This window comes from Aricia agestis, chromosome 12, assembly GCF_905147365.1.
Source record: "Aricia agestis chromosome 12, ilAriAges1.1, whole genome shotgun sequence".
In the NCBI taxonomy this organism is placed as follows: Eukaryota; Metazoa; Arthropoda; class Insecta; order Lepidoptera; family Lycaenidae; genus Aricia; species Aricia agestis.
In genome coordinates this window covers 12,777,869-12,846,469 of record NC_056417.1, presented here as the reverse complement: position 1 = coordinate 12,846,469, position 68,601 = coordinate 12,777,869, and the positions used below count along the sequence as shown (strand labels likewise).

The 68,601-nt window shown below is 36.4% G+C and overlaps 1 protein-coding gene and 1 long non-coding RNA gene across 3 annotated transcripts; one reads left to right on the top strand and one right to left on the bottom strand.

The window, feature by feature from the left end:
* The first annotated feature begins 8,650 nt into the window (after positions 1-8,650).
* LOC121732642 (suppressor of cytokine signaling 2-like) lies at positions 8,651-67,090 on the top strand. 2 transcript variants are annotated; one of them, XM_042122593.1, is made up of 4 exons: positions 8,651-9,059; positions 62,953-63,248; positions 64,730-64,875; positions 66,515-67,090. In XM_042122593.1, the coding sequence occupies exons 1-4, from the start codon at positions 9,041-9,043 to the stop codon at positions 66,840-66,842; spliced, it is 789 nt and encodes a 262-aa protein (XP_041978527.1). In that variant the 5' UTR covers positions 8,651-9,040; the 3' UTR covers positions 66,843-67,090. The 2 variants fall into 2 exon arrangements, with proteins under 2 accessions (XP_041978527.1, XP_041978526.1); XM_042122592.1 differs by lacking the exon at positions 8,651-9,059 and adding an exon at positions 61,294-61,706.
* Positions 43,948-56,639, bottom strand: LOC121732643. Its single transcript, XR_006036412.1, has 3 exons — positions 56,535-56,639; positions 47,109-47,113; positions 43,948-43,959 (listed from the first exon to the last, which is right to left on the bottom strand). It is a non-coding gene; the product is annotated as an uncharacterized LOC121732643 (long non-coding RNA).
* Positions 67,091-68,601: the final 1,511 nt, after the last annotated feature.

Sequence of the window (68,601 nt, the reverse complement as noted above, 5' to 3'; positions counted from 1 at the left end):
TACGGGCGAGCGAGTCGTGCGAGCGGGCGGACCGGAATAATTCAATGGAAATATATCTACGTGTTTGTTTGTGGTTTGTGGTGGTTGAGTGAATTATTTGTTCAGTGGCACATTACGTACTTAAGTAAAATATAAATTGTTTATCTATACCTACTTCTAGGTTTAATATTATAAATGCGAAAGTGCGTCTGTTTGCCTGTCTGTCTGTTACCTCTTCACGCTCGAACCGCTGAACCGATTTGGCTGAAAATTGACATGGAAATACTTTGAGTTCCGAGAAAGAACATAGGATAGTTTTTATCCCGGAAAAATGTACGGTTCCGGCGCGGTAACCGAATTTTGGCGCAACGGAGTTGCGGGCGTCATCTAGTTTTATCATAAATTAGTAATGGCCAATGGGATTGATTAATCTATACTTACCTACTTATTACTTACTTATATCCATACTATCCATACTAATATATCCTATTGTAAGTAAATCAGAATAAAAACCATAAAAAATAAACGAACTTATATGATTAGGTATTATCAAAGAAAAGTAACAAGCCGTTACCAGCCGCTATTTATCGCTAGTAATGATAATAAGCCAAAAAAGCCGTTTCTCGCCGCTTGGCTAATAATGTTAATAACCGGCATCACATATTCTTAGATAAGTACACAACTAAAGATAAATAGTTTACAACTTCCAAGCGCAATTTTCCTCGTTATTTTTGACAGTTGAAATATTCCCAAAGTTTCGGAATATTTCGGAATACTTCCGAAGTATTCGACGGGAATAATTCGGAATCTTTCCCGCCAGCATCTATAATCCAGAGATGCCAACGCATGCGTTCTATAAAAAAAATATAGCCGTGCCTTTTGTGGAGCCAAACTTCTGACTGTTCGCATAATATTAGGTACTCAGTATTTACTACCACAGCGTAATAAATACTGAGTACCTAACACATAAGTATAAGTACCTACACATAAGTATCCATACTTACTTCCATACTAATATTATGAATGGGAAAGTGTGTCGTCTGTCTGTCTCCTCTCCACGCCGCTGAACCGATTTTGCGGAAATGTGGTATGGAGATACTTTGAGTCCCGGAAAAGGACCTGAGAGAATACTTTTTATACTTACCCGAAAAATGTTTTTTCGCCAAATTTTAGCGCAAGTCGCAACGGAGTTCGGGCGTCATTCTAGTAATGCTATAAATCATAGTGATAATATATAAATTGTTTGCTATTATAACCAACTACCAAGAGGTTTTTTTGTTCCTGATTACCTCTAAAATTGTGTTTGTTTCTTAACGAGGCCAGTAGTTTAATGTTTTCGCAGCCACTGCCGGCACTCTATGCCCATTTCAATGTTTATTTTTCCAAGTGAAAGCGGCTTACAAAATCGCTGGCGCCAAATTTTAACGAGCGAGCCCACATGGTGGCTAGTTACTGGAATAAAGGACGTACATATGTACTTACTTGCGTGTCGGTTATATCTGTAAGTATTAAGTTCCTTCTAGTTCCTGCATTTTTAAAAGGAACTTAGTTTTTCTAAAAATAAATGGAAATATTTAATTTTCATTGTACAACTGTACCGTTTGTTATAAATTATAATTTATAATAGATCATTACTGCTTTCAAGAACACTACCCCGCGCCGATGCATTATAAGTGTGTCTTTGTAACTTTGTGCATGAAGATTAAATAAATACTTACTTCAATAAAATAAAAAATATTTCCCTCAGTTTTACTTACGTGGTTTCACTGAGGATATCGATATCCTGTCCTGAATCCTGAATCCTGATCCTCAGTGAAACCACGTAAAACTGAGGGAAATATTTTTTATTTTATGATAACTCTATCGCGATTCGCGATACATAACAAAAGACCGTGAAAACCTGTGGTGATAACCTTTAAGTTTTAACTAAGACTTCTCTGAAAACTCTTATAATGCTTAGTTATAATAATATGATTATAGGAAACCCGCGATTCTTTTTTTTTTAAATAATTGTGTACCAAATTATAATTTGCCTCCACAATGCAATTTTTAGGGCGATTAGTCATTGCTATTTACTATTTAGTAAGCATGATTTTAAGCATGATATTTTATAATCTTGTACAAGTTTCAATTATTTTCTCGCTTGATATTGCTGCGATTTTGCGAACAGTGAACACAACGCAATCTTTGCATGCAAGCTACTTGCAAAGCAAGCTTACGTGCAAGCTACTTGCACAAGTAGCAAGCTTGCATGCAAGTAGCATGGCGGGAGCACTCAGAACTATTATTGACGAAATCCACCCACGTGCACACCATCTGTCGCGGACAGTCGCGGAGAAAATTGCTCAAGCACACGCTATTCGGATTATTTGGCCGTAGCCCGTAACGGGTAATGAATAATCGTTTCCTGTGTCACCGGTGGGGGAAAGGTACATAAAAAAATATAGTTTGAAAAACAAAAAACACGCTTTTTTATTTAGAAAAAAAAAATTAACAATTTATTGCATTGTCATTGACTCTTTATACGTATGCAAAGTTGAGAATTAATTAGACTACTGGGGATAGGTAAAATCGTGCTTAAAGATTCCGTTACATACATACAGCCCAAGCTAGTAAAAGCGTGTTAAAAACCAAATAGCGGGAGTAAGGGGAGGGGGATATTATTTCCTAGAGAGAAGCAAACTGCGTAGCTAGTAGCTACCCTCCATCCGATCAGGTCACGGGCCCTAGCCCCTAGCCCCTAAGTCCTAGTTTTTACCCCTCCGAAGAAAGTGCAGCACAATCATGGCACTTAAGGAGTTTCTAATTCAAGTTACATAGTGTTTTGAGCTTGTTAGAAAAATGGATTGATATATTTTGGTTGACAAGACTCTTTTTATTGGGTACCAGATGGGTACCAGCTTTCAAAACCCTAATTGACTACATATAATACATATAATAATAATACTTACTAATGTCACATACACATTTTTATTTAAACATCCATAATATTATAAATGCGAAAGTGTGTCTGTCTGTCCGTCTGTCCGTCTGTCCGTCTGTCCGTCTGTCTGTCTGTCTGTCTGTCTGTCTGTCTGTCTGTCTGTTACCTCTTCACGCTTAAACCGCTGAACCGATTTTGCTGAAATTTGGCATGGAGATACTTTGATTCCCGAGAAAGGACATAGGATAGTTTTTATCCCGGAAAAATGTACGATTCCCGCGCGATAAACGAATTTTGGCGCAACGGAGTTGCGGGCGTCATCTGGTATTTTATACAAACGATAACTCATCGCGCGAGAAACTCGCTTCTCGGTATCGATGATGAGTTTTCTCACTTGTGTGCTCAACAGTACCGGTATGTAGAAACACTTCGGGGAAGTATGGCGCATGTCACGCTTACTGAGAATACGCGATTATCTCGCTTATTGATTGTCCGCCCCCGAGAAATCGCCCATTGTCTGTTCATCATCGGCTTTCACCATCCCACCATACGTGGCAACACGCTAAGGGCCTTATTACACCTACAGAGTGGCGTGACAGTGGCATGGGCGTATATAAGGGGGGGTGTCCTAGGGTCCGGACCCCCCTCATTACTATCCATCTTACTTGTCCAACTTCGACAATAATATGTCGACCTCGCCGATTAAAATCGGTGCGGTATATGTATACTTATAAAAATATATTTTTGATTTCCTCAGTACGTTGCCTTCTTGCTGCTGCGGCTTTATGTTAGCGACCCCCCCCCCCCCCTATCAAAGTTATATTATATACGTCTGTGGACAGTGGCCATTGCTCTAGGCCAATTTGATAAGTCTCGCTACTCTAGTCTTTACTTGGGACTTGGGAGGTGTAATCAGGCCCTAGCCTAACAGCCTAACCTAAGTAATTCGATAATTATGTAAAAAATGTACTTACCTTCTAAATAAAGATGGACATCTCCATGTATGATGTAGATCCATGATGGAAACCCACTATGCCACCCAATGGTGGAAATCTACGAAGCTAATACTGTATAACGTCCACAGTCAACACCGATCACGGTCAATCAAAAGTACAATCATATTACATTTTATACATTAATAGACATAATAAATGCCTCATATGCGAGGAGTGGAGCACTCATGGGGTTTTAGTGGGTAGGCCCTACTGGGGACTAGTGGGGAGTGACAGCAGAATATTGACAGAGACGTTTTAAAATAAAGTTTTTGTTTACTGTATTGCAGCGACATGTCCTGCACTTGTAATTAGTACTTACTTTCAAAGGGAAAACTTTTTATTTTCATAGAAACAATTAGTTTCTAAGAACTGTAAACAGTTTTATTTACCAAGATGTCTATAACAATTAAGGCTATACTTAATACTAAGCAAACATCTATTCAGTGTAGTAGTTACGTGCTACGTAGAAGTGTCATTAGAAATTTCCTGCAACGGAATTAGGGTTGCCAGGTCGCTAAACCAAAAAGCCGGACACAGCAGTCAGCTTGGCCGGACATTAGTACAAAAAAGTGTTGCTATCGAGTACTTAGAATCTAAACTTTTAATATAGACATGGGCGTACCGAGGGGGGGGGCAGCTGCCCCCCCTGGATCATGTTGACGTCCCTACTAAGTACTTTTATCTATAAAAATTAAGAAAACTAATTTTTGCCATTTGTTTGCAAAACAATATTTTTACAACTAAAAATTATGAATTTTTTATTCTTTATAAGCACCTAGCTAATGAAAAATCTGATTTGCCCCCCCCCCCCCCCCCCCCCCCGGCCCAGAACCTGGGTAATTTGCCCCCCCTGGCACCAGAATCTGCGTAATTTGCCCCCCCCCCCCGGCCCAGAACCTGGGTACGCCCATGAATATAGAAATGCGTTCGGCAACTCGTGTACACCGTACAATTGTTCTGTTTTATTAAAACACTTTAATATCTAATAGCTATACAATTTTACATCTCATTAGGTGTAAAACCGTCTAAAATTTGTGTTTTGAGGCTCTACAACGGCCTGACTGCCTTTGATTTTGGCCGGACACGCAAGCAAAAAGCCTGACTGTGCCCGGCTTTATCCGGACGCCTGGCAACCCTAAACGGAATTAACATAATGAGCCAAGTAACGCAATCGGTGGTCACATTACATCCATGTCCAGCCATTTCTACTAAATGTCTAGGCTTATTATTAAAACGAAAGTTAATAATATTTCAACTTTTCTACCGATTCTTCGCCTCTATTGGTCGTAGGCCGTAGCGCGATGTTGTAACTTGTACAGATAGAGTATAAAAAATAAAATCCAACGTAATTAATTTGCCTCTATTATAAAATAAAAAACCGGCCAAGTGCGTGTCGGGCCACGCGCAATGTAGGTTTCCGTTACAGCACCCAACCATCTTCGCGGTTAATTTTAATTTCTATGGCCTCGCGTATCATTCTCGGGCGGTATCTTGGTTCTTTTGCCAGTACTTGTGGCTTATCAAATCTTATGAATTGGCGAGGTTGACCCAGTGTGTGCTCACAAATTGCGGACTTGGTGTTCCTACGGTGTTTGACATTTAAATAGAAAAGTCGCCATTGGTGCCTGAGCTTATCTCTCTTATGATAAATACGATAAATTCGCATTTGAAGAAGAGAAAGCAGATTACATAATAAATTATTATATTGTATTCATTGCGTAAGAACTTCGAGGAACACTTTAAAATAACATTTAAATTGAGTATTCATTATTGAATTGCATAATGATATTATCTTTATTATTAATAATTATATAAATTGAATGTTATTATTCGACAAATTTACTATTCGAATAATTCGAATAATTTGCAAAAGTTTTCGAATAATTCGAATATTATTCGAATAATTAAAAATGTTTGAAAAATGGTAAAAACTCTGAATAAAAGTAACAAAAAGCTTCGTACAACGATGTACAACCTATTTTTTTAATACTATGAAGTAAGCAATTCTTATTTTTACTTTTATCAACATAAATCTTTGTAAATGACATAGTTAATTTTTATTGTTAAACAAAATGTATATTTTAAGGTTACAGCTGGGAAATAAAAGAAAGGCTGTAAAGTGTAAACCATTTTCGATCGTAGCACCTTTTACTTTTCTCATGCTTAGTCTTGCTAGGCAGCAGTTGAGATTAAAATATAATAATATGAAGTATGATATTCGACGTAATGATTGACGTAATGAACGACGTGATGAATCAATACTAAGTATTACTAAGCCAGCTCACCCGTCTTTTTTATATTTTCGATCCACGTTCACCTGGTTCACCTAGTCGGCTTCACCTGTCTCAACGTGGCTCGAAATTATACAAAAAGGCCACTAGAAAACAATCACCACAACAAAAAAAAATTGCAATAAAGCCCAGGGGGAGAGTGAAACAATCCTAGAGCTGGTGACTTTAGTAACTTCAAGTTTGATAACGCCAATAACATGATATTAAGGAGTCATCGACATTTTTTGATACTGTACTAAATGTTTCAATTATCAGTCGAGGACTGCCGCGGTAAAGCTATTGAATAGCAAATTTTCATCAACTTGTCGAATCATAGATCACATATCGAGAGCTTCAAGCCAGAAGGGCGTATAAAAAAATGATCTTTTGTATTTTAACTACATATTTTAAAACTCTCAATATTGCACTTACATCATACATAATATTGCACATACATCTATAATTTCCTTCTTAAAAATCGAGTTTGTTTTATATACATCCTTCTGGCGTAATACCTCGATCGTGGGAATCGCAGTTCCGCTTAGGGATTGATGGGTTAAAGCCCGCGATATATAGTTATCACGGTAGACAAAAAATTTGAGAAAGCTTGAAAGAAGTCAATGGATACAGATCGTGAGCGACCATTACTGACGAATTGCAAATGAAGATATAAACTCCTTTCAGTCATGGATTTCAGTATCGTCAGTGACGATACTGAAATCCATGACTATAAGGAGTTTATATCTTCATTTGCATATCTTTAGTTAGGCAAAATAACGTCTGAAACATGGTCAACGGCGACGATGTACTCATTAGTTAGACTACACAGACAGATTTATATATTATTATATCATTAAAGATGTACTTAGAATATTCATAAATAATATTATTTTTCTGAAATAAACTTAATTATGTTCTTATTCCATGTTAATTTTATGTTTGATAGATTTTTAAACTAAAATAAAAAATATTGAGCTTGTTTTCAAGTATAAAAATGAGTTATAAAATCGACAATTTAGGGTTAGTCGGGGGCGACTAACCCTAAATTGTCGAACTTTGTTGTTGTTAAGTGTTAGTAAAAAAGGTGGCGTGACGAGCTGGATGCATACCAGGGCCTAGAGACAAGTGTCAAGCGATTATCGTAAACGCCAACAAAATGTACGGGTTTTGAGGCTAGCGAAGCGATAACTTATGTCAAATCGCATACATTTTGTTGGCGTTTACGATAATCGCTTGCCACTTGTCTAGTTCAGGGCACCTAGGCTGGTCATCGGACGTGGCGCAGGAGCGAGAATAGTGGACAATCCTGGGGGAGGCCTTTGCCCAGCAGTAGGACACTATAGGCTAATTAAAAAAGTTAACATTGCGAGCATTTTTCTCATCGCTTCTAGACTAAAAAGGCCAATGTCCGTTGGAGTCATCTTATTTCATTTTGACTATAGTCATGCTTAACCCGACGATAACGAAATGTAAAATCTCTAAACATTGTCGATTACTCATTCGAAACGTCATCGCTAGAACATCGTGTGGAAATATTTTTACATCTACCTTTCATGCTAAGTGGGCGGGACATGCTGACTTGTTGACTGTACCGCTTATTATAACTTTAAACTTTCTGCTGAATTTTGCATCGTTTAAATATGGTTAGCAAAATGATTGTCTAGAAAAAAATATAAATTTTGCTAGAAAAGAGTGATACGCGCGTAAGTTGTAACTCGTAACGTAGCTTCGGACGTTACTCTATGTAGAGTCGTTTTAAGCAGACGTCGTTTTACATATTTTTTATACTTTCAAAGGTGAATCAGACAATAAAATGTTATTAAATACGCAAAGGTTATTTGTCATTGTTTTACATTGTGGCTTCAGCGGTAATAAGAACTTTTAATGTAAGAACTTTTATGCCCAAGTGGAGTATATATAATATACTCCACTTGGGCTAACTTGTCGCTAGCGGTCATTGACTCCCTGTCAAAAACTTGTCATTTTCCATATAAAACCACGATTGACAATATCTGACACTTCATTGTCAATCGCGGTTTATATGGAAAATGACAAGTTTTTGACAGGGAGTCAACGACCGCTAGCGACAAGTTAGCCCGAGTGGAGTATAGTTTCTCTATGTCCTAAGATGTCAAGGTGCAGACTACAGACTAATGTCTTGGTTAAAGAATCATTTTGTAGACCACTTCTGCATCTGTAGACAGTTCCACAGCTCCCCCAACCGAATTGATCGCCAGTGAACGAACTCCCTGACGTTTATCGCTTCCTAGCCTAAGAATGATTGATAGACGCTAGACATCTTGAATACGTCCGAACAGCACATACGCCAGCTGCGTAGATATAACTTTAATATGAATTAGTGACAATGGCACGAGGTATGTTCTCGGAAGCGCCAAGGTTGGCGGTTCTGGGAAGTGCGGGCGCGCCGCACGCCGCCGCGCCGCGCGTGTGCCGCGTCCCGCGCTCCGTGCCGCGCCGGCTTCTGTGTTTACCCGTCGCGTCTCCCGCGCGAGAGCCAGTCGATTTTCTACCGCGACGCTGGAACCACGCCGCCGCGAGCCGCGCCCCGAACTTTCACCTCCCGATATCGATATATCTGTGATAAATAACGCCGGTGCAGTGAAATTGAATGTGCGCGTTCTCAGAATACGCTTCTGCAGCGGCACGCAAACCCCCGGCCGCCGGCGACGACCGTTTCTGCAAATTAATTTCTCCGGAGCGATCGGCTTCTGCGAAACTGGTTGTAAGAGTTTACTCGGAAACGAGGAGGCTATAAAGTGGATTTGAGGAAATATCGACAGTTTAAGGTTTTGTGTTTCCGTGTCGTTGTTGAGACGTTTACATTGGATCCCAAACACCATTTCGCACCTCAAATGGTGGTCAAACTACCAGGTATGTACTTACTACTTTATTACTCCTAAGTCCTAACTCCTAACCTATTAATGAAACTTCATTAAGAACTTTCATGCGCGATGCGCTCTAGTTGAAAGTTTATTATGAAAGAGCTATTGTTTACTCGTTTCTTATTTGTCTAATAAGATCAGCTGGTTTCTATCTCGCCATGTGCGAGTTAGGGTTGTCACATATTCCTCAATAGATAATGGCAATAAGATCTTATTAGTCTTCTTAAAGTCATCTTAAAGTAGTATTCTGTATTAGCTCTACACTTTTATCAATAAGAGAGGTCTAAATTCTCAGTCTTATATTTTAATTTTCGTCCGTTTCAGCGTATTTGTAAAGTTCTGTTGAACTATCGAGACATTTCATAACCGCGGTAACCCTCGACCTTGTTTTCGACTGATAGTCTATTTTCGTTTCCCTATCGCCACGTATCTTGACAGAAAACATGTACACAGCGTAATATATAACAATTATAGTTCGGAGATAAACTACTGTTTACTCTATACTCTATATACGATACGCAACGTTTTCCTGACGTAGAGATAGCTATTTCATTGAATATGACCTTTGATTGGCGTCTAGATGTCGGATAAAAATAAGAATGAATCGTTGTTATTTTCTTGTTATATTTCATCAGTCGAATAAGAGCTTCTTCAACTCTATTTCTAGAAACCAAGTTGGCATTGTGTTAATCGCCTTATAACATGACGTGATAGGTACTTTAAATTAATTATTGCTTTTGACTACTTAAAAGGCGACGCGACGATATGAAACTTTCGACAGTCACAAAGTTATAGAATCCAAACCCATCATGCGATTATAGTTCTTATTCTAATGTCTTTACACTTCAAATTAACGAGCCTCAGATTTGTAGAGCAAAGTTGTGAATAGAGAAAGGAAATAAAACAGCTGTCATTCGTAAAACCCACAATATAAAAGTCAGGCTGTATTTATAAAGTTTCATTCATTTAATAAGTGGCAGTATATTTTATACGAATCACTACAGTGAACATTTTTTATTTCATAAAAACGCTATTTAATTAAAAAACAATACAGATATTATGCTTATTTTCTAGTATTTTTCTTAATTCTAGTTTTGTATATTTTAAGTAAGTACCTGGTATGTAATAGTCGATCGTCGTACAACGATTTAAAATGAACGTATATTTAGTAAATCACAATAAGATACTTAATAATAATCATAATATTATTAATGAAATAGAGTCAAAAACTTTCATAATACTATTATCTACATGTTTTGTTATTATAATGTCATTCTCTCACGTTTCACATTTCACGTTTTTGCTGTTCAAGTGTGGTTTGTTGTAATTTTCTCTTCAGTTTTCTAGTATAATAATAAAATAATAAAGCTTCGTTTCTCTACGGTAGCAACTTTCTATAGAACCTATTATTAAATATAACTATACACGTTCACACAGCGTAGGCCGTGGGGTGTTATTAGAATGTACAAGACCCACATATTGGACCTTATGGCCATTGTTATAAGATCGTTAATAACGCTAGAAAATAGCTCCCGTACGTTTGTTCTAATACGTAGAGCACGAAGAGACACAGCTAAAAAATTATGTACCTACCTCATTTTGATCTTAGGCATTAAGATTAGGGTTGTTGAGGAAGTGATTATGAGGAAGAGGAGGAGGAAGAGGAATTGTCACGCGCAAATTTAGAGGATGCGGATGAGGAAGAGGATATTTTTTTGAGGAAGAGGATGCGGATGAGGAAGCGGAAGAGGAAGTACGTCCATATAGTGGCTGCGTTCTACATGACGTTAATTTTGACCAAAACGCTCAAAACGTCCCCTTCTGCCGTTCCCTTTGGCGACCGGGGTCGTTTTGATCGCGGCTATGACGTCACTCATGACGTCATCATTTCCGCTCAAAATGACCCTTGACGAAGATGGGTCAAAGTGGGCGTTCTAGTTTTTTTTTAAATTTTAACGTAACTATATCGTGAAAGCCATGTTCGGAAAGTTTTCAGGAGAGAGTAGAGACAAAAAAACTTTATATTATTTCATTACAAATATGTAATATTTAAATTACTTAAAAAAATTAAATAACATTTAATGAAATATTTTGATTGGAAAATAAATTGTTTTAAATGAAAGGTCAAATGATTTCTTATAAAATATAATAATTAATACTACTTTCTCGTACTTGACTAAGCATTTATGCGGTATTGTTACCTAAGGTTTATATGTATACTAGCGACCCGCCCCGGCTTCGCACGGGTATAAAATAATATATTATAGCCTATGTCACTCACTGAAGAAATGATTAAAAGCGATTCAGTAGTTTTTGATAATTATAATATTCATTGGCCCGCATTGATATGTACCGCCGCAAAAGCTACGTCCCGCAATTTTTAAATCTGTAATATCTTCGAAAATATTCATTTTAATCATATGCTGTAAAGGGCCATATAGATCTATATTAAATAAATAATGTATTTAATAATGTAATTGAATAAGGATTATTGCCATATTGGTTAAAATCGCTTTGAAAATTAGCCATTATTTGAAGTTAAAAGTAAGTAAATGATAAAAAAATGTTATTGTGGGATATCCATAGACATATAAATTATACAATCGCGGAGTTTTGCTGTAGACCTTTTCATAGTGTACACTGTTACATACAATAAGTACTTAGTACATTATTTTGATAAATCGGCTGCGTTTGCAATGTAAGCGGAAAAAAATGTAATTATTTACTGACATTTATAGAAACCCCAAAATTAACAGTATTTTTCCACTATTTAATTAATGTTATTATACTTATAAACCTTCCTCTTTAATCACTTTTTCTATTAAAGAAAACCGCATCAAAATCCGTTGCGTAGTTTGATTAAAGGGAACTAAGGGACATGAGGGGAAAAAAGCGACTTTGTTTTATAATATGTAGTGATAGTGATAAGAGAATAAGAGATTTTTTTTTTGCTGAAGGCAGGTCAAGTAGCCCTGATGTCACTGCGACCCTTGAGGATCTATTATGACTCAGAATAAGAGATACGTCTAAAATACAATCTTCCAAACATAATTGAGTTATTTTTTAGTTAGTAACAAAGATTCCAAAACTGTAGTAAGTAGCTATTTAACGAAAAAAAGTCACAATATTATGTTATGTCAATGTACTACCTAAAATTATGAAATGGCCGGTTCTTCTGAATGAAACTTTCCTAAAATCGAGTCTTGAAGCTGATCTTCCTCACTTTGACAATATTTTTTTTACATTCTGGACATTAAGTCAATTAAATGATCAAAACGTTTGTCTCATGTCCGCGTTTATGCCGGCATAAAACGTAATTTTCTATTTAAACATTTATTTAATAGAAATAGTTTTAATATTGATTTCTTCTTCTTCTTCTTTTAAAAATGGCCGCCTCGGTGAGTTGCCAATGTCAGAGTGGCTTAAAGGACTTTGCTCTATGTAGCGAAGGTTTGGTGAAGTAACAAGACGTGTACGGTTAAAAAACAAAATTACATATTTACAGGAGTTGATTAACCTAAAACAAACACAAACACAAATGTTAGTAGAGACATCACAATCTTATATTGTTATCACGAATATATGTACACAAAATCTCAATAAAAGGGGTATTTACATAAGATAAAACCGATTTAAAATTTATAGGGCGAGGAATGGAATTGGGAAGACAGTCATATAAGGACGATTGGTTTCTAGGACAAGAAAAGAAGATGTGATCTAAGGTACCCTCATCTAGACCACATTCGCAGAGAGAATGATCCTTGACCCTAATTTTAGCAAGGAACACTGGTGAACAACAATGACCAAGTCTAACACGGCAGATTGTCGAGCATATTAGTTTGCTACACTGTGAATATCTAAAGAACCATGGTCTTACTGGTACACTACTTTGAATATCATGGTAGTGCTTGCCTTTGATGGTACTTGAGCCGTCCCATAGTGTATTCCATTTGCTAGAAAGTTGAGATTTTGCAAGTGGAATTAAGTCCTGACAATAGAGTTGGTATTGACTGAGTCCACCTGATGTTATAGCGGCTTTAGCATATGCATCCACACTCTCATTACCAGTAATTCCACTATGGCCAGGTATCCATGCTAACACAACATGGATACTACGGACACGACACCTAAGGAGAAGCTGTCTTATCTTAAGGATTAAAGGAAATCTAGACTTTGAGCGGAACTGGTTAGCAGATATACCCTCCAAAACGCTCCTGGAGTCCGAAAGTATAAGCGATTTACTAAGATCGTGAGATTAATATTGATTTCTTACAAATATCAAATTGTCATCCATACGTCATTACATAGCTGTCATTTTACGTCAATTACATAGCTGTCATTTTCGTTTTGTTATTCCAAGTCTGATTCTTTTTTGTTATACTTACCACGTTTTATAGTGACTGACGTTTCATGTCAAGTCACACAGGAACGCTGTCGAACGGGATAAAAAGTATCCTATGTCCGTCTCCTGGCTCTAAGCTACCTCCCTACCAATTTTCAGCCAAATCTGTTCTGCCGTTCTTGAGTTATAAGTGGTGTAACTAACACGACTTTCTTTTATATATATAATAGATAATAGATTGTGACAATAGTCAATATTCAAAGTATGTGGTTTTGTTATTAAAATATGATTCAATGTGATTATTACCGACAAATTTGTGGCAAGAGCTCCTTAATTTAAATTAGGAAAAGAAAGTAGGTGAAACAATGGGGGTGTTAAAACATATTTTGTTCTCAAAGTGGGCAGTGGACAAAAAAAGTCTGGGAACCCCTGATATAGCACTACACTTCAGTCTCATTTCGATTTTCGATAAAAGAAATCAAATTATTCGATTATTCGCACTGCGTAGCTGCGTACACGCGTAAACAAAACAACGCTTGCTATGTTTGGTACTACTAATATATATTCTGTGGCTATGTCAATAAAATTAAAACAAACAAGCAAGCTTGCTCAGCGCGGGTGGCGAGAGGGGAGGTCTCGCTCGCCCGTTCGGTCCGGCATCGCGCTCTGGCGTGTGCGTTGCCATGATTGGATACGCGACGCGCATGCGCAGTAAAATTCCTCATAAATTCCTCCTAAATTTTGAGGAAGCGATAGCGGAAGAGGATTTTTTTATTTTTATTTATGAGGATGCGGTAACGGTTGAGGAACCCGAAATATTGCGGAACTTCCTCATTATGAGGAAGAGGAAGAGGAATCCTCAGCAACCCTAATTAAGATTGAAAGTCGTGTACCGATGGCGATACACGTAGAGCTAGCGAGACGTAAAATTGCCGTTCGGGTTCCGGAAGTACCTACGCCCACAGATTACAATATCTCTTCCTTGGTGCTTAAGTTTTTTTTTATCACAAATAACACCTTATTAGCTTCTCCGAAATTAATCTTAACCTTCACCTAAAATGTGATTTACTTTTTCATATTAGGGTAAATGACTAGTAGATTCATAGATTGGACAGTACTAGTCATTGGAAAAAGCACAAAAACACCCATTAATAACTGACTGTTTTTCTTTCAAAACAGGCGTTCTTTTAATTTAAAGACAGGAAAATTTTAAAGCAACATTAATAAATATTGTGTTTTTGTGCTTTTTCCAATGATACCAGTCATTGTCCAATCTACTAGTCATTTACCTTATAAACGTTTTTATTATTCCGAACCTAACCTAACTTAGGTACACTAATATTAATTATTTAACAACGAATGATAAATAATTGAAAGATTTACGAATTTACGATTTAAAAATGCACTAACGTATCAACTTTTTTTTCTGTACTTATCTTGAAAGTTAAGAGCATACACCAGGGGCTAGAGAAATGAAAAAAAAGTACGTGTAATATCTATAGCTGTCTCCCTTACCTCAAGCCTATACCGCAGAAAACGATAGAGACAACTGCAGAAAATCAACGATTCGTTGTCCCCTGATTCCTTCTCCAAAACTTAACCGATTTAAGAACTTTTTTCACTAAAGATTAAAGAAAGGCTTGAGCTGTGTTCCTATGTTTTGCTTTTTTTGTATAATCTAGCCAAATCTGTTTTCTGGACGTTTGAACACAGCGGAAAATCTGGCCATTTTTTTGGGGTTTTTGAACGTTCATATCTTATTTAATAATTAAATTATGAAAAAAAAGAAAACATAGGGACATTGTATTAGTGGCCGTAGATATTCAGGAAAAAAATTATAACTTTACTAGCATTATCCAGGGAGGAAACAGTGGACAGCGTTTGTATGGAAAAAAGGGCGGTGTGGACTCCTCTTAATACACCGTAAGGCAGAGTTTCCCAAAAAGTTTCTAAGGTTATTATGGATATTTGTTACACGGAAACAGTATTTTACCTCTATAATCGTCTAAGATAAATTCTATCTCTGTAAATACCCGGTTTTAAAATCTACACAGTCATTGCGGAAGTAACTATCTGTGCCGAATTGTCTAAATCTATTGGCGAATTTCTAGGAAAATCGATTCTGTTGCCTCGCCTTCTTGTGGCCTTCTTACAACCTTCCTTTAGGGATAATATTCGCTTATCCGATCCGATCCGAGAAAAATAAATTATATCGAGAAAATACCTAACCTAATGAAGTCTGAGAAAATTATGTACTATCAGTTATCACTTATCACTCTTATCAGTGAAGGTAGTATAGGCAGACGGCCTACGTATTTTGGTCGCGTTTTATCAAACTCAACCGACAGTCGAGCCTAAAATAGCATTCAGAATTACTGTTGTAAAGATAGCTATATCAATATAATAGCATTTATTATAATAGCATTATAGCATGCTAATAAAATTAGTACTTACTACGTTATAAACCACAAGACTAACAAAAATAAAATTAATAATTTTAATTTTAAATTATATTAAACTAAACATGATAGAAAATAAGGTAAGTACTAAGTATGTACTGAGATTCATGTGTACTCAGACACACCACTACTCTCTACCAACAGAAAGCTGAAAGCTTCAGTACAAAATACAAAGGGTTTTCTATGCCTAGGTTTAGAACATAACTAGCACGTCTTACCCAACTGCACGTGATATCTCTTTGAGTCACACGCAGTTGCCTGAACTAACAGTGCATGAAATTACTCGTTACCATTATGAATATTTGTAATGGTAATCAGAGAAGTTGATTCCTGGGCAGATGACGGATCACGGAGACCGATCACAGCTAAAATTGAATTGACATGAGCCGACCAAATGACGTTGGTCCGTCAACTGCCTAGGAATCAATTTCCTCGATGGTACATGGGCATTTTCAAAAAAACGTGTACCCTTGCAAAAATATGTCTATATTTTTTAAGGTCATTTATTTACCTTTTTTTGAATGTCATATACAAGGAAAAATATTGAACTAATGGAATAAGTTAAAAAGAACGCTGAAAACGTTATATTATTCTGATATTATTGAAACAAAATCGAATTTTCGACGAAACAGATTCCGTTGTGCGACTAAATGTAAAATATAATTTAAGACAAAAAAATACAGCAATAAATGGATTTCTTCGTTAATTTAATCTAGTGAAATGCATATTTAATTGTTTATTAAAAAAAATTTAGATAATTTCAAGGATCAACAAGAGTAGCAATTATTTTTAATCCATAGTGTGACTATGTGACCCAACCACTAGGTTATTTTTCATTTTTTTACATGAGTAAGTAATATTTAACATATTTAAAGGAGTTTTTATAACACAAATACCTTTTATTTAAACATTTTTATTGTTGCACTACTTATAAAAGTAAAAAATTCTTTGATTTCATAGATTTAACTTCAATAATTAGAGGGACGAACATCTCATAATCATAAAGATGTGTTCACATGTCTACGAATTCCTAAGTTATTAATGACATCGGATTATATGCACGATCAAAGTGCCGAAATATCCATGCAAATATGCACGAAAAATGGTCGAAATATGCACAAAATATGCACAATCAAAAGTCACTTAATATTAAAATTTATTATTTTTTTGAAGACTTTTCCGGTAGTGACATTAATAAAAGCGCCAATTTTTATAATTTCATAAAATCCAGGATTTTTAATTTCTTGAAATAAAGACTTTTTATTTATTTATTATACGCCAATAATAATTTTCTACCAACATTTTCCGATTGCAATCTTAATGCCCATGGAAGTTAAACTACCGAAATATGCACTATCAACGAAAAATTGCCAAAATATGCACTATCGCCTAAAAAGTGACATTATATGCATTTGCATATGCAAGTATGCAGCTGCATATGCAAATGCATATAATGCTGATGTCTAGTTATTATAAATCTGCAAATATCAACGACACAAAATGATTTTCAACTTTACTGATAGAAAAGTAGTGGAAATAAAATCAAAATTAAAAAAAAAAAACTTTTAGGTACTTAAATTTTAAATATTTGTTATTGTTAAGTAAAGGCGACGCCTTGATAATTTGGCTGTAGCGATATCGATTTTTCAATGACTAAAGCTAAGAAATTAAAGTTCATTGTCAGTATTTATCATGTCTTTGTCTTTGATTTACCCATAGCATAACACGATTGGTCAACTTTTATAACACAGAATAATCAATCAAATAGACCTGTGTAAAAAAAAGGATTCCTATTTTTCCAACAGAGGAGAGTGATTTAAGCTTCCAAATTTGTACATGGCTTGGTTCAAGCATACACTTTAATTTGCCCATAGCTTATATGAAATGTATTTATGGTTTTTAAATTACGTGACAAAAATATTTTGTCGCTTACGCCCTTTCCATTTTTTGCTGTTCCATTGCTTGTTTTCTGTGAAAGGCCGGGCCGGGCTTTCATAGAAAACTAGCAATCTAAAACATATCCAAAACGGTTTTTTACTTTAACGCGGCGTCACCTTAACACATAAGTAATAAAAAATATATTTGTACGTTAATCGTACCAGTTTAAAAATCTCCAATTTTCTTAATAAAATCTGTGAATAAAAAAATAATTTATATTAATAATAATTTATAAAATGTGAACTAAGCCTTATGCTTTCCGCCTGTTGTGACTTGCCCGTTCCATTATATGTGACCATACGAAAAGTCACAAGTCGGAAGTCACGTAATATTACTTTCTTTTACTTTTAAAGTGTTTGTAAATAACCGATAATAGTTATCACAATTTCATTTTTTATACTAAATACTAAGCTAATTATGCAACGTGTCAACAGTAGAAACAGTTGGAGAAAGTATAATAATGCTTACAAAATATGGTCACTTATCTGAACAAATAAACCGTTCCTGAAGAACCATCCAACCTGCGTCCGCGTCTTGTAGCAGATTTTTAACTACTAAATTCAAATTGAAGTTTCTCGATGTACAATGAAATATAGTGCTATCATTTAGTGCCGAAAATATTTTTGTAGTACGTTTATAAAACTAAAAAAAACGGTCACTAAACCGAACATTCCGGTCGGGTTGCTTTTTCATGATTATAATTTTAATTAATTTGTAGTTAAATTATGTTAGATTTTTCAATAACAAGACATTCAATTGATACATTAAGTATTTAGGAATCTAACATATGTTTTTTAAGTAACTTACTTTAAGAAAAAAAATAGTTATTAAAGATTTTGTTACAACTTCTGGGAAGGGGACAGGTGAATTTAATAGGTTTCGGTACTTAAAAACCCTTATAAATCTCATACTAATTAAAATTTTATACAATCGTGAATGTATTTTAATAAAAGAAAACTTGTTTATGCTCCTACATTAAAATTACAAAATGTTAGTATGTAATTTTTTACAAATAATCTGTAGCAAAGTCAAGGGACAAGGTAAAAACCAGGGGTACACATTTTTTTGAAAATGCCCACATACTACATAGCTATAGCATATCGAAATTCGTTTCATAGAGCTCCGAACGCCGACATATGGAGGCCATTTGCAATTTGGGATGGTCCGAATATCTGAAAGAATATTGAAAAATTCTTGTTGGTAAAGGCAATTTCAAACAAAATTTAAAAGAGATAAATTAAAAATGTATGAAAATTTCAAGCGATCTATTTACAACTTTGCACAGGTTATTTTATATTATGTTAATTAAAATTCAGTTTTTAAATAACACGCTTATTATTGGTAGAGTCCAAAATAAAGACTGTGGCTTGAACTAAATATAATAACTAATATGCGTTTAGAAGTGGTTGTGAGAAAAGAGGGGGCTTTACTAGACCCCCTTTGCTAAAATTTAAATTATTAACTTATGGTGATAATGGGAGAGAAAAGTCAATCGATTACAACGAAGAAATAATTTTACATTTAATACATTCGGTGAAGTTATCGCATAAGGTGCAAAAACATGCAAATGAATTGACTTACCTTTTTAGCTTTTATAAAAAAGCGTTATATTTATGTACACTTAGCTGCATATTAAAATTCCCAAATACTTACAATATTGTATTTAGTTATATTATTTCCTAAGTTCTAGCAGTATCTTTTCCGTTTGATTATAATCTAGGTGTGTATGCAAATGTCTACGGAAATCCGCATTACCTGGAGATCTACAGTTAGCCATTATTGGCTGTACACTGTACAGTTACTGCCAAACAATACAGAAAAGGGAAGTGGTAAAAAATCGCCATTATGTCTCTTGTTCCGTATTCGCAAAACGTTTTTGCCACAATAGGTGTGGCAGTTGCAAAAAGTTTACTTTTGTTACAAAACGAGGCAAGCTTTGGACCAACATCACTTTCTATTTTAATGTATTTACTACTAAAATAAATTGAAAGTTTTAACAAAGGTAAAATATGAATCTACAAAGTGAAAGCAGTGCCCAGTGGATCAAAATTGGAAATTTAATCCCATTTTCTGCGCTCTACGTGCAATGAAAAGTTATAGAGCATAAGTGCCACGCTCGACTCTTGAAGATAGGTCTACCAGAATCTGATGGCAAAAAGTGAGAAAATAAATTGACTCTAGCAATACCGGGGTAATTGGAATAAAACATTTTGATCCTTTTTTTTTTCTTAAAGCGGCTGATTTTGTGTGTTATGCAAATATAAAAATTTATCCAATGATCAAGGATATTTTTTGAAAATCTGCTGTCAAACATTACCATCACATTCTGGTAGACCTATATACATATTATAATACTTTGCGATTCGTATATTACTAGGTACCTACTGGCTACCTATATCGCTGTCAGTTTACGTTACGACTTATGAGTTATGATATAGCCATACATACGTACAGTAATTAATAATTATTAAGCACACATGTAACACTTTATAATGATATAACAATAGTGTTAATTGCTCATACTTTTTTTTCTAGTTTACGTCAGTCGATGAGGTCAAAAAACTAAAGACATGCGCAATTATTACTTTTTTAATATTTCTCACAATGAGAATGCAAATTACAGAAACTTACTGCACTGGAAACATTTGTAATCCACCTTTTTATCATAATACTTAATAAAAAATAAAAATTAATACTTACCCGATAATTTTAGATACCACTTATGCAAAGAATTCATTGCATAAGGACAATACTAATTTTAAAGCAATACGTACCTAATCCTTATCATTTACCACCAGCGAAACTCTTCCATGGGCAGATAGCGGACATTCTTAATCTCGTCCCGTTATATTATTATCAAGTCTTATTAATCTTATTATTATACTATCGGCTGAGCTGGATAGAACTCGACCAACTAACGAGGGTATTTGCCTATGAATTAATTCCACTGCTATGCTTAATGCTAGTACATAGTAGAGTACTTGTATGCTGGCCTGTATCATATCACCAAACTTTCTAGGACAAAATTAAGAGCCCACATTACCCTAACTTGACTACATACTTTAACCTAGATCTCAAAATCTGTAAGGTCTAGAAAACTGATTTTTTGACACAAGTAACTTCAGTTCATAAAGATTAAATGCTCAAGACGAAAACACGATTACTCAAAAAATTCGCTCGATAATTTCTTTTTTACAAAAAACCTTGTTTTAGGCACATTTTTGCTTGGATCTTCGAAGTTTGCTGTCTTTTCTTTAATATTTTTTAATATCTAAAAAGGTATTGATAAAACCTAAATTTGCTCAAAACACTTTTTTCATAATCATTATAGTTCGTCTTTTATTCAAGTAAAACTAACTCGGCAATGATTCGGCGCCGTCCTTTTTCACCTGGCATATGAAAGACGGGCGTGAGTGTGAAGAGAGAAGGACGATGTTTGATTTTTAGTCAGGTGAGCTCTTAAATACTTACAAGACGTACTTAATTGCTTCATTTAACATTGTTAATTTAAAATATTTTAAATACTACATTCAACACCTGCCGTAATTTGCTCCTCATTACCATACAAACAGACGTACACAATTGTGCACACTAAAGTATTTATGAATATAAATTGCCAGATGCTACGCATTATCGTTGTTTTGTTCAGTACTTGACTACTGTTTGTATATTTTATTATTAAACTACGCTAATAAGTTAGTAACAGTCATTTTAAACACGATAAAAGAGCGGATAAAAGTAGCTTCTGGCTTAAACTGTCAATTTAAATATTATGTATTTAATTTATAAATAAACAGTTCTTTAAAGCCCAGTTGGAACATATAACGGTTAACCCGAATATCGTATTCCCTAGTCATTTTAGAAACAATAAAAAAAACGCGGCAATTTTTTTTTTTTATTTAGACGACAGACGGCTTTTACTTTCGAGGGCTACCGCTTCACGCTTGTGCAGCCAACAATTGTACATTGTTAGCCGTTTACCGGGAACTCGCGAGGTAAATCGTGTACCTGGAAATAGTAATCCATTGTTCGATGCAGGAACACAATAGCTAGATATTTCAAACTGAGATAGACTTAGGCTTATTGTTCTAATCTGGAATATCGTTCGTGGAATCAGGAGAATTGTTTTCATAAGTATATCCTAATATAGTAAAAGTATGAAAATACGAAAGAAGTCGTTTTTTAACGAGCATTGGCCTACCACATATTCCTACCACTGTAACTCATGTGTTGCCAGGATCGACAATGGCATCCAACCACGAAAACCCTTTGATATGATCTCAGGAAGCCCGAGCCACGAGGGACATAATATGTATAGTATTAAAAATGCTTCTACTCTACATAGAATAGTATAGAAAATACTTTATTTGTACGACTTAAAACTAAACTTAAACTTAAAAAACACAATAAAGGAAAAATATGAACAAATAGGCGGTCTTACTGCTAGCAGCAGTTTCTGCCAGACAACCTTTACATTTTACATAATATGTATGAACTTTCCATTTTTCGAACTGTATTATGGCAGAGAATCTAAGCCCACAAATAATAAAGAAAAGTGACTGTACAACTACCATCTTTAAACCATCAAACTTAATATGTTGAACTAAAATGCTATCGTTAGTGTATTCATTGTTCCCAGTAGCCAATTAATAACTGAAGCTATCATTTTTCACTTTTTACAATTTAATTAATATGCAATAACCGCCATTATGCAGGTGAATTTTCCAGGAAAACTAGTGCATGTTACAGAACTAGTATATCTCTTGAATATAAACTATGTTATAAAATATAGAGTATCAACTACTATGATAAAGATTAAAGAGTAAAGACTAGTTGGGTGGTTCGATTTTCACCACTGACTTTTTTTACGATTTTGATTTGATTTACGAGCTTCATTTCACCAATATCCTTACACTTTGACCACAAAAAAATGTCTATATTATGTATATCCCATATAGTTAGAGCAAAGTTTCCATCTTTATTTAGCAAGGATAAGTACATAAACTAAGCTTGAACTAAAATAGGTTTGTACAGGCTAGTTTTAGTACCTACATTTTAGTTTCTACGTAACTAAAATTACAAAAATTCTAAAAGCTTAGATAGAGCCTCTCCTCGTAATGTTATGTAAAGAGTAGAGACAAGCCTATGGAATTAAGCCACCCTGAACCAACCAACAAACAACTTAAACTATAACAAAATAAAATTTAATCTATTAGCAATTTAAATAGAATAACAAAATATTACACAATAATTGTACGTATTATGATTTATGTTACTCAATCAGGATTCAGTATTCACGCTGATTGGCTGATTTCACTGGAATTCATTTAAACTCAGTTTTCGCTGGAAATTGAATTCGTATTGAAAATGTTATGCTAGTACCTAATTACATAATAATACATAATATATATCTTAATGTATGTCAGCACTCAGCATCCTATCGGATATGAAATGGAAATTAAAATTTATGTTAAAATTCAAAACAATGTTTTAAATACAAGTGTCGAAACAGCTCTTATTCGTTCAGAAATTCAACCTTTGTCACCTGTCAAAAATTAGTTAAACAATAAAAATTAACGTCATCCCGATGTAAACACCGTATTCTATTACTGTATCAATAACGCGACGAAGACAAAAACTAATCTAGTCGTTCCGATTATTACTTATCGCCTCGAGATAAAATCGATTAATCGAAATTAAAAAGTACAGTCCGTTCAGAGCTAATTTACCTCGGAATTTCGAACATAGATCTTATGTCGTCCGCACAAAGATATATAGGTAAAATAAAGCAGAAATACCGTCCGTTCAAACTTATTTTACCTTGGAGTTTATAAAATAGATCCTTATGTCGTCTTCACTAAGGTAGGGGTAAAATGAGGCAGTAGGAAAATGCGTCGGAACGAATGGAAGGTGCGCGGGCGCAGGTATGCGTGTTCTCGGAACGCGCCGTCGCTTTTTGCTCGTTTTTCGATTCGAGTACCAAGAATCGAATGGGCCGCGCCGGTGCGGTGGCGGGACTACGCGGAACCCGTAATTAATCCTTGGAAGCCTCCGCGAGGGTTGTTATGAGAAATTATTTTTTGTCGGGGTTATTGTTCGCAGAAGGACGCGTATTGTTCGAGCGACAAAGGCCCCTTTGACCCTTGACTTACATAAAGAACATAATATCCTTAAGATGAATTCGCGAAGTCGTAAAACGGCCAAGATTTTTTTCAAACTTGAGTTAAGAGACTACAAACTGAATTTAAAGTTTACAAAGAGTTAAGAGCTCTATCGATATAGTGCGAAATTACGGGTTAACACTAAAAATAAATTCGGGTTAGCACTGCATCGGATTGGATTAAGGTTATTACTTATTACGTTACACCTTAAATGTTAATGTTAATCTTAATGTTAAAAAAAAATGATATCTTTTTCGATTTGTTACCATTATTATCAACTTCCAAAAAGGAGGAGGTTGTATATTCGGTTGCATAGTTATTACGGCAATGTTCACATAGTATTCACGCGGACGGCACATTCAACCTTTAGTTATTTCAAAGCGAATATTTTGTTCAGCAAAATACTAGGTCGCTCTTTTGTTGCTCTAAAAACTAAATTTACAATCAGTAACGTATAACAGTTATAAAACTGACTGACTTTCACTATTTCTGTTTTTCCTCGTATTTAGAAAGTGAAGTCACCGAATTAAGTTGACTGATATACTTACCAGCTATTTTAGCTTTAAGTTTTTGTCAGCTTTATTCTTTCAGCTGTTAAGACAAGAGAAGCCTTTACCTTGCTAATCTTACCTCATTAAGTTTGTTCATCCTCTCATTAAAAGTATAATATTGTTCGGTTATCGAGAACCACTCTGCACTTCGTATGAAAAAGAATATCAGAGCCAACAGGATAATCTCGGTGCACGCGAAAATATATTTTAAATATACGACAGTAAGTCCGTAATTCGAGTGCGGATCGACATCAAAGAAATATTCCAATCCCTCGTTAGACGAAACTGCTGGACTCGTTCGCAGTATTCCGCCATTGAAATTTTAACTAGGACAATTTCTCTGAATCTGATATATGTATGTGCTTGTTTGGTGGACACTGTCCTAGGCCAACGACTCATGTAGTGTCCAACTTTACGTTCGAATAGAATGAGCAATCACATTTCCATTTCCCAAAATTAATTAGTAGATTTGTGTGCTCTATTTTAGTTATCGGCTAAAATACGTAGCTGAAACCTGCTGTAGGTCTAATTTTAGGCCTACCTAAATTATTTAATGCATTATGCATACTAATAAGTATAGGTGTACCAGAATCTGATGACAAAAAGTGAGAAAATAAATTGACTCTAGCAATATCGGGTTAATTGGAATTTGGAATAAAACATTTTTAATCCTTTTTTTTCTTGTAGCGGCTGATTCCGTGTGTTAAACAGGCAAATATAAAAATTTATCCAATGATCAAGAATATTTTTTGAAAATCTACTGTCAGAAATTGCCACGGAATATATAACACTACACTACTAATTAGTGTTATATATTCCGTGGAAATTGCCATCAGATTCTGGTAGATCATGGGTAGAATTAATTTTAACCTTGAACTTGTTTCTAATTTGTTTTTTTAAGTGTTCGAACATAACCAACGAAGATATTTTGACATTTGTACCGATTTAAAAAATACTGGGTCTACAATATACTTCATTGCAGCCGTTTTCTAGATCTTGTCCCTTGGGTTTTACAGAGAAGCCACCTTTCCTGCAACAGCTCTGCGAAGAGGGCAATGCTGAGCTCTGCGAAGAGGGCAGAGCTGAGCTCTGCGAAGAGCGCAGAGCTGAGCACAGAGCATCTACTGAGAAACTGTGAACGTTTCCTGCGATATAACTAGATCGCTGATTACTTTTCTTTAACTTTTTTGTTCAGTAAATTGGTCTATTGTGCTATTTGGGATTAAACAAAACTGTGGTGGCAACCGTTTATCCAGCGAATACTGAAGAAATATAAACTGAAAGGATTGAATGATTTCAAACGAATTTGTTGTCCTTTCCTTGCTGTTTAGGATAATCAAAATATGTGGTGGCAACCGTAGAAATAAGCGTTTAAAACTGGTACTTATAAACTGAACTAGAATGATTTGCTTAGTTAATATTTAACATGAGAAAGAGCAAACAACATTATACTAAGCATATCATAAGTAGGGTTGCCACCTTTTATTTTTGTATTTAAAGTGCGTTGGTTACTCTAAGTAAGAAAAATTAAGTACACTGTATAAAAATAAAGTACAACTTATTTTTCTTTAGTATTATTTTTAATCGATAACTATCGTTTAACGAAAAATACTTACGACTTTAACACAAATCAAATTAAGAGAAATAAAGTATTTTCGCGTACTTTATTATTAATAAAAGTACAGAGTACAATTACCTTAAATAACGTACAATACTTTATTATAAAGTACGAGTGGCAACCCTAATCATAAGCGACTAGCGAGTTTACATAAGCGTAATGTCGCTGGCCTGTCGAGCTCGGCAAAGGTCACAATGTCTCTGCATAGAAACCGGTAACTGTTTATTGGCTATATTTAGCCGGTTTATACTTGGAATATGCTTACTTTGAATATTGTAATTTGCCTTTTATTTAAAAAAAATGCAGTTTAAAAATATTTTTTTCTTTGAATATTATTTAACTAGCTGTTGCCCGCAACTTCATGCGCGTGGACTTCAGTTTATAGCGCGTGGACTGCAGTTTATAGCGCGCGGTGTCAACAAAATTGGTGTCAAAAGCTTTTTAAAACCCTGGTACCCCTTAAATCAAAATACCCAAAACAGCCGTGAAGTGTGTCATAATATATTTTTTTAAATTAAACTTTTTTATACCAAATTTTAAAGGCGCTTATTTAGCACAACTTAGCTGCATTACACAACTTTAGCTTTACCCATATACTATTTAGTTTTTTTATTATTGGTATGGTATGTTATTTATTATTGGTATGCTGATGTTTCTGATATCTATGTTAGTAGGTGAGTTATTTGATAACGTGCATAACAATCGAAAAACTAAACCACACATGGTACCACCTCTTATAGAAATACACATGAGCAAGCGATAGCGCGATCTAGGCGACTCTTGGCGCCATCTGTTATGAGTTTTGGAACTAACTTAATTTGAACAAATTTACGAATAAACACCCCCTTACAACCCCTTTTTCCAGTAAAAAAGTAGCCTATGTCGTTTCTCAGGCTTTAGACTATCTGTGTACAAAATTTCATTACAATCGGTTCAGTAGCTTTGGCGTGAAAGCGAGACAGACAGACAGACAGACAGAGATACTTCCGCATTTACAATATTAGTATAGATTGCAGTGAACTTTACCTAATGGCCGGTTTACATTACTCCAATCCAGTGATCCAATTCAATCTGCATTACTATTGGGATTATGTAAACGGGCACCGAAATCATTAAAAAAACCATTTAATTTACAGTAAAATAATTTTACATTACATCTAACATGACATTAGTGCCATTGTGTCTGCCTCTGTCTATTGATAAACTGTTTAAATAGCTGAAGCAATAATAAATGTTTGTATACAAAGTCAAGAAGGTATGATAGCGAATTCCTATGAGTAGGTTAAGGTCGCAACCACCTGTTACTATCTTGATATGTAGTAATTATACGTTGAGTCAAGGCTGACTGGCTGTCTTGTGATATCATGATATCATCACCTGACAGAGATGGAAGAAAATTAAAGTGAGATGGAGATAATATTCAGAATAATATGTCTCCATCCAGCCCTAAATTTATAAACAGGCCCCGTGGCCTAGAGGCGGCAAGGGAGCGGCAGATTGGGTTGGCGAAAACAAAGTGTACTTAAGCCACACTCATAAAAAATTAAGAAATTTAAAAAAAATCCCGCCAAACAACTTTAAAAAGTAATGAAATAATAAGTGTAAAGTGATATTTTAGTCCATAATTGTTGTCACGGTGTTTCGGGGGACCGCCAACAGTGTCTTTTGCATTTTGTATCGCCATGTCACTAATTATTGTCTACACGCTAACAAACGTGAAATGCCATTGTTAGAGCAGGACACGGCATTCTCGTCCGATTGTTTGAGTCTCAAAATTGTTTCGTACTAGGCCTACTGGCTTACAGGAGTAGCAGTTGTGGGGATGTGTGGTGGCCTGGTGGGCTAATACCTGTTTAAAAAAAAACAGTTGCATCAGATTTCGTTTCTCTACATTTGAATAAGGGTTGGTTTACGCTGATAGATGAGTGATGACTGATATTAAGTATAATTTATAGCCAACTTTGCCGACTACCGAAGACGACAGCGTCTGACGACGAACTATGTTAAGTAAACAATGGTCGTTACTTATAGACGTAATACAGTGTAGAAGGTCCATTCACGGGGAGGCCGATCATACCGGTCGGACTGATCGCAGGCCGACCTGACCGGATGGAATGCCCGAATCGGCCTGTAATCCGACGGCCGATGGTTTTGTATCTTATGGTAGCGATGCAACAGACGAAAATTATATAACATCTGCTGTCAATAGGGATGATGACAAGGTCAAAGATTAGCGAATTTTGTTAATAAAATAAAGAAATCACGTTAAAAAATAAGTGTTCCCAAAATTTCAGCTTGATAACATTTGTATTTTTTTTGTTATGCGCTTTTATTGTTGGATATTCAAGTCGATTTTTTTTCAATTAAATTTCATAATATTTGTATACAAATTGATAACTTATGCAATTAAAAGCAACTTTTGTTATGAAACCACTTTCATAAACGCAATATTTAATATACCTGTCGAACAAAGTTGTCTCCCGATGCGTACAAACTACGAAAGACTGACGTCAGTCTTTCGTAGCACTTTGTATGGAGCGTTTCGGGCAGGTCTTTTTATGAGATATTTGATTTGTCATATCTTGGTGAATTTTTAAGCTATCAGAGTCATTCTTTCAACGATGTTTCTATTTTTTAAGTGTCCTTCAATTACCGATAAGAAAAAAAAATTGTCATCATGCCAATTGTGAATCGCCCATTTCTGTCGCAAGATCGGCCTTCCCGTATATAGGGGCCAAAGTACCTTCTCGTCCACGATTAGTAGGAAATGACCACAGATATAGGCGCTATCAGACCGTTCCAGGAATCTGTGCGGTAATCTGAGGTAAATGCGGTATCTAAATTATTGTCATTTGACTATAGTATTTAAATTATCTACGATATCCTTATCATTAAGTTTACGTGGTATTCTAACGTATTCTACGAACATGTTACTTATCTGATAGCGACCACTGGTCTTCGGGTGACTAAGCAGCGATAAATCCTGCTTATCAACAGTGTTAGCACAGAATATATTATAATTAGTACCTTACGGTCTACCAACAATAAAAACTAAGTGTTGGGTACTATCGAGGAAATTGATTTCTTGGCAGTTGACGGACCTACGTCCTACGTCATTTAGTTGGGTTATGTAAATTCAATACTATATAGTCGTCAACTGACGGCTAGGTTTAACGTAACTGACCAAATTATGTAGGTCTGTCATCTGCCTAGGAATCAACCTTTCTCAATATACATCGTTTGCCCGCCAATGTAAGGCCCCAGCCCTCAATGTAATACGTGGGGGCTGATCTCAGGTCGCTCTCCGGGGCTAAAATGGTCGCTTTGGAGAATCATATAATTAATCATAATATGATTAATTTTTAAACTCCACTTTGCATGCAATTCATATAGTGATTCACTTAGATTAATGATTGGTCCCGCGAGCGGCACTCGAGCGCGGAGACCAATCATTAATCGAAGCGAATCACTTTTAAACTCCACTTTGCGTGCAAAATTCATATTATAGTGATTCGCTTACATAAATGATTGATGTCTCGCGCGCGGCGACCAATCATTTAATCGAAGCGAATCACTATATGAATTGCACGCAAAGTGGAGTTTAAAAATGAATCATATTATGATTCAATATATGATTCTCCAAAGCGACCATTTTAGCCCCGCTGATCGACCTGTGATCAGACCGATCGAAAAGACGTGTTGTTTTTTTTTTAATTTTTATTTCATTTATTATAAGCCTGCAAAATTTTCTTGTGTATTGGCAAAACTTTACATTGTTTGTCCTCTCTCGTATCGTTGAGTATAAAGTTTCGTAGTGAATTGGTTTAATTGAACTGTGTGCGAGGAAATAAAAATAACCTTGTTTATCATCAATCAATCAATGAAACACATGTTCAGTGTTACTTCGTAAATAGGAGGAAGATTGGTTATAGGGCAAAACATTGGTGCATATGCTGTGCACAGTGCAACATACTTTTCTTGCACTATTTCCACTAAGTAAGTATATTTATTTTAATTTATATAATTTTTTACCAAAATACAAAAATATGATGAAAATAATGCAAGGAAAGTGTTTCATTAATGCTGAAGTTTGAACATGAATTTCCACCCAAAAATCAATTGAATTGCATATGGCATAATTGCATAATCACTATTTCATGTACATGGCTTTTATGCCGTCGATTTATGGTTGAGACCCCAAATAGAAATACCAATCGATCGATCGAACGGATCGCAGGCTAACCTGGCTTCTTCGGCCTGCGATCAGTCATCATCCTATCGGTCCATTGTGAGCCATTTTTCGCTCACTGAGCGTTTTCGGCCTTTGAGCGTAACATATACAATATACATACATATATTATTATAGTATTGTTTAAATTATAAACTAAAGTATTAATAACAATTTTATTATGAAATTGTATGTAGTAACGTCTAGCCTTGTAGTTCTAAATATAAGGGGAGATAAGAGGTTACTGACTTTGTGCACGCCACAATAACCTATATTGGACCAAAGTTCCTAGGCAACACGCTACACCTTTCACTCTTAAGTCGAAAACTTATTACGCGATACTGTACTCTATGTATATTGCTTAAAGTTTATTCTTTCACGGAACAGTAGTACCAGCAGTCAAGTACTCAAACTAAACTCCAAATATTCATGAAAATAGGGGATCTGTTTTATGCGCCATTCATGTGTACAGTCAAGTTAACTCTTTTTTACATGAGGACATTCTTTCCGCATCCCTGGCGGATTGAGGTATGTGAGACTCCTCTGGGGTAGGGTCTACCTACTAAAACCCCATGGTGCTTCACTCCCCGCTTAAACTTAAAGCAGAGTTGCGGGTACGATAGAACCACAATAGACATAACGACCAGTAGTTCGACTGCAAAGAGACGGACAGGTTTCAATATCTGTCAAATTCGTCGGGTTTCACTAGGATTATGAACGGAATGTGCCTCGCGCTGGCTGATATAATTTATTTTTAAATATTTAAAATAAAGATTTCAAAATTAGATTCTGTCAATTTTAATCGCATGTGCCAAAACATAAACAATAATACGACCAAAGAGGAACACGTCCATCGAATATGTCATAGTTTTAAATTCGTAGGTAATAAGTTAACAACCCTAGCGACGATTTTCGTCATAATACGTCAAATTTAAAAATTTCAACATCAGTTCTAAGTCGGCATACTCTATCATTCTGTCTACTCTGATAGAACCTACCGCAACTACAGTGTAGGTAATCCTAATAAAAAATAATGAAATCGGTGTCGCCCGCGATATCCTACAAAGTTCCAACCCCCTTAATGGGGTTTTCATAGAAACAGATCTTTGTGGGGTAGTAGTAGACCGGGATGTCCTATTCCACCTCCTCGCCTTTCAAGTTTGTAGGTGGTATAGTTTTTATGACTCTTGAGGCTTGAGACGCTCACTTGGAAATTTATTTAATTCGCGCTGAGCTTTTTTTAATTTGGTACTCGTTTCTAACTGTACCTACACGTCTACTGTACAAATTACAACAAAAAAACTTCCGAGATTGCTCCTCTGGTTGTTAATTACTGTAATTACATGTTGCGGCTCTAGTGCGTTGATCTTTATAATATTATGTCTAGATTTCAACATCTAAGAAAATATGTTGTTTACTTCTATACGTGGGAGAGCCATGCTTCGGCACGAATGGGCCGGCTCGACCGGATAAATACCACGTTCTCACAGAAAACCGGCGTGAAACAGCGCTTGCGCTGTGTTTCGCCGAGTGAGTGAGTTTACCGGAGGCCCAATCCCCTAACCCCTACCCTATTCCCTTCCCTACCCTCAACTATTCCCTTCCCTACCCTCCCCTATTACCCTATTCCCTCTTAAAAGGCCGGCAACGCACTTGCAGCTCTTCTGATGCTGCGAGTGTCCATGGGCGACGGAAGTTGCTTTCCATCAGGTGACCCGTTTGCTCGTTTGCCCCCTTATTTCATAAAAAAAAAAAAAAAACTAGATGACCCGAGTGAATTTCGTATCAGTTTTTATCGTAATTTAAGTTCTAACATAAACCTTCCCTGGACAGTGGACTTCCACGGTTCAAGTCTAAAATTAGCCAAATTGGTTCAGACTTCAGTCATTATCGAGTTTGAGTGAGACTTGAGAGTAATTGAAAATTCATTTTATTTATCATAGATTAAGTTGATGACCACCTACACCTACTCTCTTACAAACAAGAATATAAAATTCCCTTCTCCATTGCGGACATTGACTGTACTAATGCAGTTTCTGAGGTTTTGTAAAAAGGTTTAACCTTATCGTTGTTGATTGATGAATATTTAGCCAATCAGAAGCACTAATGAGTACAGTAGACAGAGCAGTAAAGCATTTAACTTAAAGAGTAGCTAGTCTCTAAGGAGTAAGGCCTCTTCTCTACCATTCTCTAACCTAAAGGCTAAACCCCGAGAGATCGTGAATATATTTATATTCCATGACGTGTACTAGTGAAGCTATAACGGGGATGAGTTTTAAAAATAACGATGCTCGTCGTTCTCGGAAGGCACCGCGTGCGACCGGTCGCGCGGTTCTCAGAACGCGCGAAGGTTGCGGCAGCTTAGCACAAATAAATGTATCGAATGAAAACATTATGAAAATACGGTCATTTACGATTGCAGAATTTCGAATACGTTGTGCCAAACCTCCCGAAGGCGCAGTAGTGGTACTCGCAATAAAAAATATTTCTATATTAAATTGATGACACCCAGATTTAAGAGACCCTGAAAGTCTCTTGACTCCTCATATACTTAATAAACCACTCTCATACTCCTAATTTCTATACTCAATACCAATTTGCGATACGCTCTCAGCGCCTCGAGATGGTCTGGACTCTAGACTACACTCTAGTGTGTCAGTAAGGCTGCTGGCAACCCCGGTATCGTGTGCAATACGCTCCGCAATCTTCTATGTTCTTAAATAGTAAAAAGTGCAATAGTTCATCTCACATAGTGCTAAAGTGAAAATAGAAGTGACTACGATGTTTTATTTCGTTTTCCACCACTAATTACTGTTAAGAAAGTTGTGAACAATAGTTTCAAATTACTATTAGTGATATTTTTGTACCCTCCATCTTTTCAACTTTTGTTGCTGTCACTCAGCAAAAGTCAAAAATTACCCACATCCATCAAGATCCCTATTGTCAAAATCAAGTGACAGGCAGCTAAACGACTTTGACATTTTAATAGTGTTGCCTGGTAAAAATTATTTCCCAAAACTGGTACAAAAATATTTTTAGCCCGGAAACTACAATAAACAATGGATAAGAAACTAACCAGATCCAAAAGTCCAGCAGGATCAACAAAATCAAAAAGAGGCCTCAGAGATAGGATACTAGAAGGACAAATAAAACAGGCAGCGGCAAGCCTGAAAGCCGATTCTGAAACGCATGAGGACTTCATGAGCCCATCCTCGAGACTACTTGACCTAGACCCGGCTTTATCAGAAGGAGACCTGCCAAGAAGCCTCATAGACACAGATGATGACATGTCAATATGCTCACGTGAATCCAATAACAGCAGAGCCAGTATACTCCCCATATCACACAAAAGAAAAACAGGAGTAGCCATGGACGAGGCGACCAAACTCGCTAATGAAACACTGCTCACCGCTAAAAAAGCCATCGAAAACGTGGGCAACATGAAACGGGAGACCAAAATAACAGCGCTAGAAGGCCTACAAACCCTATATGAAACCTGTTTAGCCCTCTCTGACTCCCGCTCTAGACATAAATTTAACTTAGAACATGAAAGAAAGAAAAACGCTATGGAAATAGTTCGAATAGAAAGAGCCCACATGCAAGAAATGAGGCTGTTGAAGGAAAATTTAGCGGTTGAGATTAATAACACACGACAGGAAACACAAAACATACTAAAGGAGACAGAGAATATAATGAAATGGTTGAACTTCGAAACTAAAACTCCATTTAAAGAAATGGAAGAAGCTGGTAGAGCACTTAAAAACCTAGAAAAACAAATAAAAACAGATAAAATCAAAGAAAATAAAGATGACGGAGAGAAGTGGGAAAAACTAACTGCTGCAATGGAGAAACTGAGTAAGAACACAGACATGGTCAGCAACCAACTAGACACCCTACGCCGCCACATAAATGAATTAAACCAAAAATACGAAAACTTACCTCTCCTACACCTAGGTAAAGACCAACCGGATGAACACAACAACGCACACCAAGTTGACACAAGAATACACGAAGAAATAACAGAAATGAAACAAATGATCCAGAGCCTAACAAACAAAACCGAAAGTACTCACAATACAGAAGAAAAGACAAACCAAACAGATAATATCTCCAACGAATGGCAAACAAACCTGAAACGGATAAATGATTCACTACAAGAAGTAAAAGACCCATACAACAGCATCTCCAGCAACATCCAGGAACTGAAACAAACAATAAAAGACTCAGCAGACATAACGGCAGAGTTAATATCCCCTATAAGAACAACAGTAGAAGAGCTAAAAAGAAAAACAGAGGAAATATATAAACTTAACTTACCTCACTGCATCACCACGAACACCCAAGACCTGAAAAAGAAAATAGGAGTCTCAACAGAAGCAACAGTAGAGCTTCTAAACCCAATAAAAACAGCAATAGACGACCTAAAAAGGAAAATAAATAATAATGAGCACAACAATATTAACCCGGAAGTGACATCACCAACTGAAGAACGACCTAAAACCTATGCCGACGTAGCTAAAACACGAAGAGCTACCTTTAAAATCTGCATTGCATCAGATAACAAACTACATACAGCAGAAGACATCTTGAAAACTATAAAGAATGACATAAATGTGATAGATCTTGGATTAGGCATAAATACAGTAAGAAAAGTAGCAAATCAGAAAATTGTAATAGGCTGTAATTCCATAGAAGAAAGAGAAATACTTAAACAAAACTTAGAAACTAATAAAAACCTAAAACTACAACACCTAGATAACAAAAACCCACTACTGAAAATAATAGGACTAACCAACGACATTACTAACAGCCAGATACCAGAAGCAATAGTAAAGCAAAACAAACACATCACAAAAGAAGATCAAAAAGACATAAAAGTAGTGAGACGAATTAGGGGAAGAACAAAAGAAACAGTGAATGTCATTATCGAAACTAACCCGGAAATCTGGAAGAAACTGGAAGGTAGCAAAATACACATTGGCTTCCAAATTGTGCCAATCGTTGACCAATCCCCACTAATCCAATGTTACAAATGCTTAGATTTCGGACACACAGCGAAGATATGTACAGGAGACCTCACATGTGGATACTGTGCACAATCTCATGATACAAGAGAATGTCCCAACAGAAATGGTCCACCAAAGTGCATTCACTGTCCCGAGGGAATCCACCCATCCTACTCAGCAGATTGCCCTCAATGGCGTAAATGGGACCGGATAGCTAGAGACAAAATTAGCTATTGCTAAAGTTGATCCCAGATCACATATAGAAATAAAATTTGCTCAGGTTAATGTGGGTAGAGGCCAAAGTGCAACAACTGAAACTCTCCAAAGCACAACCAGCAACAAATTTACAGCCGTTCTAATTCAGGAACCATATGTCGGAGCTTCCGGGACTCTAACGTGCGGGTACAATACAATACAAAAGAACAACAACCGAATTAAACCTGTAAAAGCTGCTATCATAATACTAGACCCAAACGTCAGAGTGCTTACAAAAGAAAGCTGGCAATCTGAAAACCTGGTTGGAGCTATAATTACCCTACCCAACAAACAAGAAATAGGACTAATATCGATATACTGGGAGAATTACGAGGACATAAATAATCAAATAGAAGAACTAGACAAAGTAATAAAAGACATGAATATTAACCTGATGGTGGTGGGCGGCGATGTCAACTCAAAAAGCAAATGGTGGGGCAGTGACATGGAAGATAAAAGAGGAGAAACTCTGGCTGAATTCCTCGCCATCAGAGAACTTGAAATCCTGAATACTGGTAACACACCTACCTTCTACACCATCAGGAGAGGCATCCCCTACACCAGCATAGTAGATCTTACCTGTTGCAGCACACCAACCTCCAGACTTGTCAGCACCTGGAAAGTAGACAAAGACTTAGTAACAACGTCGGATCACAGAGCCATCACGTTCACCATCAGTACCACTGGTAACCCTAAAACAGAAAGAGTTATAAATGACAAATCAACAAGGAAATACAAAACATCTAAAGCAGATTGGACAAACTTTAAAGAAGAAATCGTAGACAGACTAAAAGCACTAAACATAACAGGACCTGAAATAGAAAAAACTAAAGACAAACACAAAATAAATGAACTAGTAGAAATATACACCGAAATAATAATAGAAGCGAGTGAAAGAACAATACCCAAACTAAAACCTAATAAAATCAAATCAATAAAATGGTGGACCCAAGAACTGAAAGAAAAGAAGAATGAAGTAAAAAGACTAAGACGGAAAATAAAGAAGGCTAACAGCAGCAGAAGGGAGACAGTGGTACAGAATTACCTAAAAGCACTAGAAGAGTACTGTTAGCGCCATCTGTATTCCGCTCTTATGTCTTATACATTTTAATTCAAATTGAGCGATATTCCCCATCCTTTTCCACTGACGCCGTATGCACGCTACTGATTGGTCAAGACAAGTGGCGTGATCTGCAAGCTCCTGCGCTGACGAATCAACCCCCGAGGAGAATGCATTATGCATTGTCTCTTGAAAATCGTCGCTAGCCGCGTCCGCTCGCTCCTCGGGCGATATATCCGCTAATAACTTTAATCCTGTGCTTTTATCCGCATCGAGCGCGCTCGCTAATAACTATAAACTATAGATGAGTGATAGTGATTTGTGAAGTGCAGCAAAACCACATCCGAAGACAATTGAAGAAGAGACGAGGTCGGCGTCATCAACTCTCAGGTAGCGTGCTTTCTCCTTTTCCTTCTTCCAGCAATATCGCTCATATTAAGAGCTGGCGATTACCAGTTCTCCTTCGAAATACAGTCCACCTAAACCCTAAATTAATTCTTTGCTTAATAAAGTAAAGACATTTTCCGCAAATCGCCAGACACGGCCATATTAAAATCGGCCATCTTATCCCGACCGCACCATTTGGTAACGTCATTCTCACACATAAATTTTGGTCCATTACGAGCCGGACATCCATAATATTAATTCAACATTATAGTGTCGCCAGCAAATTCCGTATTTCAAGCGCTTCATTTAAACCGCCTAAAGTGTTGCCTTTTATAATTAATAAATTACAATTACCGCATACCGCATACCTATCGCATTACGCATTACCGCAATTTACTTTAAATATTTCCCCGCATCTATTATTTTTCCGCATTATCTTTTCCCGCATTTAAAGTCACAGGATTATATTATACCCCGCACCGCATCGCGTACCTTACTTCCATACAAGTAGGTACTTAATATTTTACCGCCAAATTGCTCGCTGTAATTTGTACGTATTTACAAACCGCATAATATTTGTTTATACTCCCGCAATCTCAAGTATTTAATCTTTTCGCACATTTAAATAAATACTTAGGTACTTAAATACTTAGATTTTGTTTCACAAGGTCGTTGATAGAATATTAACATTTAAAAATGTCGAAAGTGTCGAAACAAGACAAACAGTCTATTTTGAATAACAAAGAGTTAGCGATGTTATTAGCTAAGCGTAACGTTTTATTTGAGCGCATTCAAAACATTTACGATCGCTCGAAAACCGCTGAGTCATGCGAAGCTGATAAGGAATTATTTCTCAGTTCTTGCATGACGATAGAGGAAATTAGAACTAATTTTCATAAATTGTTGGACGACTATAACGCCGAATTACTTTCTTTAAATCCTGATTCCCAACTAGACTATCAAGCATACATGTCATTTGAAGAACTGTATTGCGTTATTAAACGCGTACAATCACGTTTGGAATGTAACTACGCTAAGCCCAGCGACGCGGCACGCATCGATACAGTACGTATGCAGCCGAGGCTGCCTGCGATCGAGCTCGTGTCATTCGACGGTGATATATGCAATTGGCCGCTTTTTTATGCAAGTTTTAAATCTACTGTGCACGATAATGGCTCTCTGACCGACGCTGACAGATTGTACTATTTATTAGGTAAACTGTCGCCGAAGGCGCGGACCGTGTTCGCAGGAGTTACACCAAATGCTGAGAATTATCAAATAATATTCCAATCGCTTCTTGATAGGTATCAGGATACTCGCATCCTCGCATCTACGTACTTAGATCAAGCTTTAAATCTTAAATTGTCTGGACCCGCGTCAGTTTCTAGTTTCCAATTATTTATGAATAACTTTGTCACTGCAGTAAACTCTTTAAAAAACTTAAAATTAGACGACCTTTCAGATTTCATATTGCTACAACTCGCTTTGAAAAAGTTCGACCGAGACACTATACGTGCGTTCGAAATGACGGAGCGTAATAACAAAATACCTACACTCGATAGTTTCATTTCTTTCATAAGAGATCAGTCTCGAATATTTCTTAATACACAAAATATTTCATATAATATTTCATCTCGTAATATCGGTAAACATAGTTCGAATAAACTACGAGGCGGTAATTCCGCTCCAAATCCGCAGTCGTACGTAACATGTTCAGAATCTATCAATAATAATAATAGTTTACTTAAATGTATGTGCAACAACATTGTGCACGATCACTTTTTTAAATGTCCCGCTTTTAATAACTTGACTCCGACCGCTCGATTTAAATATGTTAAGGATAATGAAGCTTGTGTTAATTGTTTAAGTTTAAAACATAAGATAAGCAATTGTTCAAGCACATCCAAGTGTCGTGTGTGTAACCAGCGTCACCATACATTACTGCATTTTAATAAAAATTCGCCGCGCAACATAAATAACAATCCAGTTTCTAGCGGTCAAGGTCATCGCGATAACGCTGCACCCGGGTGCACTGCGCCTAGTGATAGAAATTCCCAGCCGGAAGTATCTTTGTGTAGCACATTCGTCGCGCTGCCGGCGCGCACGCACGTGACCGCGCGGCAGACCACAAACAGTACTATACTTCTAGCCACCGCGCAAGCTATTGTTTACGATACGAGTGGATCACCGATAATCGTGCGTTGTTTACTAGATAGCGCGTCGCAAAGTAGTTTTATTACTTCCCATTGTTTCCGACGTCTCGGACTATGGAATAAAATGAAAAATTGTAATTTAATAGTTACAGGAATCGGTGGCTCGGAAAAACCGTGTAAGGGTTCCGTAGATATTAGAATATATTCGCGCCTTAATAATAATATTAATTTTAATGTTTCCTCGCTTATAGTGGATAGTATTACGGACATGTTGCCGAACGCTCATGTGGACGTATCCGCACTTACTCATCTCGAGAAATTGCCTCTCGCAGATTTAGATTTTGCGCTTCCGGGTAATATCGATATTTTGATCGGAGCTGCAGTATTCCCGCACTTACTGCTACCTAACATAGTACGCAGTGAGCAAGATAATTTACCTCCCGCTATTGAGACGGTTTTCGGTTATGTGATTATGGGCGCCGTGCCTACGTCACATAGTTCTCGTTATACTACGTCTTGCTGTTCTGTTCTTCAAGAAAATAACATTAATTCTCTCGTAAAGCGATTTTGGGAGCTTGAAGAGATTTCCGCGCCGCCCTCGATGAGTCATAAGGACCTCGAGTGTGAAGAACATTTCCGCGCTACTACTGTTCGCGATAACAGTGGTAGGTATATAGTCGCGTTACCATTTTGTGGTGACCCTTATTCGCTAGGTGATTCGTACGCCGTCGCTCTCAGACGTTTTCATTGTTTAGAACGAAAACTGAATTCGTCACCTAACTTACGCCGCGCTTATAATGACGTTATTCGTGACTACATCGATAAATATTTTTTGAGCCCAGTTGTGAGTGATAACGCTGACTGCGTTCCCGCATATTATATTCCGCATCACGGTGTAGTTCGCGAAGATAAAATTTCCACTAAACTCCGCGTAGTTTTAGACGCTAGCTGTCGGACTACATCGGGCCAGTCTATCAATGATATTTTGCATACTGGACCGAATCTACAGGGTGATTTATTTAACATAATAATAAATTTTCGTCTTTTCAAAATTGCTTTGTCAGCTGATTGTCGACAAATGTTTCTTAATATAGGCGTTCACGAATCTGACCGTAGATTCCAGCGTATATTTTACCGCTTTAGTAATGATGAACCTATAACGGTTTACCAATTTAACCGCGTTTGTTTCGGACTTAGGTCCAGTCCATATCACGCCTTACGAGTTGTGCGTCAACTGATTGCTGATGAAGGCGATGATTTTCCCGCTGCTGCGTTAGCAGCTTCTAAGTCTTTATTTATGGACGATATCGTTTGTAGCGTTATAGACACTCCGCGCGCAATTTCGCTTTGTGAAGAGCTTATTCAGCTTTTCAAGCGAGGCCAATTTGATCTTGTCAAATGGACGAGTAATTCAAAGGAGGTTCTCGCACACTTATCTGATTCTCATAAGGCTTCACCGGACATTGAGTTCGATAAGTCCATTCCGCATAAGGTCCTTGGCTTGCGCTGGGACAGATCGCAAGATAGTTTTCGCTTTGACGTCGCACTGCCTGATGCGAAGTGTACCAAACGCATAATGCTGTCCACAATAGCTCGACTTTGGGACATAATGGGTTTTGTGGCTCCCACCATTTTGTACGCCAAGCTCTTGATAAAAGAGCTTTGGTTGGCAAAGTGTGAGTGGGATGACGCACCTCCTAAACATATAGTCGCAGCCTGGAAGCAGTTTTGCAGCGAGCTTCCCAAGCTCAATCAAATTATTATACCGCGTCACTTAGGATTAGTGGATGGATGCAGTGTTAATTTAATAGGTTTCGCTGACGCTAGCGAAAGCGCTTACGGCGGAGTAGTGTATATGCAAGTCCGCAATGGCTGTAACTATTCTGTGCAATTAGTTTGTGCCAAGTCTAAAGTCTCGCCAGTCAAAACCATTTCGATTGCAAGACTTGAATTGTGTGCAGCCCTTCTGCTGTCACAATTGCTTCGCAAGGTCAAGGACACGGTTTCGGCCCACTACCCCATTAATAATATTTTCGCTTTCACTGACTCCAAGATAGTACTTGCTTGGATTTATTCTTCTCCGCATCGCTGGCAGACTTTTGTCGCCAATCGCATTACCAAACTTATAGAGTTTGTTCCCCCCACTTGTTTTAATCACGTCCCGGGTATTGAAAACCCCGCTGACTGCCTGTCTCGTGGAATCCCTCCAATGGCCCTTCTCGATCATCCCTTATGGAAACGTGGTCCACCCTGGATTAGCCATGATCCGTCAGAGTGGCCCATTGAACCCTATAGAGAGAATACAGAAGTTGAGGACGTACCCGAGCAAAAAATTGTCTCTCATCCCGTGGTCGTTGATGTTGCGCATTCCCCGTTTTATACACTCGCACAGCGCATATCATCTTGGTCTAAGTTGTTACGCGTCATCGTTTATGTCTGCAGGTTTCTTAGGAAACTACCTAAAGGAACTTTTGTTTCAATATCCGATCTGGAATACGCAGAACGCAAATTATTATTATCCGTACAGGCTGTTCATTTTAATAATGATATTCAAAGTTTAAAAAATAACTTACATGTTTCCCCCGCTCTTCTTAAACTTAAACCGTTTCTCGATGAGAACGGTATAATACGCGTCGGTGGTCGTTTGTCAAATTCAGACGAGCCTTATGACTATAAGCATCCGTGCATTCTTCCGCGTCATGATCATGTAGTCGATCTTCTTGTAGAATTTTATCACAAAAGGCATCTTCATGCCGGTCCAGAGCTACTAATGTCCTTACTCAGGCAAAAGTACTGGATTTTAGCTGCTCGGCGAACCATTCGCCAGATAATACATAAATGTAACACGTGTTTTAGATTTCGTCCGCGTCCAACTTATCCTCTTATGGCAGACCTTCCTAGCCAACGCGTGAACCAGGTAGATAAGGCGTTCACATTTACCGGTTGCGATTATGCTGGACCTCTACAGTACACTCCGATACGTGGTCGAGGTGTTAAAGGTCGTAAGGCTTGGTTATGCATATTCACATGCCTAACAACGCGCGCTACGCATATTGAGATTGCGACGGATTTGAGCACGGTGTCTTTTCTAGCCGCACTAAAACGTTTTCTTTCGCGCCGCGGCCCTATACAGTGCTTGTACTCTGATAACGGCACTTGTTTCCTGGGCGCTAATTCGTACTTACGCGATTTATATAAATTTCTAAATGAAGAATACCGCACACGTCTTCAAGACGAACTTTTGACCAATCACATTGATTGGAAATTTATTCCGCCTGCCTCTCCACATTTCGGGGGATGCTGGGAGAGCATGGTTAAGGTAATAAAAACGCACCTCTTTAAGGTTATAGGTCAACAAATTCTTTCTTACGAGGAACTTTTAACTGTCCTTGCTCAAGTCGAGGCATTGATAAACTCGCGTCCGCTTACTACGTTGAGCAGCGATCCCGCTGAGCCTTCTGCTTTAACTCCTGCGCACTTCCTAAACACAGTGCCATTGTTGTCACTACCCGCTCCTGAAGCACATTCATCTAACATGCTTCAAAGACATACACTGCTCGACAAGCTCGTGCGGTCATTTTGGCGGCGCTGGCGTTTAGAGTACTTACATAAGCTGCAGACTAGATATAAGTGGAGTAGTCCTGCTTCGCCTATACGGGAAGGAACGTTAGTTATTATCATTAATGACAATTCACCACCGCTTTCGTGGCCACTAGGTGTCATCGAAAGGTTACATACCGCTAAAGATGGTACAACTCGCGTTGTGACTGTTAAGACCGCGAAGGGAAGCTACGTGCGCCCTGTTGTACGTCTCTGTCCATTACCTACCCAGTGAGATCTAGTTGTAACCTAGATCTCCTTCCTTTAGTTTGTAGGTTAGTTATAATTCAGTAAATTGACGGTAATGCGATAGTTTACTTACTTAAGAAATATACTACTATTTTTCAGTCTTTTTTAAAGGTAACCCTTTAAGGCCGGGGGAATGTTAGCGCCATCTGTATTCCGCTCTTATGTCTTATACATTTTAATTCAAATTGAGCGATATTCCCCATCCTTTTCCACTGACGCCGTATGCACGCTACTGATTGGTCAAGACAAGTGGCGTGATCTGCAAGCTCCTGCGCTGACGAATCAACCCCCGAGGAGAATGCATTATGCATTGTCTCTTGAAAATCGTCGCTAGCCGCGTCCGCTCGCTCCTCGGGCGATATATCCGCTAATAACTTTAATCCTGTGCTTTTATCCGCATCGAGCGCGCTCGCTAATAACTATAAACTATAGATGAGTGATAGTGATTTGTGAAGTGCAGCAAAACCACATCCGAAGACAATTGAAGAAGAGACGAGGTCGGCGTCATCAACTCTCAGGTAGCGTGCTTTCTCCTTTTCCTTCTTCCAGCAATATCGCTCATATTAAGAGCTGGCGATTACCAGTTCTCCTTCGAAATACAGTCCACCTAAACCCTAAATTAATTCTTTGCTTAATAAAGTAAAGACATTTTCCGCAAATCGCCAGACACGGCCATATTAAAATCGGCCATCTTATCCCGACCGCACCATTTGGTAACGTCATTCTCACACAAATGAGAATTCTTACAAAAACTATAAAGACCTGATACTCACCACAAAGACCGCCAGCTGGAAACAATTCTGCACATCACAAAACAAGGAAAGCTTATGGGATAGAACGTACAGAATAATGAAGATCGCTAGCAAAAGGAAAGACGATCAACTGCTAAAAATTAATGACACTGACTGCAGCCCCCTTGAATCTGCAAAACTGCTGGCTGATACATTCTATCCCAAAGACACAAACGACGACGACACAACACAACAAAGACTTATAAGGCTAGAAGCTGACAAACTCACAAAAGACTTAAACAACGATCTGAATAACGATGAAAACTATAATGACCTAGACAATATCACAAAGACTGAAATAGAAATGACACTTAAGGACATGAATCCAAGAAAAGCCCCAGGTTATGATGGTCTCACCGCTGACATATTAGACCATGCATACAAAGCAAGCCCGAACACCATGGTTGCCATATTCCAAAGCTGCCTGAAAAATGGATGTTTCCCCCGGATCTGGAAAAAGGCAAAGGTAATAATACTTCCGAAACCTGGCAAAGGCACCTACACCCACCCTAAAGCATACAGACCTATAGGATTACTCCCGATCCTGGGGAAAATCTTCGAGAAAATCCTGTGCAGAAGGCTACTGTGGGAATCAGGAAAGGATGGACTCAATCCCGGCCAATATGGATTTATGCCACAAAAGAGCACGGAAGACGCGCTTTATGATGTAGTGGAACTGGTGAGAGAAGAGATTAGAAAAAAACGGATGGTTGCTCTAATCTCACTGGATATCGAAGGAGCGTTCGACAACGCATGGTGGCCGCAAATAAAAATCCAACTGAAAAGGAAGAATGTCAATAAATACCTGAGGAGCACATTCAACGATTATTTGAGCGAGAGGCAAATAGAGCTGACATATGCTGGACACACTATCACAAAAGAAACCGAAAAGGGATGTGTGCAGGGCTCCGTAGGAGGACCACCAATGTGGGACATGATCGTGGACCCCCTAATGGACATAGCAGATACCCTCGAAGCACACCTGCAAGCATTTGCTGACGACCTAGTGGTAGTGGCAGCTGGATCTAACGCCCAGCAAGTGCAGGACAAAGCCAATAAAGCCCTGAAGGAAATTGAAAAGTGGGGTACCAAAAACAAGCTCAAATTCGCTGCACACAAAACCCAGGCTATAATAGTTACGAATAAACGCAATTACGACATCCCTAACATTGAATTCTGCGGTACAAAAGTGGCTTTCACAAACCATCTTAAGCTGCTGGGCCTTATCATTGATCACAAGTTAACATTCAAACAACATCTAGAACATGTCAATGATAAAGTCATCAAGATATACAGAAAGTTATCACGGGCATGTAGAGCAACATGGGGCCTAAACTCTGAGATAATAAAGACTTTGTATACATCCGTAGTGGAACCCACGATCCTGTATGCAGCAAGCGTGTGGGAACCTGTCCTTAGGAAAAAGTACATCAGAAAAAAGATAGACCGAATGAACCGAATGTTCACAATAATGATGTCAAAAGCACACAAAACTACTTCCCTAATGGACAGCACAGTAATAAGTGGCACTATTCCTCTGCGCTTCAGGATTACAGAAAACGCAGAACTGTATAGAGTCAAGAGAGGTAAACCCATGGCCTACTACCCTAACAGAAAAATAGAGAAAAGAGCCCACCCTTTTGACCTCCCTCATCCAGCAAAAAGAGAACGAATAACGTTTGATTGGGTCACAGAAGAGGAAGATCTGAAGAAAATGCCTGGACTCATCCCAACTCTATATACTGACGGCAGCAAACTGGACGGAAAAGTAGGAGCAGCAGTCAGTTGCTGGGATGAGCACAGAGAGACTATAACAGCAAATATAAAACTGGCGGACCACTGTTCGGTTTACCAAGCAGAGATGGCGGCGCTGCTGATGGCGACCCAGATCATCAAAGATACGAGGAATAATGAGGTAAACATTGCTTCAGATTCCCGATCAGCCCTGCAGACCGTCGCAGACCCTTGCAGCCTGAATCCAGTAGCCGTAGAGATAAGAAACCGAATAAGGGAAGACTCCACAAAAATCAACTGGTACTGGATAAAGGCGCACGTCGGCCTGGAGGGAAATGAACGTGCCGACCACCTGGCGAGGGAAGCCACAAAAAATGAGACAGCGCCAGCATATGATTCAGTTCCCCTAAGCGCAGTAAAATATAACCTAAGGAAGAACACACTAGATAAATATCAAGAGCAATATAATACCGAAAGAAAGGGAAAAACAATAACATACTTCTTCGACGATCTGCGCATAGCGTACAAGATTCTCTCCGAAGTGAAGAAAGACAACCTGTCAGCTCAACTTTTTACTGGACACGGAGGCTTCGGAGAGTACTTGGACCGAATGAAACTGAGGGAGAACTGCAAGGCGTGCAAATGTGATAACTCAACAACTCAAACAGTTCTGCACTGCCTAACAGAATGTCCCATGTACGGAATACTGAGAAGGGAAACAGAAGAAGAAATAGACAAAGTCATAACAACAGACACCATTAGAGATATAATGAAGAATAAAAAACACAGACCGAGTTTCATGAAGATGGCAAGGAAGATTGTTGAGCAAGTGGCAAAAAGCAATAAGTAGCGATCAAGTAGCACCGGGAAAAAAAAAAAAAAAAAATTAAAAAAGAAAAAAAAAAAAAAAAAAAAAAAAAGTGCAAGTCTTCCCATGACATAACATAAGACATAAGGTTGTCGGATAATAAACACCGACAGTCACAATTATTAAAAAAAAAAAAAAAAAAAAAAAAAAAAAAAAAAAAAAAAAAAAAAAAAAAACAGTCTAGTGTGCAACACGTCTGGCTTTATAACTACAGTTCAAACAAAACATCCTTTTAAAAATAACAGTAAGCTGTAAGACAGAGTTTTGTTTATTAAGGTTCACACTCAGTTGATAAGCCACACTATTAAAGCAGCATCTCAAGACTGATCTTGAGTGTAAGCACGGTTTAAAGCGATTAATATAAATCTATACATGTCTTTAGAAACGTGGAGGAATATATCATACAATTTAAGGTAAAGATAACAGAAATGCAATCCAACACACACACAGTTGCTTTTTGACTTTCTCTAACTTAAATAAAATATCTCAATATCTCATTTACGATTTAATCAAATATTTATCGATAACTGTGAATTATTGTGAATTGTGATTCATAAGTCAAGTCACAACACTCACGTTTATAGTCTAAGAGTTGACCACGAAAATTTGTAGTCATTAGATATCTTTTTCTTAACAACAAAACCTCAAAAATAGATTTTAAAACACAAAAATATTTAAGAGACATAAAATCTAACATGATAAATTTGTAATTTATGCCACAAATTATTGCTTCATTAAATGGCTATTTTTTAATAATACTTATTTCACATAAATATTAAAGTATTATTTAAATATCGGTAATAATTAATTACGTTTATAAAATATAATCAAACCTTTAAGCCGAGTTTTCATCCCACCGAGTCGGTGGGATGAAAACACGGCTCTGGCCGTCAATTCCTCGAATTTTCAATTAACGTTGCATCGCAACAGCGTGACTAAAGGTCGAAATGTTTAAAAACAACAAAAACTTGTTATTTAATAAAAAAAATATATATATATCTAATATACCTCTTAAAGCTAGAATTATCGTTAATCGACGAGGAGTAATCGATTTTGAATGGTTTCCAAACGGGAAATTAAAAGCAATCATCTCTGTAAATTAGTTAAACGACCATCATTATTATAAATATCTTAAACCTGTTATTTTTTTCGTTTTCGTTATGTTAAAATATGCAAGGTTTTTGCCTTTTAGTTAAGTACTTTACATTTTACAATGAAAATTTTACAAAGCAGCTAGATCTATACTAATATTATAAATGCGAAAGTATCTCTGTCTGTCTGTCTGTCTGTCTGTCTGTCTCGCTTTCACGCCAAAACTACTGAACCGATTGCAATGAAATTTTGTACACAGTTATTCTAGAGTCTGAGAAAGGACATAGGCTACATTTTGATGTGGGAAAATATCTTATTTCCATGAAAATATCGATGAGAATTACTTCGCATTGCGCGTGGCCAGCGCTCATCCCGGGGGTCCTGGGTTCGAGTCCCGCAGGCGGAACAAAAAGTTTTCAATGTTCCTGGGTCTTGGATGTGTATTAAAATAATATTTCAAAAATCTTAAATATATTTTATGTATAACATTAAAAAAAATCCAGAAATATATCGACGCGATGCAATGAACATTTTAGTTCTAATACGATTCAACAGATGGCGCTTTTTTTTTACTTCGTTGTAACATAGAACTAATCATACTTATTAGTTATTATGTTTTTGTTTATAGTTTTTAATACGTTAGAATATTGTGTTTAATAATATTATCACTTGCTATAATAATAATCAATCTATCTTATCTTATAGAACTCCTACTGCATTTCTAAGGAGTTCGAGTGTGTTGTGTTGGCCTATATTCCATCCAGAAAATATTTTTACATTTTAATTCTAATATATGAAAACAGATGGCGCTTTATTTTTTACTTCATTATTATAACAGAACTAATCATACCTACTTTATTATATATTATTGTTTTTATTCATAACTAGCTGTTGCCCGCGACTTCGTCCGCGTGGACTTTAGTTTATAGCGCGCGGTGTCAACAAAATATTATGAATGCGAAAGTATCTCTGTCTGTCTGTCTGTCTGTCAGTCTCGCTTTCACGCCAAACGCCAAAACTACCGAACCGATTGTAATGAAATTTTGTATACTGAAAGTCTAAAGCCTGAGAAAGGACATAGGCTACTTTTTTACTGGAAAAAAGGGTTGTAAGGGTCGTAAATTTGTTCAAAAAATTCATAATAGTTGGCGCCGTGCGTCTTCTACATCGCGCTGACGCTTGCTCAAAAGTCTTTCTACAAGAGGTGGTATCATCTTACATTTAAGTCTCGATTTTTTTCGATTGTTATATCTATTCTACGGTATTAAATAACTCAGTACTTTATCTGTGCAGGCAGTGACGTAACCTTAAGACCAAATTTCACCAACGACTGTTAAAGTTAATGCTCGAATTAGTATCACGTTAGCTGTTTCGTTTTTCATATGAATGAAAGAGAAGACAGGATATTTTAACAAGCTGTTAACACTAACAGACGTTGGTGAAATTGGGGCTAAACCTATCAATGATAAATAGTTTATGGGTAAAGTTGTGTAATTGGGGGGCTAAATAAGCTTTAAAATTTGGCATAATATATAAAGTTTAACATACAAAAATGAAGTACTTATTGTTTGCACACTGCACAGCTGTATTGATTTAAGGGGTACCAGGGTTTTTTTATAAAAGCTTTTGACACCAATTTTGTTGACATCGCGCGCTATAAACTGAAGTCCACGCGGACGAAGTCGCGGGCAACAGCTAGTACAAAATAAATATTTCATTAAGTATAGAATAGCATTTATTTTATCAAAGCTATATTTCTAGGTATGTTATATCTATATTATATAAGTACCTATCTGATATTATTGTTTTTAATTTAATTTACTATTAAAAAGTATTTTCTTTGAAATGAAATACTTATAAAAGCAATATTGTGATTTGTGGCATAATGCAGGCAAAACCTTAATGCTAGAAACTCGCTGTTGTAACTTTATAGCGACTGTAATGAATGTAAGTCGTGACTCGTGACTCGTGACGTTGCTTTGGTGTCGTAGGACTCGTAGGCCACGAGAGAATGGCGTTATCTTCAAATACGTTTTGCATTTACGATCTTGCTATTCCATACATTACCTTATTCGCTTCTCCATAAAGTTCAAACTTGGACAAATCAATTGAATTACATTCTTGACCATGGTAATACCGGGCAAGGAATGAAATTACATCTGAGTTTTTTTTTTAATTCTAAATGCCAAATGGCAATGGACGGACAATGTTTATGTGATATTGCGAGATGAGACAGGAATGTAAAAGTTTTCATGCTATCGATGTATAAAGTTCTTTGTTGTTGTATATTTGAATCTAAAAAGTAAGCATTATATCGTCTATAATATCTTATTTATTATAATTTATTGCTGTAGAATATAGGTACTTAGATATATTTTATACATGAAATTAATAAATAAAATGTTAAGTATTAAAAAATTTTATTACCTATTGAAGAAATAGCGGTACCTATAGAATTCTGCTAAAATTTAACGTAATTATGTAAAATATTATGTATAAAAACTTTTGGAGAGAGGTTATAAACAATTATAATTGGCACATATTATGTATTTCTTATTCGTGACTTTGTTAATGTCATTGAAAATGGCTACGTCATGATTCTTGAAATTTGCATTAAGTATTGATAATATTATGGTTTATTTGGACAGCATGACACGAACAAATTTAGCACAGCGCTTAGACTATAATAATCAGGGAGTGGAGTGATTATTCTCAATTTTATTTTAATTTAACTTAATTCCTCCCAAGTTCCACCCTATTCTCAAAATACAAAATTTTATGAAAACATTCTTTCTGTCGAAAGTGTTAGAACTTAGAAGCATTGCAACATATGAAGTACCTACTTAGGTATAGGTGACGCCTTGATAATTTGGCTGCAGCGGTATTGATTTTTCTCAACAATGACTATAAAGCTAAGAAATTAAAGTTCATTATCAGTATTCATCATGTCTTTATCTTTGAATTACCCATAGCATAACACGATTGGTCAACTTTTATACCACAGAATAATTAATCAAAAAGACCTCTGTAAAAACAGGGATTCTAATTTTGCCAACAGAGGAGCGTGATTTAAGCTTCCGAAATTTGTACATAGATTAGTTCAAGCATACACTATAATTTGCCCATAGCTTATATTATGAAATATATTTATAGTTTGAAATTACGCGACAAAAACCATTTTGTCGCTTACGCACTTTCCATTTCTTGTTTTCTATGAGAGGCCGGCCCGGCAGAAAACAAGCGATCTAAAACAGTGTTTCCCAAACTTGTAGGGACCGCGACCCATCTACAAGAAAGTTTAAAGTTCGCGGCCCACCTTGTGTCATGAAGACAAAAAGCGGTATGTTGCTGCCGCTGACCATATCATCATCGTCAGCCTACTGCCGTTTACTGCTGGACTTGGGCCTTTTCTAAAGCTCCTTACCACACCCATGTCAATTAAAAAACGTACCGTACGTAAGTACGACAATCGTCCTATAGTTTCAGGGCCCTCCCAAAATCTACCCGCGACCCACCAGTGGGTCGCGACCCACACTTTGGGAAATGCTGATCTAAAACATATCCAAAACTATTTTTACTTTAACTCGGCGTCACCTTAAATAGGTAAGTATGGATTCACTTAAGTGGTACAAAATTGATTATTGATTAGTTGATTACCGACGACGATTTCGGAGTTCCAGTTCATGGAAACGTCAAACGTAATTCGATGATGTGTCTACCGTGTAGGTTACGGTGTCCAATTACGGCGCACGTGTACAGGTAAATTAATGGACTTGATTTACATAGCTACGAGTTACGACTTACGAGTAACGAGTGCCGTGTATTTGGAAACGAGTGTATGTCTAATTTAGGCTTTTACACATCCATACTATTAAGTATTATGAATTTTATACCGATCCATACTAATATTATAAATGCGAAGTGTGTCTGTCCGTCTGTTACCTCTTCACGCTTAAACTTTGAGGAGATTTGGTATGCGGATACTTTGAGTCCCCGAAAAGGGCATAAGATAGAATTTGTTGCAGAAAAATGTACGTAAATGAAATGTATGTCATCTAATACAGACTACAGACCTACTAAATATCCTTACCTCTATGTATATTATGTATAATTATTAATTAATAATCACCAATGTTCGTTCACTATATTATAAAGCCTCCAACTTCAACTACTCCATTTAACTTTTAGTTATTCGTTTTAGTGATTTGAGCAAAATGTTGTTGTTGTTGTACTTAGGTAGGGACAAACAGCTAGGAGCGATTTATGCTGGCTTAACTACCAAAACTAATTACTTAAAATAAGAATTAAGAAGGAAAAAAAATTGTCCTAAGAGAAAATGTTGAAAATTGTCCAAAGTTTTATATCGATAAAGTTAAATAAATGTTTAAAAAATGCTCATCACTCATTTCATATTTCACAGTTTTTTTTTTTTTAAAGAAGGCAGGTCACTGTAGCCCTGACGTCACTGCGACCCATGAGGATCTATTGTGACTCCTTCGCACTAGAGTATCATCCCCAACCCTATACTGCTCATAAATTGAACGACATGGTTGGGGTTGGTGCCACGAATTTCCTCTGTGGACGAGTATTCTTGGCGACCAAGGTGCCTGTTCCTGCTCTGTAGTAGAGCAGGGCAGTCGAGGAGAAGGTGAATAGGTGTTTCATCCTCCTCCTCACAGAATCTGCAAGTCATTATGCTACAAATACCCATTCTGTTTAGGTGTTTGTTGAGCTTGCAGTGCCCAGTTAGGCTTCTGGTAAGGATTTTTAATTGGTTCCTACCCAAGGTGAGCACTAATTCTGATTGTTTCTTGTTGAAGTCAGGAATTAGTGCCTTGGAGTGTTCAAGGCCAGGGGTCTCAGCCCATTGCTTCCTGCATAGTCTGTGACCCCATTCCTTGAGCACTTGCTTTGTGGTACTGGGAGTTATACCACAGAATGGTTCTGGACCGTATATGAGACTCTCGGCCCCAAGCCTAGCCAGCTCGTCAGCGGTTTCATTGCCGGGGACGTTGCTGTGGCCCGGGACCCATACTAGGCGGATGTTGTTGTTCCTTCCCAGCATGTTTAACGTCTCAATGCATTCCAGAACTAATTTGGACGAGACTTCTGCGGCAGTCAGTGCTTTAAGTGCAGTATTATATTTCACAGTATTCGAAATATTAATTAATTCTGACAAAAATTCAAAAAATAATAAATATTAACAGGCTTCCTTCCGTGAAAACTTGATCGCTCGTTGTAGGCACAATAAAAAAGTTATTCGCGAGAACTCGGAGTGATGTACAAACTGAATTGGCTTGTTTTCTCGGAATGTTTCGACAGAGGTTTCATTTCGAAATTGAAAAGCATTAAAATTCTCTCAATAAGGATGATGTTTATCGTTATTTTCATTAATGATATTTATATTATATGGCAATATCCAATATTATTTACATAATATGGCGAAACAAATTTCACGATGAACCCCTAGACTATGATTTTTTATTGACTACGAGAATCATACGTAAATTAAGTAAAAGGCGAAAGTTTGTGAGTATGAAATACGAATGTTTTCGGCATGGAGTTAGCGGAAGACAGCCTAGCATAATATTATAAATAATTATAATACCGTACTTACACGATTTACGTACTATGTTACTAACTCAGGGTAATGTTACAAACATGTAAAAAGCTCTACAGGATCCGCAAAAGCGGAACACGATCCGGAAAACCCGGACATATCCCAGAAATGCCGGGCATCATTTATTTTGGCCGGACAAGTCATTATTTTGCCTAATAATACTCTTTCAAATTATTATTATTGTTTCTAATTTTCTTTTTATACTCTCGACTCTGATGTGCTCTGATGTTGATTTTCCATTCAAAATATGGTGTTTATAGGTAGGTATGATCTGTAAGTTGTTAGTTGTAACTTGTAACGTGCGCTACCTAATATATGCTAATAGGGAATACCGCAAAGGCTATGGCCATACTATTTTTAAAACTACTCCATAGACCATAGTCCATACCATAGCATCGGTGTGAACTTATTACTTAGACTGGGTTGCACCAGAGGCGTGGGTAAAGTTAAAGTTATGGTTATAGTTAAGGTAAATTTAACTTTAACTTTACCCTTAAGTTTGCCCGGAGAAATTGACAGATGACAGCTGATCCAACAAGGTTATACAAGCGCGTGGGCGGGGGCGCTGCTGGTAAAGGAGAACTGTCAAAAATTGCGGTTTTTGTATGATGACAGTGTTAGTTCCTTTTTTCGCCACATGCATTTAAAACCTTGTCGAGCTCTATGGTTATAGTTAAATATGGCGTCTTGATGGCGTCCATTTTTAACTTTACCCAAAGATTTGACATTTCGCACTGTAGTCAAAGTTAAAGTTAAAGTTACAGATAAAGTTAAAGTTAGTTGGTGCAATCCAGTCTTAGTTGTAAACACGGCCCAAACCACGCCAGTGATTTAGTTAAGGCGACGCCTTGATAATTTGGCTGTAGCGATATCGATTTTTCTCATTAATGAGTAATGACTAAAACTAAGAAATAAAGTTTATTGTCAGTATTCATCATGTCTTTGTCTTTGAATTACTTACCCATACCATAACACGATTGGTCAACTTTTATAACACATAATAATTATTCAATCCCTAATTTAAGCTTCCAAATGTACATAGATTGGATCAAGCATACTATACACTTTAATGTGCCCATAGCTTATACGAAATATATTTATGGTTTTTAAATTACGCGACAAAAACCATTTTGTCGCTTACGCCCTTTCCATTTCTTCTGCTGCTGTTCCATTTCTTGTTTTCTATGAGAGGCCGGGCCGGCCTTATTTTTTTTTAATCAGCTGTACTGTACCTAATGAAAAACAACTACTAGGTCTCCATGGCGCTCGAGTGACTACACAAATAGCACCCTCCCGTCCCCTACTATAATAATATGTATTATAGCAGAGACCAGACATATTCCTCTATGATTATCGTCAATTCGAATTACGACTTTACTCTGTCAGCGAGTGAAAAGTTTACCAAATTAGCCACTAGGTAATTAGGTAAGTATACATATTATAATTCCTGCGAAGAGAAAAGTTAGAACTTAAATCGATAAAATATAGGCTGGTTTTACAGTCACGCGTTTCGGCAGCGCCGTCGGAGCGCCGCGCGTTCGAAGATGTATGGGGGTAGTAGTTGCGTTTTAAAGTCGCGCGCTTGAGCAGCGCCGTTCGTCCATACGTTTGTTACAGCTTTGAACGCGCGCGCTCCAACGGCGCTGCGAAACGCATAACTATAAAACCAGCCATAATATAAAGGCACTAAGGAAAGTCCTGTGTCATATTGATGAGATACAGTTCCTTGTTTTTACTTTTTCCGCTGCGGCAAGGCCGGTTAACTAAAAATAAACCGTGTTGCTAACCTTAGCCCTGTGACTCAGGTTTTAATGGAGAGTTCTCGAGAAATGTTTGTACATTGCATCGCGACATTTCCTAGTACAACATTTACGCTAAAATTATGTTTTAGTGTTCTAGTTAAATTGATATTTGATTTACTTACTGCGTTTGTAGTTTTGCTTCGTTATAAAAATAAAGACATGAGCGGGCTGCCAAATTTTACTTAGTTTTCTAATAAGTATTACGATCCCGGAAGACGATTGACTTAAGTACTTAAATAAAATTGAGATTTATTTAATCATTGTATATTTATCTGATATTAGCCTAACGGAAAACACGATTCACTTATTTTGACTCGATAGTTATATTTTTTGTAGTGTAAAGGAAATATTAGTAGGTATGTGTATTGTGTACATATTTAATTTTTAAAGTAATCATCAAAAACATTTTTTGGACTTACGACCCTCCTTTTACTATGCCTTTACTTTCGTGCTAGGCGACAAGTGAACGCGATATTGTTCTCTGTTAGCTGCAATGCAAAGTACAATTCACGCGGGCACGATTCTTGGAATCATAATATTATCAATTTATCACGATTGGAGGATAGCGGGGTGTGTAGACGGGGCTAGCGTGTTGTGATATTTTTGACAGCCCGGTCTTAATAAAAGTACTTATTTATTTCGAAAAGAATTTCCGGTTGATTTCGTTCAGTGCAACATCCGGTCAGGGTTCTCAAAACTTTTAATTATTGGTAATTTAATAATTTTTCAAGACGTTTCATGACGTTTCTTACCTCGCTTACAATAATTTAGGAATTTACTTTATTTGATGCATATGAGCTTAGAATAAATAACAATCAAACGATAAAACGGCGCATTACAATGATTACTAACGAAGTCATGCGCTGTCCTCCGTGACTCCGTGCTCCGTACTCATGACAACGGAATCGTGTGCGGACCTCACAATATCATTTCCAATCATTTTTACTTTTCTCACATCTATTATAAATTATTATGATTAATGAACCGACATTTTAGCTCGATCTAATCATTTTCCTAACACGGATAGACCAATGATAATTTACCTCTAAAGTCTATGAAGTGATTCTAATGCTGATGGAAGTTCTAACTTTCTGAACGTAATAATTTATAACTATTCATATTTCTAAATTGATAGATAATTTATATTGCGATAAAATTAGGAAGTAGTGTGTATGTGTCACGATTTTCTGTTATCGCTCCATTCGTGACTAATAGTCCAAGATCCAAGTAGAGTCTCGAGTCTAGAGTCTAGACGTGCATACTGCATAGACCATAGTGAATAGTGTTTATGTTAGATGTTAGGTATCTAATACTCTATCTAAGCCTTCATAATTCGCTTTGTCAGGTCTTACATTTCTTGGTATTCGTAGGACACTTCGAAAAGATCTATCATTCTTATTATGTTTAATATATTATAGTTTAATAATATCTTGTTAAATTTTTTACTTTGGTTATGTTTAATACATAATATTTTAATAAACAAAGTGTATAGGAGACAATGGTTTGGTAATAAATAAAATTACTTAATAAAAAAGCTGCACGGTGCCCACTGACATAGTATATACTACGTACTAGACTCGACAACGCAACGCAATGCTTGGTCACATTCAACATAATCTATATAGCAGCAGTGCACTTAGTCGCCCGCGAGCTCTTCTGCGCGCCAGCCCCCGTAGACAAGGGGCAAAACGCTTACGCTAACGTTAACGCTAGCGCTACAAAATGTATGGATTTGACATTAGTATTCGCTAGCGAAGCGATGACTTATGTCAAATCGCATACATTTTGTAGCGCTAGCGGTAGCGTTAGCGTTAGCGCTTTGCCACTTGTCTACAGGCCCAGACGTACCACAATCAAAAACGAAACCAAAAAAAGGCCGCAAAAATGCCTAGTTGTGGGTTAAGATACTGCAAAAATGATTCCAGTAACACTTCCAAATGCAACGGAATAACATTTCATCGGTATTAGCATTCTTATTTAATTATTTTCAATTAAAATACGAACATTCAATTACTAGGCGAAGACGCGTGCCATTTTGCATTGTCATAAGGTAGTAGATTCAGAGTGTAATGTAGGCAGAATACAGATCTATGATAAGACGACGATGAATGAAGTACCTACTCACGTAGACGAGTTTGTATTTTGGTAATAAATTTTTTAAAATATTACGTACATTATACATCCGTACATTATAATAATTTTATTATGGTACATATTTGAAAATATTTAAGTAATTTAAATAAGGTAATTAGCTATAGTGGACTATGGATCCATATTAATTATAAATTTTATAAAAAGTGAATTTTTATTTTTATTTTATCCATTTACTCAAATAGATTCTGCATTCATTCGAGTGTAGGCACTAAACTGTGTCACTTCTGCGGTACTGATCTATAGCAATCACCGCCCCGTCTCCCACCCCGCTCATGCCTCAAGTGCGAGTTGCGACATGTTTTTTGTTCGCAATAGCTGCTCTAGTACATAATGGCGGCTCTCGACTAATAACTGCCCGCGCGGCAAGCTCGCAGACGCGTCGGCCAACGTCTAAATACCTACGGCCAACGCGCGAACGCCTGTTCTACACATTGGGCCAACGCGTCTGCAGACGCGTTGGCCAACGCGTTCGCCTATGTCGAGAGCCTCCATAATACTTACTACCTCAGTGACGGTGCACCTAAATATTATTTTACTTAAAGTAGATTTTTATTTAATCATGAAAGGTTTAAAAATTCGATTAAGTTCAATTGTTTAGAAGAACAGTTTTTAACTGTTAATTTTTTATCGTTTCGAAACGACGGCCGTGTCATAACTCACAACCAACCTACGAAATTATTAATCACCTTTCCGAGTATACAGAGGCGTAGAATTTACACCTTAGCAATTATATCCGTGCATTAGCTACAGAAATAGCGACAAAGGCTGTTCTCGGAAAGATATCGTCATTCACGACTTTCAAGAAAACGCCTTAGCGACAGCATACGAGTACAATACAATGTACGGAGTGCAGATAAAATGTATTTACGATGCAGAACGAAGAGATATAATATTATCATATAATATGCAGTTTTAAACTTACTTCCGATTTCCAAAGCTTAAAAATATGCCTGGAGTAATTTGTTATATTTTGAGTAGGTAGCTTTAGTTTCGATCTTTATTAAAGCAGCAAAATTGTTTGTGGTTGAGGTTGCCTATTGCCATAATATATTATGTATGTAGTGAAATAACCACAATCCACGTAGGCTCATCGTGGCGTTTTTGGCATCGGGTTCATATTATGTTTGTGAGCTAGTAACTATATTAGTGTGCTCTGTGTGGGAAAACCACGATTATAATTAAGTTGTGATCGATAGTCAAAAACTTCCCCGTCAAATGCATAATAAAATTAGTTTTAGGTGCGTGCGCAATGTACATTGTTAACGGGAGAGATAAAAATACGAAAAATTGCAGCTTGCTCTTGAGCGTCATGACTTCAAACCCCAGTCAAGTCCAGTCATAATGTCGTATCTTAAAGATACATTGCAATCTTCAGTAAAGAAAAATATAATTTATGATTCTAGTGAAATAATGATTATTACAAATAATTGTATAAATTAATTTATAATATTCAAATTATTTACTTATATATAATGGAAATCTTCTGCGGCCAACGGCCTGAGTGTTTACGTTGTAAGCGGTTCCTAGAAGTCCCTTAGTTAGTGACTTAACATTAAACATACATTTAACATTGAAATTATTTTTCATACACCAAAGTAATTTCTATGTAGTTATAGTATGTTACATTTACTTCCATACTTTTATAATTTTTTGTGTTAATCCTAGAACTATATTAATTATAGTCAGTTCTTATCCTAGCTTAATCCCACTTTTCTTCTAATTCTCAAACCTTTCTGTTAATAACCTCGGGTAAACTATATTATAGTCTTCAAAGTACCTCTCTCATTCCTCAGTCTTCACCCACTTTAAGTTACTTCCCGGAACCGTTAAGAGGTTTTTGGTCAACAAAGAAGTACTCGGAACAACGGTACTCGCACTGAATCGAAATCGGTTTACGTATTGTACTTGCTAGTAACTGACCTCCTAAAATATATTAGGCTCACATCTTCAAAGAGTATGACCTATTTGGTGGAAGGAAATTGAAGCTACAACACTAGTTCTGTAAAGGTCAGGCAGATTATTTCTGGCTAAATCCTGTTGGAAAAATATTTTTGTTGGAATTGAGTGTAGTAGCTTTGTATGAAATAAGTCAATTACGTCTATTATTAAAATATCTATTTATTATTAAGCGATTTGCTATTACTTACTCTGTACGAGTTAGTAATAAAAATTATGTGACGGGTCATTTAATAAAAACTTTTGACACCACTGTCTATACTCTATACTATTCCTCGGTTCTCCATTTAGGTATATAGTTTTTTAGGGTTCCGTACCTCAAAAGGAAAAAACGGAACCCTTATAGGATCACTTTGTTGTCCGTCTGTCCGTCTGTCAAGACCCTTTTTCTCGGGAACGCGTGGAGGTATGAAGCTGAAATTTATATCAATTACTCAAGTCTACTGTCCCTTGAAGCTGTGAAAAAATCAAACTTCTAAGCCAACGCAATCAAAAGATACAGCCGTTTATGCCGCAAATTTTCGACACTTGCAAGGGAATCAAAACCTACAGGGTGCTTCCCGTGAACTCAGAATCTTGAAATTTGGTACGAAGCAACGTCTTATAGCATAGATAAAGGAAAAATTACGAAAACCATAAATTTTTAGTTACATCACATAATATATATTTTTTTAATAATTTTAAACTTACTACCCATTTCCTCATAAACGCGTAGAGGTATTTGCAATAAAAATACCATAGTTATGACTCGATTGTCGTAATGAACGAACTTTGTAAACCTTGCAGGTTTGTACGGAACCCTCGGTGCGCGAGTCCGACTCGCACTTGGCCGGTTTTTTAGCAATTACACTACAATAATGTGACCATATGCCTCTTCACTCGGGGAACAGCTTTTCAAGCAGCTGCCGTTTTTAAACCGTTTAAACGTACAACAATCAGTGTTGATTTATGGGGCCATAAAAATTTAATGTCATTTACCATTACAGTAAATACCAGTCTCCTTGAAAATAGATAATAATAACTTGGATTTAAAACCTTAGCATTGAGCAGCAGCTGTCGCGTACTTTTCGTTTCGTCGTTGCTTTGAGTTTACCAACTAGTGTAAGCTAATCGACCGATGCTTATTTACTTATTATTCATAACAAGTAAATTATTATTATTATAGTATTAACCTTTACCTTATACTTAGCGCCAATAATTTTTACCGTTAGATTAGAATCTACATATTTCAGACTACATTAGGTAAGTAAGTATATGACATTATAATATTTATGTACTTAATTGAATATTGATATCCGCCACAATATCACATACCTTCTTAATAAATATTATATTTGCCTTATATTTTTGCACTACAAACATTTTGATCAAAACAAAAAATGTACGCAGCTGTATTAACTTTGAGGCCAAATTTTGTAACAGCAGATGTGTTGTGAAAGCGTCGGCGCAGGTAGGAGATTCCGAGAACGCCAAATATAAGACCGGTACGGAGAATACGCTCTATGGCACGTTTAAATTTCGAATGCAAAATGAACACCTGCGTCTGCTTTTAAATAAGTTGCTAACAAAAATATAATGTTTTCATTTTTTATTTATATAATTTTATGTTCTAACTTCTAATATAAGTAAATGCAATGTATAGGGCTTCTTAATATCTTAAAATTTGATAATATTTTATTTACGAAAGTAATGCGTTAAATACATTAAATAAGTAACTTGAAATTAATTTCAGTATGCTACTATCCGTATTATTTCAGTATTATTATTATTAAGTACTACTATCCATTTAAAAATCGCATAATATTTTTATTATAAGATGAATGCTATGAATGTTAGGTAACTATTATGGTAGGCCGTGGTACGTTTATCTGCTGCAGTACCTTTTAGTTTAGATTAAATGTCATTAAAAAAACTAAAACGGATAGTTGTTAATTGTAATTTATTTCATGAAGCCATAAAAACAGCAAACAAATAACGATAGCTGGAATTTGAATGTCTTGGTAAATGAGTTCTCGGAAGTTATGAACATTCGGGTTTCATAATCAAGTCTTGAGTTCGGCCGATAGAATAGTCACTCTAGTCGCCGCTCTCTATTCGCCAGCTCTCCGCTCCGCAGCGAGCGCGTCTCGTTCATTTGACGACTGTCGACTGAGCTTGTACTGACGGACGTTTCGTAATTCGTTTTCGGTTTTTGTTTCATTCGTTCGCGATCCGCCGTCGTGCATGCTTGTGTTTTACGAGACACTAGTTTATTTTAACTTTTCCGTTTTAAACATTATTTTAAATGTTTAAAAGGTACTTAATTTAAACATAGTTAAGTTAGTGAAGTCATTCGGATTGTTTAATACAGTGCTACCTGCAATTGTGCCTTATACAAATTGGAATTCGGATGGAATCTACCAAAAGTGATTCGGTGTGTTCACTGTTCAGTGCCCATTGGATTTGAAAGTTTAATATCGTGTTGAAGCTGTACCAAACCGTGGCCTCCAGGAAGCAGGCCGGTGGAACGAGCGACAGTCCACCAAAAACTGTTCAGTCAATGTGTTTATTGGAAAAGCGTGAAAAGCTTACTCCTCTAAACATGACTATAGCAACGAGACTGCCGTCACAAAGTGAGCATTTTCGAAAATACTCGATTCCTAAAATAACTTACGTTTTAGAAAACATTTGGTCCATTTTATCAACGCGCAGACATTTCACGTTAAATATAAACTCTTGAATTATTCAAGAAAGACAGCTTATCATAATCGATATTACGTAGAATTACGATAAAAACTACGTCTGACGGTGATGCTTCATTACTCGATTCAAGGAAACGCACTGGCGTTAGTTTATCAGAATCTTAGGTTATTAACTTTTTCGTCTTATCTTTTCACGAAATCGCTTATCGCGACTTAAGACAGTTTTTGTTAAATTGGGTTCCTTGTAAATAATTTAAGGCTCAGAATTAAATTGATGAATTCTATAACAATAAAGGTGCTGATCCCTAGCCATAACATACAAATCTAGAAAAGTATACCTAGCTGTAAAGTATATTTTATTAGTAGTAAATACACTGAAAAGCATATTTCGCACTGCCGTCGTGAGGAAAAAAGACGCTTTTAATCTACGAATAATAGAAACTAAGGAAAAGTAACTCATTCAAAAAACATGCTCCACAATACTTGCCAAAAAAGTGTACCATAGGTACACATTTCAATACAATTGCAATATTTAGGTGACCTTGAGCGGTACTAGGCTGATGTTACATGACAGATCAAAAGAAAGGTGGTTATAAGAGGTTAAAATGTTGACAAAAAAAAAATTCCATGCCCCGTTTCTTTTAGTCCAACCATTATATTCCTTTTTCCTTATGGTGGCATTATAAAGTGTAAACCTTGATAAAACATGATTTAATTTAAAAATATACAATTAAATTGAGGACAAAATTTGCTTTCCTTTTATTCCTAGGATCAATGACTTCAGACATTACAATAACTTAGTAACATGTGAATCTTGATGTTATGTCACCAACCATCACAAATGCCCATTATGCATAATATTATAATTCAGGAGCGAACAAAACCTGTTTTGCCCCCCCCCCCCTGTCCCAAAATATGGGTAATTTATATCTAAACATTATAAAATATTTAAATAATATCTAAACATTATAAAATATTTAGGGCCTGTTTCACCACTATCTGATAAAGTGTCGAATAGGCTATTCACAACTTTTTGAAAGATTCTCCATACTTAATCTGTCAAGTTAATTGGTGGATAGCCTATTCGTCACTTATCTGGAAGTGGTGAAACTGGCCCTAAGTGACACACAAATAAATCTTGGTTTTAATATTAATTTGTATACTTTATTTGTTCTAGATGCGTGTGTTGAAGTGGGGGTCCCACTTAGCAACTGGTCGACTGGCGTTGCATGCTGTCCCAACTGCAAACATGAGCTGCGAGTGTCGCTGGCATGCTCCAAACACGTGCAGTCACCTGTGACACCCCTGACTCCGACATTAACCATCCAGCCGACTTACTTGCCACACTCACCACTCTACACTCCATCGTCACCGTTAATACCTTCACCGTACAATGATGAACTAAGAAGGCTAGCAGATACATTAAGAGCTTTAAGATTATCCGGATGGTATTATGGGAACCTTGACTGGCAGGTGTGTTTTTTTCTTTATTTATTATTACTTAGTTGACGGCTTTAAAGTAATGGGCCATCACAGATAGTCATATTATATTCATATTTTTGTCTATGAACTTTAATATAAAATATTATGTACTTATCTCAGAATAAATGAATGTAGCTGTTATCTTTAGGGAACAAATATAATGACCACCAAAGAATGCACTGATACCCTAAACTTGTTTACCAAAAAAAGATAATTAACACCAAAAAAATAAAGTCTAAAATTGCAATACTACCAGCTATTTTAGTCATGACAACACTTCAAATTGTAATCGAACACCAAATATAGTAAATGATCACCAAATAAAGTAAATGATCACCAAATATAGTAAATGACCACCAAATATATAGTAAATGATCACCAAATATAGTAAATGATCACTAAATATAGTAAATGATCACCAAATATAGTAAATGATCACCAAATCCTTGTGAGCAAATCAATGCGATATTTTTGTCCAAATAAATCACTATGATTGACAAAACATGTACCAAGAATATTATTAACAAAATAGTCGGCGAAGTGTGAGTCGGACATGGAGAGTTCCGTACCGTTATAAAACAAAATTAGACCTAAAATTGTGTTTTTGTATGCCCCCCTTAAATAATAATTTTATTTTGTTTTAGTACTTGCAACAGATATACACAATCTGTGAAATTTTTAGAAGTCTAGCTGGAGTGGTTCTTGAGATACAGCCTAAGCCCTAGAGATAGACAGACAGACGGACAGATGGACAGACATAGAAGTCTCAGTAATAGAGTCCCTCTTTTAGGGTTCCGTACCCAAAGAGTACAAACGGGACTCTTTTACTAAGACTTCGATGTATGTCTGCCCGTCTATATGTCTTCTTCTCTTTACTAGATACTTTGCTAAATAAAAATATATTTGGTTAAAATTTTACATTAAAATGCTAACATATAATGTTGGTTATCGTTTAATACTTTTGGTTTAAGTAACAATGATTTATTTGGAGTCATTTTTCATAAATAGGATAGCGAGATAATAAATCTTTGGTGATCATTTTACATTAAAATGATAATGTTGGTGATCATTTACTTATTTTGGTGATCATTTACTATTTTTGGTTTTAAGATGTTAAATCTTTGGTTATCATTTTACATTAAAATGGTGGTCTGTATTTTGGTGATTGTTTACTATTTTTGTCTGTGAAATGTTACTATTTCTGGTGATCAGTTAATTATAAGCCTTATCTTTACAGTCTGTGATGCTCTTACAAGCAGATTCTTAGGATCATTATGAAAATTTGTCACTATCTGTATTTGTCTCAGAAAATCTCAATGCTAACATAAAAATATAATATATTTATAGCAAGACAAAACTTGTAAAATATGTTAAAGTATTTGACAAGTTTGTGCTAATTAACTTGCCATGAAACCTGTTTCAAATTACTGTTTACTTCATGGTAAAATAACAAAATTGGTTTTATTTTCCAGGGGGCGAGGAATCTTTTGAAGGATGCAAGTGTTGGTGCCTTCCTCGTCAGAGACTCGGGAGACCGGAATTTCATATTCTCACTCTCCACACAGACAGAGCGAGGTCCCACGTCGGTCAGACTTCATTATGAGCAGGGTTTCTTTAGGTAAATATACTTTTTAATTATCATTAGTTTAGAAAAGAAAAAAAAAGTTCATTATAAATCATTAATCAACATTGTTTAAGGGGGGTATTACATTATCATTTATATTGGATCATTTCTATGATAATATAATATAGAATCCAATATATATGATCATTTGATCATATCTGCGTATTACATTATCATATTTCATTGATCCTATTTTACGTCATATGTGGTTTCAATAGCCAATGGAGAGCACTAACGCTGACAGGTATTGACGTCAGTATTACTAGATCTCAGAGAATTTTATTTGTCAAAAGACATCCTCATTTTAAATATGGCTTGTTTTTTGTTATTTCAGCAAGATTATCCAAGTATATAATTAGAAAAATAATTACATTACATCATTTGAAACATATTAACGAACAAGAAATTAAAAACTCTTTTTTATATTAAATAACTGGCAACACCTATTTCTATGACCGTATTGGATCCAATCTCTCAGCAAATATCAAAAATCTATGATCAAGGAAGAAATGAATCATATGTCTACATTACATTATCCAATATCATTGACTCAATGATCTCGGATCCAATATATATGATAATCCAATATCCCCCTAAAGTTTTGTTTATAATCATTACTTTTCCAAGTAGATTTCCAAGTTTCTTGTAAAAAGTAATATTGTTGCGCTTGCTTCAATAAAAATAATTGAAAACAACTTGAGTTTTGAAACCAAATGACAATATTAATTACTGGATTTTATAATATTTCTCAAATTTTACCACTCGATTGTGACTCAGATACTAATCAAGGGAATATCTGGTTTTATAACAACCATGAACTTGTGTGTATGTATAATATTATTGACTCAACTTTTTCACTGAGTGGGTGTGTCACTGTCCTTCTCAGAACTTTGTGGTTAATTGAAAACATTAATAACTCCCTAGAAGTGACAATAATAATTGTTGATAGCCAGAAGTATTCAACTGTAAGGCTTTTTGTCTTTAAATTGCTTGCTTTAACATGTATGATTGATTACTACTTTTTTTCTAAATTTATATTCTTGTTCCCCCGTACGTTATACAGGTTTACTATGTTACATTTTTAGTTTTTACATTGTCGTACTTTTAAAAAGTAAGTGTTGTTAAAATAAAGAAATACTGCAAAACTGAACATTATTTCAAGGTAATAGAATTCAAATTTTATTGAAAATATTTGAAGAAGTATTATTTTGTTTCGAAAAGTGCATAAAGTCCATATCTTATACAAAATTTTGCTACTGTTAGTCTTACCCCATTTCCTGGGGGAAGACTACTTACATTTTTTTTTAATTATACAAGCTTAAAACACGTCAACTGGAATTTATTCATTACTTTATAAAAACATAAGAATTTGTCGTAAGTACGTCATTGTCAGCTCAAAGATAGGTCAAACAGTTTAGTCAGAAAATTCGATTTATGTTGTCCAACAGCAAACTATGTTTGACTTACCCCACCTTACCTTACCACCATATGATTACTACTAATTTAAAATGTGTTTGGAGATATTAAAAAACTTTTTCATTCTATCAGACAATGATAAAACACAGTCTTACGACGTCTCATTATAGTGTCGATGTCGGTTACGAAATTCATTATTGTTTTGTTTTTGTTACAGGCTAGACTGTGACCGACCCTTAGCGAGGTATATGCCCCGGTTTCGATGTGTCGTCGAGCTGGTACATTACTACATAAGGATGGGAGAGAGAGGGACAGAGAATACAGTGTGGGTAGATCGGGAAGGCTGTCAACACTCCCCTGTCCTCCTCAAATCACCTCTGAAAAAATCACCACCGTCACTCCTCCACCTATCTCGGCTAGCAGTACATAGGACGCTCGACTCGAATCCCTTAACGCCAAAACTGTGGACGGCACCGAGGCATAGGCTCCTACCCCTGCCCTCGACGTTAATAGACTATCTCGGGGAATATCCATACTCAATCTAATGTTCAATAATTGTGTCAGAGTGATGCCTAGCGAAGATATTAGGGTATTAGGTAAATGTGTAGCTGTTTTAAGTTAAGAATGTGTTGTGTACAAATATTATTCCTAATTGCTAGTACAGGATGCTAGAGTAGGGCAGGAACCTTTACCGTAATAGTTGTATGTTAACTCTAAGTATTGATATGGGACTCAATTATTGTATTAGCTAAATATTTATACAGATAAAATAATACTGTCTGTAATCTGTATATAAAAAGAATTAAAGCAAGACTGATATCCTGCATCTATTTAATTTTCATTCGTAACAGCCGAGCTGGTGGCTAAAAGATTATGGCAGAAGTATTAAACACAAACTACGCCAGCTCAGTTGATCTATTTATAAAGCAGATTTAAGTAATGCCTAATCTTGTCCATTATTTTAAGTTATCATCACATTATAGAGCTATATTTTATTTATTTTTCAAATAATTGTACATATAGTGACAGATACAATAATTTGTTTGTGTTCCTATTATATACCACTGCAGTGTTTAGTTGGCCATACACTATGGTCTGTAGTAGAGATTACCTGTCATTTGTTATTTTGTGCATATTTTATTACCACACAAATAGCAGCATAATAATGCCTCAGGTAAAGACTTTTGTGGACCATAGCTTGCATGGCCAAATTTAGAGATTACTGAATATAATATTATGTATACTTACTGAAATTCTTTGACATATCCACATTCTTTATAAATTGGTCTAACCAAATTTTGTGTAATGCAGCCTCTATCAACTTTAAAAAGCACACTAGAAAATACAACATTTTAATTTAATTTTCAGATTCTAAAATAAAATCTAGATTATTTTATATTCTATGGCTTTGAGAAAAGTATGGTACGGCTGTGCCTTCGCTCTAGACTTGGCTGGGGCACTGGCATGCCCGAGATCTCCCTTACTTATAAAAAGATCCACATTTTTTATACTGATGTTACTATAGCATCAGTATACATCTTTTTGTTAATAACTGGGTAACTGTAGTGAAGTGTTCATATTATATTTTGAAAGAAGAAAAATTCAAGTATTGTTTCTTGAATTAACAAATTTAAGCTTAATATAATGTATATGACCACATTAATGTACATTTGTGATTCAAACAATATTATTATAAATATGTATATTTTTGTTAAACAGAATAGTAAAAATGTTGAGATTTAAAAAATAATAATTAGAATGTGCCATTGCAAATATGTATCTTACTGAACTAGATGTGTGTTTAAAAATAGGAGTTTGTAGGTCGATTCTGCTAAATAATCTTATAGTTTCGATGCAGTCTCAGTAAATACAAGATAGTATTCTCATAAAATGTCAAAGTTACCTCTAAAGCATGTTTTTTATTGTTTGTTTGACATAGGTACTATCGGGCAAATTGATTCATAGGTAGATGGCAGACATACATAACTTGGTCGATTTAAGTCGAACCCAACCCAAATAATATTAGATTGACATAGCTAAATCAAATGACATACCATATATCAAATCATACATAAATCAAATCATCTACCTATGAATCACTCTTGGATGGCATGTGAAAAATATCTTATTTTGTTGTTCAAAAGGATTTAGACTGGATCGAAACTGTATTAATGTTTGAGTAATAATAATAAACCAGTAGCAGAACCCTGCTACTGGTAAACTGCAGATGATTTTAACACATGATTACATCAAACTTTCATTAAAACTCACAGAGTATGCATGTCGCTTTAAGTATTTAAAGTT

Excerpts from the sequence above, each read along its gene's own strand:
- LOC121732642 (XM_042122592.1), top strand. The coding sequence starts at position 61,634 with ATGTGTTTATTGGAAAAGCGTGAAAAGCTTACTCCTCTAAACATGACT. Across the intron at positions 61,707-62,952 it reads AACGAGACTGCCGTCACAAA|ATGCGTGTGTTGAAGTGGGG; the intron begins GTGAGCATTTTC and ends TATTTGTTCTAG. Across the intron at positions 63,249-64,729 it reads ATGGGAACCTTGACTGGCAG|GGGGCGAGGAATCTTTTGAA; the intron begins GTGTGTTTTTTT and ends TTTATTTTCCAG.